The 71,661-nt window shown below is 52.6% G+C and overlaps 1 pseudogene; it reads left to right on the top strand.

Moving 5' to 3' along the window:
* Positions 1-21,048: 21,048 nt before the first annotated feature.
* Positions 21,049-58,683, top strand: LOC125436496 (annotated as a pseudogene).
* The last annotated feature ends 12,978 nt before the right edge of the window (positions 58,684-71,661 follow it).

Consider the following 71,661-nt stretch of genomic DNA (forward strand, 5'->3'; position numbering starts at 1 on the left):
GAAATACAATAAAGGCAATTAATACTTAAGGTGCCTGTAGTACGCTATTACACTGCTGGCATAATTAACTGACACAAGCCGAATTGGACATCCTGGACAGAAAAAACAAGGAAAATTATGACCCATACTGGAATCCGAGCACCGCATCCAAGCATGACAGATTGCACTCTACCTCTAGCAAGGTACCAGAAGGAGGGAAGAGGACTGCTCCACATCAAGCTATCATCAGTAGAGGAAGAGAAAAAGAGGCCTGAAAGAATACATCCAAGAAAGTCACAGAGCCAGCATTGGAAAGAAGTCCACAAGGCTGAGAGATGCTGAAAGCCAAAGAATCAAAAAGAGTATAGAGTCCAACAGTTTAGTAAAACACGAAAGGAGCAGTGGCTAAACAAGCCACCCATGGGCAGTACTTTAAGAACATTGAAGGAAGGTTGACAAGCAAGAAAACATGGGAGTGGCTCAGAAGGGGAACTCCCCAAGAAGGAAACTGAAGGCCTGATTTCAAGAAGGTTGCCCAGGAGCAAGCATTACTGACAAATGCAATAAAGACACGAATCGAAAGTCTTTACAACGACCCAAAGTGTCAGTTTCTGCAAAGAGGGTGATGAAACTGTGGAGCACATCATCTAAGCTGTTGCCAAAGAAAATAGCCCAAACTGACTATCTTGAACGCCACAATAGGGCTATAGCAGCAATGGTGCACTGGAACTCTTTTGGTAGTGCAATGCCTGCCCTGTAGCAAGACTCCTGGTACGAGCACACAAGCCAGAGAAGACCACAGAAAATGAAGAAGCAAAAAAATACTCTGGGATTCTTAGGAATATTAAACAGATAGACACCTGGGTACACAATAAACACCCCAGACATAACACAGTGATAGAAAAAAGCATGTTTGGATCATAGATGCTACAGTGCCAGCTGACAGCAAGGGTAGAGAGGACAAAGAGCTGAAAAGATCACAAGCAAAATACAAGGACCTACAAATTGAAGTTGAACGATTGTGGCAGAAAAGAACAACAGTAATCCCATCTAGTAGTCGGGTGCTCTAGAGGAATCCTGCAAGAAATCTTGAAAACATCCTGGAAAGCCTAAACTTGGACAAGGAATATCAGTCCACATGCTGCAAGAAAGTAGCACTTCTAGGAACTGCACACATTCTATATTGAAATACTTAATATCCTAGGTCCTTGGGAAGGACTCCTATTATTCAGAGATGAATTCCAGACACTTGTGCTGTGTTGTTATGTATTATAATAATAATAATAATAATAATAATAATAATAATAATAATAATAATAATAATAATAATAATAATAATAATAATAATAATAATAATAATAATAATCTGGCAGCTGTGAAATCTACAATAATAATAATTTATTGCATTAATCATGGGCCGTCAAAATCAGTATGTAAAACAAATGTTAAAAGACACATGCCAAAAACCACAAATAAACTACACTGAAAGGATAAAATCTTCTCAATTGAAATTGTCCGAAACAAAGCAAAAACTATTTTAAGCAGAGGTGTAGCTGCAATGGGGAGATCTGGGGCGGCTCGCCCCAGGCACTCCCAGATTGCAGTCATGGGCAGCAGAGGGGGGCTATGGCAGTTCATATGCCTGGGCACAGTTCCCCCTCCTTTTGTCACTGACTTTAAGAGAATTGTAACTAAACTTATCCCATCCAAATATTTGCCCAGATCAACCCCATTTAGCTGCTGAGATTGGATGGTTTGTGCCAGACAGAGGTGGAAATGCAGGATATAACTCAAATGCAGATTCCCCGCCATTCCAACTGATCTCCGGGCCACAGATCGGATCACCTGGAGAAAGTGGCTGCTTTGGACAGTGGAATGCACTACCTCGGAGGGTGGTGGAGTCTCCTTCTTTGGAGGCTTTTCAACAGAGGCTAGATGGCCATCTGTCAGAAGTGCTTGGATTGTGTGTTCCTGCATGGCAGGTGGATTGGACTTGATGGCCCTTGTTGTGTCTTCCAACTCTATGATTCTATGATTCTAAGTCAAGTTGCATATTCTCGCCTCTTCTATAACAATACCACCCTTTCACAAGAAAGCTTTCCAGGCCAACATGCCTCCACCGCCTCTACCTCATCAGGCATGATGCAGCGATTTATATGTATTTCATATCTCTTGTGTGGGGATAGGCTGCCTAGAGTGACATAAGAGCCGTCAAATGCTTGTAGACATCTCCTCGAAGTAGGAACTGGAGATCTTCCAGTATTCCACAGGATCTCCAGACTTCAGAGATCCGTTTTCTTGGCAGCTTCGGTTGGTGCAGGGGTCTGCAGCCTGCGGCTCTCCAGATGTTCATGAACTACAATCCCCATCAGCCCCTGCCAGTGTAACCTCAGCTTGTGAATTCTGTGGGGCAGTACTTGGAATGAGTTTGAAACAACAAATTTTAAAAACAAAATGGTTTACTTTAACATATAACATCAACATTTAACATCACACTTCAAGGTCCTGTTCAGGTTTCATTTCAAGTCCTTCTAGTTACAGTCTACTGATAACTGCCAAGTCCAATTCTTCTTTGCAAGTGGGTTGGCTCCTGAAGACTCCAAGGGCTTGGTGAACAGGATTCAACATGATGAAGGTTTCCAGGAGAACTCTCACCCATTTACAACCATACCGGGTAAACGCCCCTGAAACAATAAACTCCAACATTTACAACATATCAAAAACAAACAACTCCCTTCCCACTAGTTCCCAACAACATTGCAGTTACCTTAACAAGGTGTTAAGGGCTTATAGAAATCAAGGTCCGAGTCTGGTAGCCTTGTCTCCTCCAACTACATGAGGTCTGCAGCCTCTTGCCGTTTTAGGTCTCCACCCCTTTCTGGGTCAACCCATTCTGAGCATGGGGGTAACACCAGCATGGTCAATCGGCCATGCTGGCAGGGGCTGATGGGAATTGTAGTCCATGAACATCTGGAGACCCGCAGGTTGCAGACCCCTGGACCACTGGTGGATTGACACTGTACCCTTTCCTCCGTCTCCAGGCCCCGCCCCCAAATCTCCAGGCATTTCACAGCCCAGAGTTGGCAACCAGAGCTTGACGCGGCTCGTTTGGGGCCTCCCTGCCTCTCTGCCATCCACCGCCTTGCTGAAGGAACTGACAGATCTCTTGCTTGCCCGGGGTGCCCGAGGCAAGAGGTGGGCAGAGGTGTCTGCTCCAGCTGTTTTTCTCTGCTCACAGACGGGCCTGCCCGCCCGCTGCCTGCTCCTGTTGAAATATTCATGCCACAGTGAGCCGCGGGCCTCCCTGGAGTGGTTGCCATGGCGACCCTCCTGCCGGAGATTCCTCGGTGGCTTTTTGGGGCTTGCAAAGAGGAGCCTGGCTCTCGCGAAGGCTGGCGACCGGCATCGGTGTCACGCCATTCGGGTGCGTGTGTGGACTCCGCGGACACGCCGCTCCTGCAACAAACCACAAAATCCCACAAAGAGAAAACAAGGACCGGGCTCTTCTTGACACACTAGTTTTCTGCCTGCGGGGATTTCCCCCTCTCAATGAAGCATTCAGTTTTGTGAGTGGGCCCTTCTATCTCAGATGGCAAAACCGTTCCCACGGTGAGAATTTAGGCAGAAAGGAGAGAAACCAAGGACAGGGTGGGGTTCACAGCACTTCGGAAGTTAGAATAAGGAGCTAGAGCAGGGGACTGCAATCTGCGGCTCTCCAGGTGTTCATGGACTACAAATCCCATCAGCCCCTGCCAGTGTAACCTCTATCTGTGGGTTCTGTGGGGCAGAACTTGGAATGAGTTTGCAACAACAATTTTAATAAACAAATGGTTTACTTTCTTAACATATAACATCAACATTTAACATCACACTTCAAGGTCCTGTTCAGGTTGTATTTTCAAGTCCTTATATTTACAGTCTACTGATACCGCCAAGTCCAATTCTCCTTTGCAAGTGGGTTGGCTCCTGAAGACTCCAAGGGCTTGGTGAACAGGATTCAACATGATGAAGGTTTCCAGGAGAACTCTCACCCATTACAACCACCAAAAAGAAACCCTGAAACAATAAACTCCAACATTTACAACATAGCAAAAATAAACAACTGCCTTCCCACTAGTTCCCAACAACATTGCAGTTACCTTAACAAGGTGTTAAGGGCTTATACAACCAAGGTCCGAGTCTGGTAGCCTTGTCTCCTCCAAACTACATGAGGTCTGCTGCAGCCTCTTGCTGCTTTGAGTCTCCACCCCTTACTGGGTCAACCCATTCTGAGCATGGGGGTAACACCAGCACGACCAATTGGCCATGCTGGCAGGGGCTGATGGGAATTGTAGTCCATGAACATCTGGAGACCCGCAGGTTGCAGACCCCTGGACCATTGGTGGATTGACACTGTACCCTTTCCTCCATCTCCAGGCCCCGCCCCCAAATCTCCAGGCATTTCACAGCCCAGAGTTGGCAACCAGAGCTTGACGCGGCTCATTTGGGGCCTCCCTGCCTCTCTGCCATCCGCCTTGCTGAAGGAACTGACAGATCTCTTGCTTGCCCGGGGTGCCCGAGGCAAGAGATGGGCAGAGGTGTCTACTCCAGCTGTTTTTCTCTGCTCACAGACGGGCCTGCCCGCCCGCAGGTTGCAGACCCCTGAGCTAGAGGAAGCGGAGTGTTTTGTTCAAAAGGTCCCCTCAAACGAACATTGGCTGCAGATAAGGGCTGGGGGTTACCGGTTGTTCACTGGCTTTAATAGGCAGATTGATCAGTGGGAGTTGGAATCACAGAGTTGGAAGAGACCACAAAGGCCATCAAGTCCAACCCGCTGCCATGCAGGAACACACAATCAAAGCCAGCGTGGTGCAGTGGTTAAGAGCAGGTGGATTCTAATGTGGAGAACCGGGTTGGATTCCCCACTCCTCCCCCTGAGTGGCGGAGGCTTATCTGGTGAACCAGGTGTGTTTCCGCACTCCTACTGTAAGGAACTAGTAAAGTCCAGGCCAAAAGTAACATTTGAGTTCTTTATTGATCTGGCATTCTAAGTCAATCACAAGCAATGCGGGAACTGGCCTCCCAGCTTTCAGTCAGCCGCTTTTACGGGCTCCCCTCCCAGTTCCCGCCAAAGTTAGATAAACACAGCTGTAGTTCCCATCTGAAAACTACATGAAGACAGAGTCACACAGACAGGCAAGATAATGGAACATTCTCACTCCCCAATTTGGTTATGTACAAACCAGCTCTGTAACTTCCAATGTTGAGCAGCAACCTTACACCTACATTCCTGCTTGGGTTTGTCACAGTTCTCTTGGAACTCTCTCGGCCCCACCTATTTCACAAGGGGTCGGTTGTGGGGAGAGGAAGGGAAAGGAGCTCGTCAGCCACCTTGAGTCTCCTGATGGGAGAAAAAGGCGCGATATAAATCCAAACCCTTCTTCTTCTCGACATACTTCATCCAGCCTCTGTTTAAAAACCCCCAAAGAAGTAGACTTAACGGGGGACTCATAATTATTATGGCCTGGGAATCGGCAGCATCACCAGGTAACTGCTGCCAGAGACTATGATTTTAAAAGGTCGAGGATGAGCTCAGTTCAGTACTATGCTTTCCAGATGTTCATAGACTGTGCCCATCAGCCCCTGCCAGCGTGGCCAATTGGTTATGCTGGCAGGGGCTGATGGGAATTGTAGTCCATGAACATCTTGACAGCCACCTGTTGCAGACCCTGAGCTAGTTGAAATGGCAACATCTTTAGAGAAAAGGGCCCGAGGGAGCTTGCAGTCAATGGGAAAAGAGGGTTTAGCCCTGAGCCTTCCGCTGTCTCTGCCAAATGGCTTTCTCCAGCCCCTAGACTGGCCACAGTACTGACGGAGGAGGCTGCCTGCTAGAATCTCTGGCCTCGTGGCACTACGCAGAGAAGAAACAATGTGGCTCTGTACTTCATAGTGGGGTCTCCCTATGTTTCCTTGTTGACGTGAAAGGAAGTGACCCGCTTCTTCCTCTGAGCCTAGCTGCCATTTTGCCTGCCCCCCTGAGCAGAGTGCGGCCGGGTTTAGGTGGTTGGCTGCCACCCGTCGATGTTTTTTTTAAAAAAGGCTGTTCCTTCTATCTATCACTTCTGGGTGTTTTTTTTAAGGGGCCCTATAAGAACATAAGAACATAAGAACAAGCCAGCTGGATCAGACCAGAGTCCATCTAGTCCAGCTCTCTGCTACTCGCAGTGGCCCACCAGGTGCCTTTGGGAGCCTCACGGCAGGATGTGAAAGCAATTGGCCTCTCAAGGCCGTTGCTGCTCCTGAGCACCTGGTCTACATAAGGCCTTTGCAATCTCAGATCAAGGAGGATCAAGACTGGTAGCCATGGATCGACTTCTCCTCCATAAATCTGTCCAAGCCCCTTTTAAAGCTATCCAGGTGAGTGTCCATCCCCACCTCCTGTGGCAGCATATTCCAAACACCAATCACACGTTGCGTGAAGAAGTGTTTCCTTTTATTAGTCCTAATTCTTCCCCCCAGCATTTTCAATGGATGCCCCCTGGTTCTAGTATTGGGAGAAAGAGAGAAAATTTCTCTCTGTCAACATTTTCTACCCCGTGCATAATATGATTCCCAACCATATCCTCAGCCAGCCTCTCTCTCCAAATCCAAAGAGTCCCAAATGCTTCCAGCCTCTCCTCATAATGAAGGTGCTCCAGTCCTTCAATCATCCTCGTTGCCCTTCTCTGCACTTTTTCTATCTCTTCGATATCCTTTTTGAGATGTGGCAAGATCAGTGTCTCATGCCCAAAATACAACGGGGAGGGTGATTTTGATGGGGGGGGGGTGATCTCTGTGCCCCTCCCCGCAAAGCAAACCTTCTCAGGCACAAGAATCTGAGGAGGACACCGTTTGCCGCAGCTGCCAGAGAAGAGGGGAAATCAGGCATTCCAGAATGGAGCCAGAGGTAGTCCCGTCTCCCGTCATTCGTCAGTCTGTCTGGGGCGAGAGGGAACACGACGGAGCGGAAGACGGACGCGTTTCTTTGTCTTGTAGCAATCCGAATCCCTAGTCCCTCCGCTCCCCTTGCCGCCAGACGCTGCCTCCCAGCCAGCCCCGGCCTCCTCTCCAAAACACTCATTCTGGGCAGCTGTAAATTATTCAAGTCGGAAATGCTGAATCACCCCAGCACGGCTGGTGAGAAAAGCAGACATACATGCGAAAGTCACAACTGGGTTCCCTGAAGCTTGGGGCATGTTATTCTGCCCACCACCACCAGGGGGTGCCAACTGCAGGATGGGAGATCCTTGGGGATTGGGAGGGGGGCAGTCTGGAGACCAGCAGGGTTTGGGGAGGGCCTCAGTAGAAGTCTCCTTCTATGGAAGTTTTAAAAGAGAGGCTGGGTGGCCATCTGTCAGGAGTTCTTTGATTGTGTCTTCCTGCATGGCAGGTGGATTGGACTTGATGGCCCTGGTGGTCTTTTCAAACTCTATGATTCTATGAATACCATAGAGTCCACTGTCCACAGCAGCCATTTTCTCCAGGGGAATTAAGGCTGCCAGGTCTCCCCAAGCCACCCGCAGGGGAGGGACGGGGGTAGAGTTGCCAGATCCAGACTGGGAAACTTGTGGAGATTTGGAGATGGGATGTGGAGGTCAGGGATCTCGGGAGAGGGGGTACAGTTCAGTCTGGGGATGTGCTGTAATTCCGGGGATCCCCTTGTCTCACCGGGAGGCTGGCATCCTCTTAGAGAAGTTCTGAAAATGGGGCCAAAAAAACTTCTAGGTTTCCATAACTGGCTGCTGTGAGTTTTCCAGGTCACATGGCTGTGATTTGGTCATCTTCACTCCCGATGTTTTGCCTACATCTATGTCTGGCATCCTCAGAGGCAAGTCAGGGAAGATGTACTTCTCTGGCGTCACCTTTGGGAAGAAAATGGGGTATCAATTAAGGAAAAAAAGAACATATAGGTGATACAAACTGAATGGAAAACTCCTGGTGTCCTTTTACCGCTGTGCTATAGAGACTGTCTTAACCTACTGCATCTGTGTGTGGTTCTCCAGTTGCACAGTGGCGGATAGGAAGGCGCTCCAAAGGGTGATCACTACTGCACAGAGGATTATCGGCTGCCCTCTCCCCTCCTTGGAAGAACTCTATAAATCCCGAAGCCTAAAGAAAGCCCCAACATTCTGATAGGACCGCCCCCATCCCGCACACTCTCTTTTTGAACTGTTACCATCCGCAGACGCATAAGCAGGCTGTCTATCAAAAACTAGGGACCAAGAGGCTTAGAGACAGCCTCTACTCTAGAGCTGTAGCTATGCTGAACCTCAAGCAATGGGCTTCGCAGGTTGATGTGCTCTGGGGGCTGTGCAGGGATGTGGGGAGGAAGGCGAGACAAAGTGAGGATGGGGTATGAGTCTGAATTCACCGTGCGCATCGAGGAATGCTGCTGTAAATTTCGTTGTGCGTGCACAATGACAATAAAATGCTTATGCTTATGCTTAATATCTGACATATTTATTTATATTTATATTTTTGATTTATTGGCCGCCCTCCCCCAAAGGGCTCAGGGCAGCTTACAACGTAATAAAATCATTGTTATTAAAATCAGACAAGGGAATAATCTAAAACCAGAGTAAGCTCCCCAACAGTTTGGATGGCGATAAAATTCCACTCCCACCCCCACCCCAAGCCCACCGGAGGCCGGGACGATGTCACCACACTCAGCCCGGCTGGCTAAATGCCTGGCGGAACATGTCCGTTTTGGAGGCCCTGCGGAAACTCACTAAGTCCCGCAGGGCCCTGGTCTCTCTAGGGAGCCTGTTCCACCAGAGGGGCCAGGACCGTATAGGCCCTGGCCCTAGTGGAGGCCAGCCGGACGTGTTTTGGGCCAGGGATCACTAATAGGCACTCCTCCAAAGATCGGAGGGTCCTAATGGGGCGATACTGGGAGATTCGGTCCCTCAAGTATACAGGCCCAAAGCCATTTATAGCAGTGGTGGCAAACCTTTTTGAGACCGAGTGCCCAAACTGCAACCCCAAACCCACTTATTTATCGCAAAGTGCCAACATGGCAATTCTAACCCCAATACTGAGGTTTTAGCTTTTGGAAAAAGCCGTTGGCTCCAAGGCGGGCGCAGCATTTACTCAGAAGCAAGCCCCCCCATTACCAGCAACTGAGCTTACTCCCAGGTAAAGGATCGCGCTTTAGTTCTCCTCTTCGCATGAAAATCAGTAAGGAGGTTTAACAGCACTCTGACAGGGTTACCGCCACCGCTTCCCCCAAAACTAGGTCTTAGGTTTAATGCTAATAGTCGAGTCCAACGGCCCAGGCTGGCCTAAATATGTGTGTGGGGGTGGGAGGGACTCTGTTTGCGCGTGCCCACAGAGAGGACTCTGAGTGCCACCTCTGGCACCCGTGCCATAGGTTCGCCACCACTGGTTTATAGACTTAAAGACTAAGACATACTGTCCACTGAGGAAGATGCGTATGGGGGAAAATATATTTTATCGATTATCGAAAGCAATAAGAGCAGCTGTGAAGCCAGAAATAGAAAGGAAGGAGCAGAAAAGGTTTTCGGCGCGTGCCGTCTCAATGCATTTTGGAGAACCCAATGACAAGCATCGAGAATTGGCTTTGGAGCACCGGCAGTCGAGTCAAATCAAATCAAACGATCATAACAGCAAAAGAAGAAATGGCTTGATGCTGTCCCCAAAGGATCTGAGCTGATGCTCACTGATAGAGCCCTTCCTTCGACATACAACTATCTGGCAGATTTGGTCGCCAAATAAATCGGTCCGTTGCTCACAACTGAGAATAAGATTTTTCTACATGCTCTTATAACCTACATATCCTTGGCCACGTCAATCACCATTGGAGACCTAGGTAAATTTCAAAGTTAATATCATGACAGTGTAACCCGCATGCTCAGAATGGGTTGACCCAGAAAGGGGTGGAGACTCAAAGCAGCAGGAGGCTGCAGAGCTCATGTAGTTTGGAGGAGACAAGGCGACCAGACTCGGACCTTGATTTTGGTATAAGCCCTTAACACCCTTGTTAAGGTAACTGCAATGTTGTTGGGAATCCAGTGGGAAGGTAGTTGTTTATTTTGCTATGTTGTAAAATGTTGGAGCTTATTGTTTCAGGGTTCCTTTTTGTGGTTGTACATGGGTGAGAGTTCTCCTGGAAACCTTCATCATGTTGAATCCCTGTTCACCAAGCCCCTTGAGTCTCTTCCTCAGGAGCCAACCCCAATTCTGCGTGCAAAGAAGACCCTTGACTCTGGCAGTACTGTGCAGCAGACTGTAAATATAAGGGACTTTGAAAATGCAACCTGAACAGGACCTTGAAGTGTGATGTTAAATGTTGATGTTATATGTTATATGTTAAGAAAGTAAACCATTTTGTTTTTAAAATTTGTTGTTGCAAACTCATTCCAAGTTCTGCCCCACAGAACCCACAGATAGAGGTTACAACAGCACCCTGTGGCTTGACAAACAAATATGAAATTGCTTGAACAAATTAACAAATCTTTAATTTAAACACAACAACTTTCCATCATTTAGGATATATACGCAGCACAAACTCAATTATACACAATCTTCAGTGCCTTGTAAGAAAAGCACTCAAATTATCAAGTTAAAACTGCTAACAGTGCTCAGTAAATAAGAAAAAGCAAGAAAGTCCAAATTGAGTTGTGTTGCGTTGAAGAAAGTCCAAGCGATTAATAAAGCAGGGTTTCTTTATTCCTTCTGTTCTTCTGCATAAGTTGTACCTGCCATCTCGTAAGAAAGAAAAGGGGGGCGGATGCACCAGAGATATGGCAACAATATAAATCTGTATCCAATGGCTTAACCACCAACAATGTGGGTAATTTTATCCACAATGTATAATACACAATTTCATAAACAATGATTTATATGGTGTAATTTTCACAGCTTTATACATTTACAATTTGTATTGAAGTGAGTACAATTATGCATAGAGTACATTTACAATTTGTATTGAAGTGAGTACAATTATGTACAAAATAATACTTCATATATGAATTTGATGCATTTTTGTTTATTTCGGGCGGGGCCTACGAAGGCATTACGAGGGTAACCAATTCCAGAGGTTAACTAGCCCCAACCTTTTGTGGTTATTTTGAAGCAACAACGCATATATGAAGTATTATACATTGTGGATAAAATTACCCACGTTGCTCGTGGTTTAAATCATTGGATACAGATTTATATTGTTGTAGCTGCTGCAGGTCTTTCTTCAACTTGGGCCTGCAAAACAATAAGCAATTCCTTCCGTTGAGCTGTGGGCCTTCCTTCTCCTACTGCAGGCCAGATCAACTGTGGAGGGTGGGGCTCTTGCAGTTGGTGATATGTAAGCAAGTTTACCAACTGCACATGCTCAGTGAGCTCTCGTCCCCTGGGCCTTAAGATCAGTGGTGGGATCCAAAAATTTTAGTAACAGGTTCCCATGGTGGTGGGATTCAAACTGTGGCGTAGCGCCAATGGGGCTGGGCGGGGCACAACAGGGGTGTGGCCAGGCATTCCTGGGCAGGGCTGTGGCAAGGACGCAGGCCGCCATGCCCAGTCCTGCGGGAAACGAATGCACGTGAGGCTTAGGCTGCTACACACGCCGGGTGCACCTCCTGCTAGACTGCAGCTTCCAGTTCTGCCGCTTACTGCTGAGAGGAGGGCTTAACTCAGGCAAAAAAATCACGTAAGTAAAATCACCACCAGTAACCCCTCTGGACAATAACAAATAATCAGTAACCTACTCTCGGGAACCTGTGAGAACCTGCTGGATCCCTCCTCTGCTTAAGATCTAAACGAAACACAAATACTAAAATGGCATGGGTTACACTCTCACTGAAAATGATGACAATTTTAACGTGAGCTTTTCCTGAAGAGCTCAGAGCAGCATCAGTGGCTCTGCCCCCTGTATATTACCCTCCCTGAGACCCTGTGAGGTAAATAGGATGAGAGGAAGCCATGGGCCCAAGGCCACCGAGGAGGAGGAGGAGTTTGGATTCATACCCTACCTTTCTCTCCTGTAAGGAGACTCAAGGTGACTTACAAACTCCTTTCCCTTCCTCTCCCCACAACAGACACCTTGTGAGGTAGGGGAGGCTGAGAGAGTTCTGAGAGAACTGTGACTGGGCCAAGGTCACCCAGCAGGCTTCATGTGGAGGAGTGGGGAAACAAATCCGGTTCACCAGATAAGAGTTCACTGCTCATGTGGAGGACTGGGGAATCAAACCTAGTTCTGTAGAGTCCACTGCTCTCAGCCTCTACACCATGAAGAAGAAGAGTTTGGATTTACACCCTACATTTCTCTCCTGCAAGGAGACTCAAGGTGGCTTACAAACTCCTTTCCCCACAACAGACCCCTTGTGAGGTAGGCGGGGTCAAGAGAGTCCTGAGAGAACTGTGACCAGCCCAAGGTCACCCAGCAGGAATGTAGGAGTGCGGAAACACATCCGGTTCACCAGATAAGCCTCTGCCACTCCGGTGGAGGAGTAGGGAATCAAACCTGGTTCTCCAGATTAGAATCCGCCTGCTCTTAACCACCACACCACGCTGGCTCTTTGGAGGAAGTGTCTGGATAAGAAATATGAGAGAGATGGAAATCACACGTGCAGAAAAGTTCAGAGACAAATAGTTAACTCCCAAGTCTTCGGGGACGCCCCTCTCTTATCCGAGACGTGTAAGAGCATCTTCTAACGTTTGGAAGCATGCACAGTTCTTTTATGGAGAAGTTGGCACACATAATCATTAAGAAACAAAGAGACCAGTTGGCTGCCAAATCTATTTTGCTGCCATTGTCTGCCTTCGTGGACTCATACATAATTTGTAAGCTGTTGTTTCTTCTTTCCAAAATTCTGGCACGGCAATCGAATTTAATGTTGTAGCCATAAGTCATAACAGAACGTAATGTAAACATCAGACACGCACAAGAACATCCCGTAAGTAAATCACATTAGAACTTCTCAAAAGACAGATGCAAACTAGAGATTCCATCCAGTCTTTATTTAAAATATGTTGAAACTTAATGACAAGAGTCCCATATTGGATGATGTCCTTTCCTCCAATAAAGAGCCAAGGCCGCACAGATAAACAGCAGACTAAAAGTACCAGTGGTATCAACAAGACTTTTCAAGAACAGTTTTCCCAGGAGGAGACACTGAGATTTCGTGTTCCAGATGTAACTGTGATACAGCGGCCAAGAAAGCCAATGCGATTCTGGGCTGTATCAATAGGAGCATCGTGCCACGATTGAGGGATGTAATTGTACCTAAGAACATAAGAACAAGCCAGCTGGATCAGACCAGAGTCCATCTAGTCCAGCTCTCTGCTACTCGCAGTGGCCCACCAGGTGCCTTTGGGAGCTCACGTGCAGGATGTGGAAGCAACGGCCTTCTGCGGCTGCTGCTCCTGAGCACCTGGTCTCTCTATTCTGCATTGGTTAGAGCTCACTGGAAATGTTGCACTACAATTCAAGAAGGATATTGACAAGCTGGAACGGGTCCAGAGGAGGGCAACCAAAATGGTGAAAGGTCTGGAATCCAAGCCCTACGAGGGGAGACTTAGGGAGCTGGGGATGTTTAGTTTGGTGAAGAGAAGGGTTAGGGGTGACATGATAGCCATCTTTAGATATTTGAAGGGATGCCATGTTGGCGAGGGAGCAAGCTTGTTTTCTGCTGCTCCAGAGACTAAGACCAGGAGTCATGGGTTCAAGGTGCACCGTGCACCTCTGGGCTGGCAGCCCGGCCTTTGGGGGAGCCTCCCTTGAAGGCTATACTGCCAGCCCAGTGAGAGGCAGTGAAGGAAGAGAGATTCCACTTAAACATCAGGAAAAACTTCCTGACAGTAAGGGCTGTTTGACAGTGGAATGCCCTACCTCGGAGTGTGGTGGAGTCTCCTTCTGTGGAGGTTCTTTAAAGAGAGGCTGGATGGCCATCTGACAGGAGTGCTTTGATTGTGTCTTCCTGCATGGCAGGTGGATTGGACTTGATGGCCCTTGAGGCCATCAGCTCTATGATTCTGTGAAATCTTGTCTTGGTGAGTCTGGATCTCACTGCAGTTCCGCCCTTCAGTTCTTTATACTAGAAACTGGCGTGAGGAGAGGTGTCTCACGATGAATCGAATGGGCAATAGATTTGCCAAACAAAGATCCGGAGGCTCTGAGGTCAAATCCCCACTCTGCCACAGAAGCTTGCTGGGTAGGGTTGCCAACTCTGGGTTCCGAAATACCTGGATATTTGAAGGTAGAACCCGGGAGAGTGTGCTTTAGGGAGAGGAGGGACATTGGTAGGGTATAATACCATCAATAACTGCAGGGCTGCTGTTAGGCAAGCAGAGATGGAACCAGAGGTGGGATCCAGCAGGTTCTCACAGGTTCCCGAGAGTAGGTTACTAATTATCTGTGTGTGCCGAGAGGGGGTTCCTAATTGGTGATTTTGCCACGTGATTTTTGCCTTAGTTACGCCCCTCCTCTCAGCAGTAGCGCGCAGAACTTGAAGCAGTCTAGCAGGAGGTGCACCGGCGTGCGTGGCGGCCTGCGCTTGCGTGCATTCGTTTCCCACCCAAGGACTGGCGCACCGGCTGCGTCCTTGCCACAGCCCCGCCCAGGAATGCCCCGCCCAGGAATGCCCGGCCACACCCCCATCGTGCCCTGTCCAGCCCCATTGGCGCTACGCCACAGTTTGAATCCCACCACCATGGGAACCTGTTACTAAAATTTTTGGATCCCACCACTGGATGGAACACATTGTTGGAGGATCAAAACATCAAGAGATTACCCCACATCAGCTCATCAGAGCTCCTCAGAGCTCACCAGAGCCTCCAGCTTCCTATGCAGTCTACCTCTCAATACTAGCTGAAGAGGGATACAGAAAGAAGTGGGGTCGGCTGCATTTTGGCCCTGCCTGGGGGCTTTCGGGCAGCATCCACACAGCCACTGGTGGGACTAGAGTGCCCTTGGGTCTTATCCAGTTGGAGTTCTCTTCTGTCCTTGGGAGGGAAAACTCTTTCGACTGCTGTTGTTGTCTTTTACCCTTTTGCGAACCGAAAGGTCGATGTCCCTTTTCTCTCCGCTTCCTTCCCCGGATGTCCTTCGGGGAGGAGGGAGGCGGGCACAAGGGCAGCTGGGCAGACGTCTGCCATCAGCTCTGTCGCTCCATCCAGGCGTGAAGCTGTGGGCCAGCATGCCTAGTGATGCGTGAACAGGAGACTCGTGCAACAGCGGCGGGAAGAGCCGGCATGAGGGGGGAAGGGCGCTGCGGAGCACTCCTCCGGTCGGCCAGGCTCTCGGCTTTGTCTGCATTCTGGCATGGAGGCAGGAATTCAGCACCGAAGGATGCAAAAGCTGGAAGAATCGATGCCCGCCTGATTCGTTGTCCAACGGGCACAGGAACACGTAAAGCTGCCATCAGTCTGTCCTAAGAACATAAGAACATAAGAACTAGCCTGCTGGATCAGACCAGAGTCCATCTAGTCCAGCATTCTGCTACTCGCAGTGGCCCACCAGGTGCCTTTGGGAGCTCACCTGCAGGAGGTGAAAGCAATGGCCTTCTGCCAAGAAGGTTCTCCTGAGCACTTTGGGTCTGCTTCTAGCACAAAATCTGAGATCAAGGAGGATCAAGATTGGGAGCCAGAGATCGACTTCTCCTCCATAATGTCATTATTGTCTGCTCAGACTAGCCGCTGCTCTCCAGTGGACGTCTTTCCTATCACCTGCCGCCTGGCCTTTTAACTGGAGATGCTGAGATTCAAATCAGGGACCTTTGATATGCCATGCAGACGCTTTGCCACTGAGCCATGATCCCTACCCTGACTGGCAGCGGTTCTCCACGGTCTCAGGCTGAGATGTTCACATCTCCTACTGCCTGCTCCTTTCAGCTAGAGATGCCAAGATTTGAACCCAGGGCGTTCTGCGTTCAAAGCAGATGTTCTACCCCCAAGCCACGGTCTGTCCGCAATGTAATAAAATGGACTTTGACACTTGCCGTTTACATTTTTGCATTTTGCTTTTTTAACATTTATTTTTATTTTTTTATTTATTTTTTCGATTTATAGACCGCCCCATTGCCAAAGGGCTCTGAGCGGTGCACAACATCAATATGGATACAAATAAATAGAGGTTCACAATAGTGACCACATAACAATCAATACATTAGCTAAAATGTATTGGAGCAGCAGTGGCGTAGGAGGTTAAGAGCTCGTGTATCTAATCTGGAGGAACCGGGTTTGATTCCCAGCTTGGCCGCCTGAGCGGTGGAGGCTTATCTGGGGAACTCACATTAGCCTGTGCACTCCCACACACGCCAGCTGGGTGACCTTGGGCTAGTCACAGCTTCTCGGAGCTCTCTCAGCCCCACCTACCTCACAGGGTGTTTGTTGTGAGGGGGGAAGGGCAAGGAGATTGTAAGCCCCTTTGAGTCTCCTGCAGGAGAGAAAGGGGGGGTATAAATCCAAACTCTTCTTCTTTTTCTGCTCCCATTTCAGTTTCGCCTTTGTCGAATTGGCTTCCCCGGAGTTGGCTCTGTCTGCCATACAGAAGCTCAACGGGACCGTGGTGAAGGGGCAGCTGCTGCTGCTGCTGCTGCTGCTGCTGCTGCTGCTGCTGCTGCTGCTTCTTCTTCTTCTTCTTCTTCTTCTTCTTCTTCTTCTTCTTCTTCTTCTTCTTCTTCTTCTTCTTCTTCTTCTTCTTCTTCTTCTTCTTCTAAAATCCATTGAAATCCATTAAAACAGCGGTCAACACAACAATGACAGGCGTCCTATAACCCAGTCCATTAAAATCTCCCCAAAAAGAAGGAGAGGCCAGACCCCTCTCTAGGAGGGTAACATAGATGGAACCAGAAATAAGATGGTAAATAGATGCATGGCATAAGGGGGGGGGGGGTGCCTTTTGCAGGACTGCTTGTGACCAATCTGGTTTTTATTTATTGGCAGTCCTAACTGTGATTTGAAATTGTGGCCTTCTATGTAATTCTCTCTCTTTTTTTACAGCTGTTTTATTTACATTGTCAGCGGTCTTCAGTTCCACCGGGAAGGAAAGCTGCCAGTAATTGTTATAATCCAACAAACGGTGGGATCCCAGAGAATGTCAGAATGTTCACGTTTTAGGACGACTGCAGGCGTTGCCTCTTGTGTTTGTTGTTGCTGTGGCTGACATCTTACTACCATCAGATCCTCCAAAGATGCCAGCCACAGTTGCAGGCAAAACATCAGGAGAAAAAGCTACTGGAACACGGACGTACAGCCCAGAAAACCCCACAGCACTCCAGTTTCTCTAGATAGTTTTTCAGTTTCGGTGGGCAATATTCTGAGGGTCTCTAAAGCTCACATCCTGCATTGGTCCATTTTTGGGAAGCTATCAGCTTTGAACGGTCATCAGCATCACATAGATGTGCACCCACACATTGTTAGAAGCTCACACATCCAGAGAGAGGGAAAACCACATGCAGCCCAAAACCCACAACTGCATGGCCACACACTCAGCCAGATACACAAGCAGAGCTAACTCCATACAACAGGGACACGCGCAGAGGTGGGATCCAGCAGGTTCTCACAGGTTCCCAAGAGTAGGTTACTAATTATTTGTGTGTGCCGAGAGGGGGTTCCTAATTGGTGATTTTGCCACGTGATTTTTGCCTTAGTTACGCCCCTCCTCTCAGCAGTAGCGCGCAGAACTTGAAGCAGTTTAGCAGGAGGTGCACCGGCGTGCGTGGCAGCCTGCGCCTGCGTGCATTCATTTCCCGCCCAAGGACCGGCACAGCGGCTGCGTCCTTGCCACAGCCACGCCCAGGAATGCCCCGCCCCCGGAATGCCTGGCCACGCCCCGTCATGCCCCACCCAGCCCCATTGGCGCTACGCCACAGTTTGAATCCCACCACCTTGGGAACCTGTTACTAAAAATTTTTGATCCCACCACTGGACGGGGCGCAGTGGGGCCCCCCAAACCAGTGGTTGATTCATTTAAATCCCACCACTGGCCCCATCTGTAAAAACATAAGCACAAAATATCCTAATGAGAACTCATGTTATCTGTTATAAAATAATAAATGACTACTGTCTCAGGGGTTAGCTAGCCCCTTGTCTGTTGTATACATTATTTTATATCCATGTCAATAGTTTTTTGTTTGAGATTTATCATTGTAAGGGCATAACAATTAGTGCCTTAGTAACTATTTCATTGTGAAGGTAGTAGTACCTACGTGTTTGTTAAGCATTAGTTAAGGAAACTGTGTTTCACAGTACTTGAGCCTTAAAGGTACAGCTACCATTTTCCTGCCATGGAAGCGAGCTGGGTGACTTTGCGCCAGTTCCCAGGACTCCTGGCCAGACCTCCCTCGCAGGGTTGTGGTGAGGACAACATCGTGGAGCGGACAGTGATGTAAGCCACAAAGTGCCCCCACTGGGGAGAAAGATCGGGTTAGAAAGGAAGTAAATAAACACAAATAAATAATGTGGATCAAAATTCAAGCAGCCAGCCATACAGCACAGTGACAGTGTTGGAGCCAAGTCACAGAACATCTGGCCGTTTGTTCATTTGTAGAAAGACAGCCTACAGAACCCACCCCCTGGCTGCACGCTACGCTGATACGATTGCGCACTCCTGTTCCACTTAGACTCATGCAAGTCGTCATATTTAATGCAAGGTTTCCTGTGCACATTTAAGCCCACCTATATCTGCATTAGGAGCTGCGTGGCATAGTGGTTAAGTGCTTGCACTACCACTCACACGGTCAGGAGTTTGAGCCCCCTGTGGGTCAGATATCCTGGCAGATATTCATCCATCCATGTCACAGCTTCTCGAAGCTCTCTCAGCCCCACCTACCTCACATGGTGTTTGTTGTGAGGGGGGAAGGGCAAGGAGATTGTAAGCCCCTTTGAGTCTCCTGCAGGAGAGAAAGGGGAGATATAAATCCAAACTACTCCTCCTCCTCCTCCTCCTCCTCCTCCTTCTTCTTGGTCGGTAAATGAGTACCTAGCACATAGCTGGGGGGTAAAGAATAGCCGGGGAAAGCAATGGCAAACTACCCCATAAAAGCCGCTTGCCTATGAAATCACTGCTTGCAGTGGTACCTCAGGGTCGGACACGACTGAAGGGGAAACTTTACCTTTTTATATCTGCATTAAGGTACACAAAAGCTAGTTTCAGAGGGCAGCCGTGTTGTTCTGCAGTTAAAGAAGAAGAAGAGCCATATTTATATCCCCCCTTTCTCTCCTGTGAGGAGACTCAAAGGGGATTACAAACTCCTTTCCCTCCCCCACTCACAACAAACACCCTGTGAGGTAGGTGCGGCTGAGAGAGCTCCAAAGAACTGTGACTAGCCCAAGGTCACCCAGCTGGCACATGTTGGGAATGCACAAGCTGATCTGGTTCCCCAGATAAGCCTCTCACAGCTCCAGTGGCAGAGCGGGGGATCAAACCCGGTGATCCAGATTAGAGTGCACCTGCTCTTAACCACTACGCCAGGCTGGCTCTCAGATAGATAGATTCCAGTCCAGAAGTTCTTTAGACACCAACCAGTTTGGGGGGACATAAAGCTTCCGTGTTTGGAATATGCTTCCACGGGAGGTGGTGATGACCACTAACCTAGATAGCTTGAAAAGGCGCTTGGACAGATTGATGGAGGAGAAGTCGATCTCTGGCTACCAATCCTGATCCTCCTTAATCTGAGGTTGCAAATGCCTGAGCAGACCAGGTGCCCGGGAGCAGCAGCAGCAGCAGAAGGCCATTGCTTTCACCTCCTGCACGTGAGCTCCCAAAGGCACCTGGTGGGCCACTGCGAGTAGCAGAGAGCTGGACTAGATGGACTCTGGTCTGATCCAGCAGGCTCGTTCTTATGTTCTTATGTTTCTTATGTTCTTAAGCAGCAGAAGGCCCTTGCTTTCACCTCCTGCACGTGAGCTCCCAAAGGCACCTGGTGGGCCACTGCGAGTAGCAGAGAAGCTGGACTAAGAATGGACTTTGGTCTGATCCAGCTGGCTTGTTCTTATGTTCTTATGTTTCTTATGTTCTTAAGCAGCAGAAGGCCATTGCTTTCACCTCCTGCCACGTGAAGCTCCCAAAAAAAAAAGGGGCACCTGGTGGTAGACCCACTTGCGAGTAACGAGACTTCTTGGGACTAGATGGACTCTGGTCTGATCCAGCAGGCTCGTTCTTATGTTCTTATGTTTCTTATGTTCTTAAGCAGCAGAAGGCCATTGCTTTCACCTCCTGCACGTGAGCTCCCAAAGGCACCTGGTGGGCCACTGCGAGTAGCAGAGAGCTGGACTAGATGGACTCTGGTCTGATCCAGCAGGCTCGTTCTTAGGTTCTTGTGTTCAAGAGTCAAAGCCTGCTTCATCAGATTCAATATCTGAGGAACGGAGCTTTGACTGTCGTAAGCTCATACACCCACCCCCCCTCAAATCTTGTCAGTTTCTAAAGTGCTCCCGGACTCAGATCTAAGAACAAAAGATTCTCTTCCCTCTGTGCCTCCCGCTGCCTTTTGTCTCACGTGGCGTAAAGACGCTCTTCCCCTTGTCCTTCTGTTTGTGGCCACATACAGCGAGACATGAATTAGGCATATGTAGATTCCTCCTGGCCTGGCTCACCCAGTCGAGCCTCATCTCCTCAGATCTCAGAAGCGGAGTCCTGGCTACTCCTGGAAAGGGAGACCTCCGAGGGGCGCCAGGGTCACTATGCGGAGGCAAGCGATGACAAACCCCCTCTCCAGCCTCGAAAACCCTACCGGGTTGCCCCAAGTCGGCGGTGACTGGAGGGCCCTTTACACCCGCATCCACACGGTCCCTCCTTCCCCATATTTTCCCACCCCTCGCATGAATTTCGACATGCACAGAAAACGCACAATGATGGAGCCCTCTGCGGCTGAGATACAAATACCCATTTCTCTGCCCTCACTCACAAGGGGGGAAATCCCCCTCCCCTTGCACGTCTAAACCTACACATGCAATTGTACCCATGCTCTCTCCGTTCTGCACACAGATGTCTGCTCCCCCCCCCCCATAGGCACACATCGCATCCCTCTGCCCCACGTGCTCTCATCCCAACCCCCCCCCCTTTCCCTGCACATCAGATGTCCGCCTTGTAACCAGAGCGCGGTGCGCTGCGTGCTGGAACAATCCTCTCCTTTCCTCCGGGTCTTCCCTCTCTTTCGCCCCCATCGGAGGGGGAAAGAGCCGTTCCCTTCCTTTGCGGCTCTCTTCTGCCCACTCCGAACGGCCTGTGGGTCCCAGGAAGCGCAGCTGGGGGGTCTCTGCGTCAAGGGGAGGAGGAGGAGGAGGTGGGGATGCTTGGGTAGAGAGCTAGGAGGCTCTGCTCTGCCAGGGCTGCCCCGCTGGGCCATCTTGCCTGAGCCCCCTAAGCGTTGCTAACCGGAGAGGGGGTGTGGGCGTGCGAGGGGTCCCCGGCTTTGCGCATGGCCCTTCGGCGTGGCTGAGGGTGCATTTCAGCACCAGGGACAGCGCCGGCGAGGAGGCGGGTTGCCTTTCAGCACCACGGACAGCGGCCGCGGGGAGAACCCGGAAACTGGGACCGCTTGGAGGGGAGGTGGGGGCGTGAAATTACAGCCCCTCCCCATCCCAAATCCACCCCCCCTCTGTCTTGGATAAGCCTTCCCGGTATCCAGCCTCCACCGAGGTGAAGCAGCCTGGACCGGGACCCCCCCACGTTGAAGTGGGGTGGGGGAGAGAGAAGAGGATGCCTCTCCGTCTTGAGTAGGACATGGAACGCCCCCCAGGCTCGATGGCTCTTCTCGTCTGTGTCTGCCTCTTCGGGATCCTGAGAAGTAAGTCTCTCCCTCCCCCCACCCCATCTTTTCACTGGCGTGGGCATCCTAGCCGTTCCCCTCCACCCCCACCCCAAAGAAAGGGCTTTGTGTGAAAGAGGCCAAGTGTCCTTTTCCTCTCCATTCCTTAATCTATGATTGACGTGGGGGGGGGGGTGTCTGACGGGCAGCGACCGTAGTTTGCCAGTCCTTGTGTGTTGCTATTTTTGTGACATGTCTAAATTCTGGTCTTGGGATACGTCAGTAACTCCACATTGTCTCAGCTGGACAGAGATTTGCAGGCCTTTACTGGGTTAGCAGTGGAAGTGCTGGGAGGGCAAGTTGCTTTCTGCCCTCCCAGGTGTTGGGTCACTTCTGATGCCCCCCCCCAAGTTTCCCTGGGGATCAGGGCATGGAGACTGTGCCGGCCCTCACCTCCAATCCATGTGGAACCCCCCCTTGACAAACTGGAAGGGCTAGACCAGTGGTGGCGAACCTATGGCACGGGTGCCAGAGGTGGCACTCAGAGCCCTCTCTATGGGCACGCGCACATCTAGGCTAGCCTGGGCTTGATTATTAGCATTAAACCTAAGACCTAGTTTTGGGGAAGCAGTGTAGGTAAACCCCACTGATTTTCATGCGAAGAACTAAAGCGCGATCCTTAACCTGGAAGTAAGCTCAGTTGCTGGCAATGGGGTTTGCTTCTGAGTAAACCCTCCTAGGGTTGTGATTCACCCGTTGGAAGAGTTGCACGGTTGCTTCAAAGCAAAGCCACCGACTACCACCAAGCTTATTCCCGAGTAACGCACGCCTCAGAGCCAACCGTTTTTTTCCAAACTAAAACCTCAGTATTCAGGTTAAATGGCCGTGTTGGCACTTTGCGATAAATAAGTGGGTTTTGGGTTGCAATTTGGGTACTCGGTCTCGAAAAGGTTCGCCATCACTGGGCTAGACTGAGATTTGGTATCCTTTAAGAAGAACTGTTTACACCTGAGAGGCGGCTCTGGCGTGTCCAAGGGATCAGAACTGCCCAGCCAGATCATTGCAGTGACCTGTGAGCTGTCCAAGGATTGGCAGCCCCGGTCAAAGTTCACAAGAAGGCCAGGAAGGATAAAAGCGGATGTGTGGAGAACCCCCCCCCCCCCCCGTGCATGCACAGTGGGAACCTCAGGAAGGAAGAAATGGGAGAGTTTGCTTGAGTATGGGGCCTCTTTTGGTGAGAGAGGAGGGGGTTTCTGGGCATGACTCCGAGGGCCGCTTTGAGCCAAGAGGTTTGGGGATGATGTGAAAGGATCCCCCGTTGGTATTTGCTTTCAGTCTAGGTGATCCTTACTAGGCCTTCGATATCATCCTCTCCGTGAGCTTTTAGCATTTTTGTACATTCGGGCAGAGCCGCTACTGATTAAATACCATTCTGTTGTGTGTTTTTCCTCCCTAAGCGATTTGCTCTGCAGCCCTTGCTCTTAAGCTATTTTAATTGTGCCGTCATTATAAGGAAACGCTAAGTGCCGTTAGTGCCGAGGATATTTGATATTCTCTTTTTTTATTGCATTATGCTGCAATCCGAATCGGGTTTAGAGCCTTCTAACTGTGCTGAAGTCAATTGGTTTGGAGAGGTACAAATCGGTGTAGGATTGCACGGAGGGTTACAGATGGTATGTTGCTGGGAGCTCATCGCGGTGAGAGTGTGGCTGGAAAGGAATTTAAACCGCTGGTGTGTACGTGGGTGAATTATTAGATTTTTAAAAATTGCAAGCGTATCTTGGCTCTCACGAGGAAAGCAGAGTAGTCATTTCTGCTAGATAATCAAAATGATGAATCTGCAGAACTGTTTTTAGTTCCTGGCTGGGTAAAATAACACGCGGTCCTGCGTAGAGTTATTCCAGCGAAGCCCGTTTATTTCAGTGGGGTTACACCAGAGTAACTCTGCACAGGAATCAATTGCAGAATCTGTATTTCCGATTGTCTCACCTTGCCGTTCAGAACAGACATATTTACGTGTTGTATTTTTAGGTTCTCGACGTTTCGTAGCCTCCCCTCTCCAGGGCTATTCACAAAGGAATCCTGTGCAGAGTTACTCTGGAATGATTTTCACCGGAGTTACTCTGTACGGGGTTCCACTGTCCCACACCCACCACCTAGCAAAAGATTTCCACACCTAGTCTTGTTTCCTCCTGGTCCGTATTGTCTCTGTCTTATGGCAGCGATGGCGAACCTTTTCGAGACCGAGTGCCCAAACTGCAACCCAAAACCCACTTATTTATCGCAAAGTGCCAACACGGCCATTTAACCTGAATACTGAGGTTTTAGTTTAGAAAAAAGCGGTGGTTGGCTCTGAGGCGGCAAGTTACCGAGGAGGTAAGCTTGGTGGTAGTCGGTGGTTTCCTCAGCTTTGGAAGCAACCGTGCAACTCTTCCAACGAGGTGAATCAGCGACCCTAGGGAGGGTTTTACTCCAGAAGCAAGCTCCCATTGCCAACAACCGAAGCATTACTTCCAGGTAAGGATCGGCTAGCTTTTAGTTCTTGGCATGGAAATCAGTGGGGTTTACCTACACTGCTTCCCCAAAACTAGCTCTTAGGTTTAATGCTAATAATCGAGCCCAGGCCAGCCTAGATGTGTGTGGGGGGGGGGACTCTGTTTGTGCATGCCCACAGAGAGGGCTCTGAGTGCCACCTCTGGCACCCGTGCCATAGGTTCGCCACCACTGTCTTATCGTATTTAGCCCCAAGCTTGGATGTGCGCGCGCGTTTGGATAGAGCGAAAGAGTGAATCCTTTTCCACAATTTATTTCATTTCATTTCATTTCTCAGAATGCATATCCCTCCTTTTTCTGCCTACACAAGGGCTACCGAAGTGGCTAGGAAATTAGAACGCACATAATACAATTGCATTTTGAAGCCATTCAAACCCCCCCCCCCCCCTCAAAAACCCAATATCCTTTCTTGACGTCCATTTCACAACATGTGCTGCCAAAGGAGCGAGACCAAGATGTGCTGGCCGTAAAACAGCTTGCCTGTTTTGAGCTGGGATTTGTACCAATGCGTATCCCGTTTGGGGGTGAATACAGAGTGGGATTGTTCACTCTGTCAAAACCTTGGTAACGTTTTGCCAGTTTAACACCCACGATTAGATCTTTCTTTTGACCAAGGTGGACTTCTGCCAGAACAATCCTTTCTATTTACTAAAGAAGCTGTTCGAGAGCCAGCATGGTGTAGCGCCGTGGTGGTGAACCTTTGGCACTCCAGATGTTATGGACTACAAGTCCCATCAGCCCCTGCCAGCATGGCCAATTGGCCGTGCTGGCGGGGGGCAATGAAATTATCAATCCATAACATCTGGAGATACCAAGGACCGAGGATACTATCTCCTGCCAGCATGGGCCAATTGGCCAAAGGCTGATGGGAATTGTAGTCCATAACATCTGGAGTGCCAAAGGTCTGCTATTAGTGGTGAACCTTGCTCCAGATGTTTATGGACTACAAGTCCCATCAGCCCTGCCAGCATGGCCAATTAGCGTGCTGGCAGGGCTTAATGAATCGCAACTAGTTAGGAGCAGATGGACTCTAATGTGGAGAACCGAGTTTCATTCCCCACTCCTCCACCTGAGTGGCGGAGGCTTATCTGGTGAGCAGGATTTGTTTCTCTGCTCCTCCACATGAAGCCTGCTGGCTGACCTTGGGCCAGTTACGGTTCTTCAGATCTCTCTCTGCATCACCTTTCTCACAAGGAGTTTGGGGGGGGGTTATAAATCTAAACTCTTCTTCTATTTATAGGCCGCTTTTCAACTAAAAGTCCCTGAGGCAGTTTACAAAACTGTAACATACAATAAATCAATAAAAGGCTCTGAAGATACAGTAAAAAAATCAGATCCTGTGCGCTTCTGTGCGCTTAATTCCTAGAAATAAAAATATATTTTTGGCTGCAGCAGGGAGGGCTAACTGGGTGTCATTGCTGTATCTCCGGACAGCCAAGAAAGCCAATGCAATTCTGGGATACATCAATAAGAGTATAGTATCTAGATCGAGGGAAGCAATTCTTCCACTCTACTCTGCATTGGTCAGACCGCACCTAGAGTACTGTGTTCAGTTCTGGGCACCGCAATTCAAGGATATTGACAAGCTGGAACGGGTCCAGAGGAGGGCGACCAAAATGGTCAACGGTCTGGAATCCATGCCCTACGAGGAGAGACTTCGGAAGCTGGGGGCATTTAGTCTGGGGAAGTGAAGGTTAAGAGGTGACATGATAGCTCTGTTTATTTGAAGGGATGTCACGTTGAAGAGGGAGCAAGCTTGTTTTCTGCTGCCTCAGAGACTACGACACGGAGTGATGGATTCAAGGTGCAGGAAAAGAGATTCCATCTAAACATTAGGAAGAACTTTCTGACTGTCAGGGCTGTTCAGGAGTGCAATTCAATGCCTTGGAGAGTGGTGGAGCCTCCTTCTTTGGGTTTTTTTAAAGAGAGGCTGGACGGCCATCTCTCAGGGGTGCTTTGATTGCGTGTTCCTGCATGGCAGGGGGTTGGACTGGATGGCCCTAGGGGGTCTCTCCCAACTCTATGATTCTATGTGTGTGAACCAAGCTAAGGTTTGGCTCAGCATGCCCCGCCCTCTAGCTCAGCAGCCCAATGGGAACTTCCACTGTAAATGCAAAGGTCAGCTTGCTCCTTCTGTGAATATTATTTATTAAAAACATTTCTACCCCACCTTTTTCACAGCTCAAAGTGAATTACAATAGAAGAAGAAGAGTTTGGATTTATGCCCTGCCTTTCTCTCCGGCAAGGAGATTCAAAGGGGCTTACAAACTCCTTTCCCTTCCTCTCCCCACAACAGACACCTTGAAAGGAAGGTATATATATATGTAAACCTTTAATGGCATCATTAAAACAACAACAGCAAGATAACAGCAACAATGGCAACACCAGTGTGATAAATACGATCTCCAATACAATGATGACCGATTGCTAATAACAGAGCGCAAAAATTTAGCCAACGCTTCAAATACTCTTGGAGGTCCACAATCCAACATGGTTACCACAATTGATAAATCAGTACAATCAACGGGGGTTATTAGCCGTGGTATACACAGTATCAATCACTCGTCTAATGCAACGTTAATCTCAGCCACTAAATGAACACGCAATGCATCAGCCGCTTTTTTATATTGTGCATAACAAACATCAATAAAGAGCATAAACAGTGAAATTCAGTGCAAAACAATTAGTGCAAACATTCCTTAATAATTTTCACAATACAGCTTTCAATTGCTCAAATCGCCGCGTTTGCTAGCCGTGCCTCCAACATGTCGTTGAAAATTATTAAGGGATGTTTGCACTAATTGTGGTGCCCCCTCACTGCTCTTTGCCCTTGCGCTGCTACACCAGGGTCCCCCTCATATTGAGGGCCCGCCGTCCCCCTTCTTGGGGTAGGTTTTAATTGGGGTTTTCTGGACGCCTCTTGCTTATTTATTTATTAATTATTAACCGCTGTTTTATAAGAGTTTTTAAGATGTTTTATTGATTATTAATGAGATGGAGCCTATGTGTTTGTGTATTGTATATGATTTGCTCCTGTTTAATTTTGTGTTTGATCCTTGTTGTTCACCGCCCGGAGCCCTTCGGGGATCGGGCGGTATAGAAATTGAAGAAATACATAAATAAATAAATAAATAAAATAATTGTTTTGCACTGAATTTCACTTTAATGATGTTTGTTATGCACAATATAAAAAAAGCGGTTGATGCAACGCAAGTTTGTTTAGTGGCTGTTATTAGCCACGGGTCTAGATATTTATTTCTAGCTAAGCTATGTAATGGACTGAAGAGAGTTCTGAGAGAACTGGGACGGGTCCAAGGTCACCCAGCAGGCTTCATGTGGAGGAGCGGGGAGATAAATCCTGTTCACCAGATAAGAGTGTACTGCTCATGTGGAGCAGTGGGGAATCAAACTGGTTCTTAACCGCTATACTACATAATTGAAGTACCCCCAGATCTTCCTTCTCAGCCCTGACCTGGATGGGCCAGGCTAGCCCAATCTTGACAAATCTCAGAAGCTGAGCAAGGTCAGCCCGCTTGTGACACAATGCGACTGTGATTGTGTAAACACTAGTGCATTCCCATTACTCACAATACAGCTTTCAATTGCTCACAATCAGCTGTTTGTTAGCCGTACCTAACATGTCAGCGTTGAAAATTATTAAGGATGCTTGCACTAATTGTGGTGCCCTCACTGCTTTGCCCTTACAGGCACCAGGGTCCCTCATATTGAGGGTCTGGCCGCCCTTCTTGGGGTAGGTTTTAATTGGGGTTTTCTGGACGCTTCTTGCTTATTTATAGATATTTATTAATTATTAACCGCTGCTTTATAAGAGCTTTTAAGATGTTTATTGATTATTAATGAGATGGAGTTTGTGTTTGTGTATTATATGATTTGCTCTGTTTAATTTTTTGTTTGATACACTATCACTCGAGTTCGATCAAGGTATAGAAATTGAAGAACATACATAAATAAATAAATAAATAAATAATTATTTTGCACCTCGAATTTCACTTTAAAGATGTTTGTTATGCACAATATAAAAGGCGTTGAGTAACGTTAGCTTGTTTAGTGTGGCTGCTATTAGCCACGGGTCTAGAGATGCTCTAGCTGCTTGGCGTAATGGACTGAAGAGAGTTCTGAGAGAACTGGGACGGGTCCAAGGTCACCCAGCAGGCTTCATGTGGAGGAGCGGGGAGATAAATCCTGTTCACCAGATAAGAGTGTACTGCTCATGTGGAGCAGTGGGGAATCAAACTGGTTCTTAACCGCTATACTACATAATTGAAGTACCCCCAGATCTTCTTCTCAGCCTCCTGGACCTGGATGGGCCAGGCTAGGTCTAATCTTGACAATGCCAGAAGTTGAGCAAGGTCAGCCCGCCAGGACTAAAGCGCATCAGATTGTGATTGATAGATATCCCCCCTTTCTCTCCTGCTTAAGGAGTCTCAAAGGTCAAGGCTTACAATCTTTCTATTTTCCTTCCCGACAGGCCACCTCCTCTCATCTCAGATTCTCAGATTCTCAGATTCTCCCTATTCTGCCCTACCTTACAATGTTGTCGTAAGGACTGAGTTGAAAGAAGCATACAAAACGTTTGTTTTTTTTTAAAAAATATATATTTTATTGAATTTGTTAAAACGAACAATTAAATCTCATTTATATTCTTAGTCGTCTTTTCTATCACACATAAATCTGAATTTAATTATCCTCCACCCATCTATTAAAGAGAAGAGAAGAGAAAGGAGAAAAGAACAGAAAAAAAAGAGAAAGAAAAAGAAAAAGAAAAGGGAGAGAGAGGAAAGAGACAGATGTGAAAGAGTTCGGTAAGAAAGAGAGATAAAATTCTAAACCTGGAGTAATCAGCTATTCGATCATTGAGGGTATCAAACAGTAACCATGTCGTCTCTACAACTATATAACTAACAAAACTTTTATCCTGGGAGAATTACACTTAACACAACTGTTCCCTTTATTAACTTTAAAGTCGTTTGTTCTGAATTTATAGCTGAAAGCAGTAAAATTTACACATTATTCTTATAGTCCATGTATATCTTCCAAGTCTTCGAGTTTTCCAGGATTATCCCTCAGTGACCAAGTGAATCTTGCAATGTTAATGTTAAACTATTTATATGCCGTTAAAGGTGTTTGAAATTGAATTGACCAAGTGAATCTGTCCATTCCATTTCCATTATATGTGCAGTCTTCTCCAAATCTTCAACCCTTGGTGACACTTTGGTTTTCCCCTCAGGCCACCTCCTCTCATCTCAGATTCTCAGATTCTCAGATTCTCCCTATTCTGCCCTACCTTACAATGTTGTCGTGGGACTGGTTGAAAGTATACAAAACGTTTGTTTTTTTTTAAAAAATATATATTTTATTGAATTTGTTAAAATAAAAAAATGAACAATTAAATAAGAAAAAGATACATGTTATAAGTATTCTTGAGTAGATCTTTTCATCACCTGTCGGTGCAGTATCCTCCACCCTTCTATTAAAGAGAAAAGGAGAAAGAACAGAAAAAGAAAGAAAGGAAACAGGAAAGAACAGATATGAAGAGTTCGGTAAGAAAGAGATAAAATTCTAAACCTGGAGTAATCAGCTATTAGATCGTGAGATTATCAAACAGTAACCATGTTGTCTCTACAACTATATAACTAACAAAACTTTTATCCTGGGAGAAGTACACTTAACACCCTGTTTCAGATTCTCCCTATTCTGCCCTACCTTACAATGTTGTTGTAAGGACTGAGTTGAAAGAAGCATACAAAACGTTTGTTTTTTTTTAAAAAATATATATTTTATTGAATTTGTTAAAATAAAAAACGAACAATTAAATAAGAAAAAGATACAGGCGACTTTAACAAGGTCTTTCTACCACATAAATCTGAATTTAATTATCCTCCACCCATCTATTAAAGAGAAGAGAAGAGAAAGGAGAAAAGAACAGAAAGAAAGAGAAAGAAAAAGAAAAGGGAAACAGGGAAAGAGACAGATATGAAAGACTTTAGTGGGTAAGGCTGAATTTATAGCTCCTCGAAGTAAGGTACACATTATTCTTATAGTCCATGTATGTCTTCCAAGTCTTCGAGTTTTCCAGGATTATCCCTCAGTGACCAAGTGAATCTTGCAATGTTAATGTTAAACTATTTATATGCCGTTAAAGGTATTTGAAATTGAATTAATCAAGTGAATCTGTCCATTCCATTTCCATTACATGTGCCGTCTTCTCCTCCAAAGCTTCAACCCTCGGCGACACGTTGGTTTTCCACATCTTAGCGATCACCATTCGTGCCGCCGTCGCCATATAGAGGAAAAGCATACAAGCGGCTTTATCTGATCCCTCGAATGTAACAAGGACCTCACAATGTTAATGTTAAACTATTTATATGCCGTTAAAGGTATTTGAAATTGAATTAATCAAGTGAATCTGTCCATCCCCATTATATGTGCAGTCTTCACCTTCAACCCTGGTGACACTTCTACTTTTCCAATTCGGCTGCATCACCATTCGTGCCGCCGTCGCCATATAGAGGAAAAGCATACAAGCAGCATACGAAATGTTTGGAATATTTCACTAGCCCTCTGGAAATGCCTGCCACCGCTTTTCTAAGGGAGAGAAAATAAGCTAACCTGTCCTTCACCTCCAGCCCCCGGAGAGAGAGAAAAGAGGTCAGGCAGGGAGGTGAAGGAATGCTTATTATACAGGAAGGCTTAATGCTAGCGCCAGCAGCATTGCTGTGTCTTCAGTTAGGATGGCTTCCTGCTTCCATCCCCCCCCCCCACCCCCCACCCTGCTCTCTCCCTTTATCAGATCCGGTTTGTTTTTTTCCTGTTCCTCTTGCCTTTGTTTTCGGCACTAACTGGCATAAAGCGCCATTTGGTTGCAGTCCACATAGGTCAGCCCCATCAGCTCTGTTGACCCCCCTGCAACAACCACACTCTTGGGCCTCTCCCGCACATGCAAAATAATGCACTTTCGATCCACTTCCAACGCACTTCGCAGCTGTGTGGAATTGCAAGATCCCCTTGCAAACAGTTGTGAAAGTGGATCGAAAGTGCGTTATTCTGCACGTGCGGGAGGGGCCTCGGATTCAGAAACTGGTTTATTGGACAATAACGTTGCGGACAGGATGCAAGCCAAATTTTGCTGGAACTACGACCGAGTTAATTCATGTTATAGTATTTTCTATCAGTATGTATGAGCGTGAGAGTTGGACAATGAAGAAAGCCAGTGGTGGGATCCAAAAATTTTAGTAACAGGTTCCCATGGTGGTGGGATTCAAACTGTGGTGTAGTGCCAATGGGGCGTGGCTGGGCATTCTGGGGGCGGGGCAATCCTGGGCGGGGCTGTGGCCAGGACGCAGCCGCTGCACCGGTCCTTAGGCGGGAAACGAATGCACGCAGGCGCAGGCTGCCACGCACGCCGGTGCACCTCCTGCTAGACTGCTTCAAGTTCTGCGCGCTACTGCTGAGAGGAGGAGCATAACTAAGGCAAAAATCACGTGGCAAAATCACCAATTAGTAACCCCCTCTTGGCACACACAAATAATTAGTAACCTACTCTCAGGAACCTGTGAGAACCTGCTGGATCCCACCTCTGAAGAAAGCTGCCAGGAAGAAAGGAGACTCCTTTGAAATGCTAGAAAACACGTGAAGCAGCTGGGCCGCAGCCAGCATTGAACTGAGGGCTTGGCTTGGCCGGGGCCAGCTTTATGCTGCTGGCTCCGCCTTTGAAGTCCACATGACTTTGGAGGCGGAGCTTCGTGGGAAGAGCCCACAGTTTAAGGCTGGATCTGGCCAAGCTGAGCATAGCTTTGAACTGCAGGCTCGGCCTAGTTGGGTCCAGTTTTGTACTGGTAGCTCTGCCTCCAAAGTCCACCTGAACTTTGGAGATGGAGTCCTCAGGGTAAAGCTGGATGTGTTTTGCCAAGCAGCGTTCTTGGTGGGGAGGGGGGCCGGGAGGCTAAGGACTCCCCCTTCGAGTGGTACCTGGGGCATGTGCCCTGGCTGTCCCACACAAGATACGCCTCTGCGTGCCGCAGGGGCACAACTAACTCACTCCTGACGGTCAGCAACACTGCCTGGACTCAGCTTGGATCCAGCAGTCAGGAGGCAGAAAGGGCCGTACTTAAGGTAGAAGAAGAAGAAGAAGAGTTTGGATTTATGTCCCCCCCTTTCTCTCCTGCAGGAGACTCAAAGGGGCTTACCATCTCCTTGCCCTTCCCCCCTCACAACAAACACCCTGTGAGGTGGGTGGGGCTGAGAGAGCTCCGAGAAGCTGTGACTAGCCCAAGGTCACCCAGCTGGCGTGTGTGGGAGTGCACAGGCTAATCTGAATCCCCCAGATAAACCTCCACAGCTCAAGCGGCAGAGCTGGGAATCAAACCCGGTTCCTCCAGATTAGATACACGAGCTCTTAACCTCCTACGCCACTGTTTGGATTTTGGAGTTTGGATTTTGGAGTTTGGATTTTGGAGTTTGGATTTTGGAGTTTGGATTTTGGAGTTTGGATTTTGGAGTTTGGATTTTGGAGTTTGGATTTTGGAGTTTGGATTTATAGCTTTGAACCTGCGGGCTTGCAGCCTGAAGTTCAAAGCTGAACCTGACCAGTGGACGCCAGCAGCAAACAAGCTGCTCCAAATTCCCCGTGGAGATCAGGGCGGGAGTGCGGCAGCTGGCCCCACATTCAAACTCCACATGGAGTTTGGGAGTGAGGCCCGCCCCTGGTGTTTGACTGGGCCGAACGGGGCGGGGCATTCTTGTGAGGGGGTCGGGCGTGCTGCAATGCACCCCCCAGGAAGTGGCGTCTAGGATGGTAGCCAGTGGTGGGATCCAAAAATTTTAGTAACAGGTTCCCATGGTGGTGGGATTCAAACAGTGGCGTAGCACCAATGGGGCTGGGTGGGGCACAATGGGGGCTTGGCCAGAGAATTCCAGAGAATGGGAACATTAATCACCATTTCTGGCCTGTTACTGTAAAAAAAACTGCTTACTGTAAAAAAAAAAAGGATTCCTAATTTCCAGCTGTCCATAATTTAAACTCATTATAGCAAGTCCTACCGTCTACTGCCAACAGAAACAACTGCTTCTCCTCGAATTGACTGCCTGTCAAATACTTAATACTTTCAGATTTTGTTTCTAGCAATCAAAAGAAGGAGACTTTCCTTAAACAAGGAACTTGACCATATTTCTAAAACATGTTTGGAAAACAGCCCAACAGGGAGAATTATCCCGTTTTCTACCTTCGCTAACCAGCCACATAGGAAACAACAGGACTTTATGGTTTGGGGACCTAATGGAATTTCTAATGGAAAAGCAGACCCGAGTAGTAACCCCCTCTTGGGAACTGGTGAGAACCTGCTGGATCCCACCTCTGGTTGTAGCCCCCTCATGCCCGCCTTGCTACGCCAGTGACGCAGGGACCTTGAAAACCCAGAGGGGAGTTTACAAATCCAAGTAGAAAGAGCAGGGACGGATCCTGCGGGCGCCGGGCCCGGAGTGCTGTTCATCAGTTCCTTCCAGATGAGGCCACGAGCCATCCTGGCAAAGGTTCAAGGTTGGCATCCGACTAAGATCCACGGGTGACGGCGCACGCTCCCTCCTCGTCCTCTGTGGAAATATATTTTCCGTACTGTGCATTATGACCCACCCCTTATCCCTGATCAATACTCCAGTCAGCCTCTTCATTCAAGCAATGTCTGTATTATGCAGCTCCTGTCAACTACTTCCCAAAGTGGCAATTAAACTGTCAGGGAGCAGGTAAACGTTTGCGTTTTGTGGCTCTGCCAGGAAAGGGGCGATGAATCGTGAAAACTGGAGTCACAGGAGAAACGCCGGCTGGCTTTTTTCCCCTTCCAGGTGCAGAGAGCCAGCGTGGTATCGTGGTCAAGAGCTGGTGGATTCGAATCTGGAGAACCGGGTTTGATTCCTCACTCCTCTGTCTGGGTGGCAGAGGCTTATCTGGTGAACCGAGTGTGTTTCTGCACTCCTACGTTCCTGCTGGGTGACCTTGGGCCAGTCCCGGTTCTCTCAGGACTCTCTCAGCCCCACCTGCCTCGCAAGGTGTCTGTTGTGGGGAGAGGAAGGAAAACACACTTGTAAGCCACCTTGAGTCTCCTTACAGGAGAGAAAGGTGGGGTATAAATCCAAACTACTCCTCCTCCTCCTCCTCCTCCTCCTCCTCCTCCTCCTCCTCCTCCTCCTCCTCCTCCTCCTGGGTGGCCTTGGGCCCATGGCTTCCTCTCATCCTGTTCTACCTCACAGGGTTGTAGGGAAGGTAATATGCAGGGGGCAGAGCCACCGATGCCGCTCTGAGCTCTGCAGGAAAAACGCACATTAAAAATGCCATCATTTTCAGTGAGAGTGTAACCCATGCCATTTTAGTATTTGTGTTTCGTTTAGATGTTATTAATAAGAAAACATTTGAATACTATCTGTAATATTTGTGTATGATAGAAAAAACACATTTATAAAGAAAATAATTATAATTATAATTCTAAATGCTAATTTTATAACAAATAAACGATTTTATAACCAATGAACTCTACGGCAGCCACAGATGCAGGCGAAACGTCAGGAGAAAATGCTACTGGAACACGGCCGTACAACCTGGAAAACCCACAACGCTCCAGTGATTCCGGCTGTGAAAGCCTTCAACAATACAAACTCTAATTCTAATTTTCTTCTAATGTTATGATACTCTATCTATATATATAAAAAGCTAACAGTGACTTTGTTAGTCATGCCCTAACGCCGAAACGGCTGGACGGATCGTCCCCAAATTTTCACATGACGTTCCTCCCTGTCGCGGGCAGGTAATTGGACATTCAAAATGCCGAAAGTCCATACCTGAGCCAGGTAAAACGTCTTTTTCCTGGTGCACCAGGCCATGAAGCTGGCTGTGTTTAACTGTCACCCTTAGAATGTTCGTGCAGCCTGTCTGTGGCTTGGGATGAGGGCTTAGGATGTTCGTGCAGATGGGCAGAGATGAGCAGTGAAAACAGTAAATAGGTAATACTGTTAGGTAATATGAGTGGAAGTGAAACACATACACACTTTGCCATGTGAGACGTCAGGTGGGGTCCCCCCCCCCTCACACGCTGGTAACTTTCACTCTCTGTGCCTCACCCACTGCTACCACACAACACACATACTCTCATACACATCCAGCTCATCCTCACACACCTCACTCTGCCCTCCCTCACATCCATCCACCACTTACCCACTTCCATATTCACCACAGCTCTCTTTTACTAAAAGCAAGCTGGAGTTTGCCTTTTTCTTCTAAGAAAATCTGCGGGGTGGAGGTGAATCGAAACTACTGGCTCCGCTTCTTTTGCACGTGGCCCTTTAAGAACCCTGCTCCTAGGCCTCAGGTAAATTTGACAATGGCTGGTCAGCAAACACAGAAAAAATGCTATGAGAAGAAGAAGAGTTGGATTTATATCCCCCCCCCTTTCTCTCCTATAGGTGACTCAAAGGGGCTTACAATCTCCTTTCCTTTCCCCCCCTCACAACAAACCCCCTGTGAGGTAGTTGGGGCTGAGAGAGCTCCAAAGAACTGTGTCTAGCTGGCATGTGCTGGAGCGCACAAGCTAATCTGGTTCCCCAGATAAGCCTCCACAGCTCAAGTGGCATCGTGGGAAATCAAACCTGGTCCTCCAGATTAGAATGCACCTGCTCTTAACCACTATTCCACGCTGTCACATAGCTGTTGCTGGCCCAGGAACAGTGCCAGGCTAATGGTGGTAAGCCTGCTGCCCAGGAATTGAGTAATGGATGATGGGGAAGGGTGAATCAGAAAGAAGAGGCAGTCCTGTTGCGGAAGGGGGCCGAGGAGGGAATTAAGGGGAGAGGCTGCCCCTGTGCACTTAGCGGCTAGACGCAAGGCAGAAATCCAGCGGGTGAGCCTGCCTCCTCTCCGCTAGGAAAGACTTCACCAAATGCAGTAGCTAAATGGAGCATCCAGGAATACCAGCTGTTTCAAGAAGGATATCGACAAGGTGGAACGGGTCCAGAGGAGGGTGACCAACATGGTCAAAGGTCTGGAATCCATGCCGTATGACCGTGGTGGTGAACCTTTGGCACTCCAGATGTTATGGACTACAATTCCCATCAGCCCCTGCCAGCATGGCCAATTGGCAGGGGCTGATGGGAATTGTAGTCTATAACATCTGCAGTGCCAAAGGTTCGCCACCACTGCCCTCTGAGAAGAGACTTATGGAGCTGGGGATGTTTAGTCTAGGTGAAGAGAAGGTTAAGAGGTGACATGATGGCCATGTTTAGATAACTGAAAGGCTGTCATGTTGGTGAGGGAGCAAGCTTGTTCCGGAAGTAGTGCATTCCACTGTCGAACAGCCCTGATTGTCCAGAAGTTTTTCCTGATGTTTAGGTGGAATCTCTTTTCCTGCACCTTGAACCCAGGACTCCTGGTCCTTGTCTCTAGAGCAGCAGAAAACAAGCTTGCTCCCTCTTTGACATGACATCCCTTCAAGTATCTGAACGTGGCTATCATGTCAACCTTCCCTTCTCCAGACTAAACATCCCCAGCTCCCTACGTCTCTCATCGTAGGGCACGGATTCCACACCTTGTGCCATTTTGGTAGCCCTCCTCTGGACCCATTCCAGCTTGTCAATATCCTTCTTGAATTGCGGTGCCCAGAACTGCACACAACATTCCAGACAATATTTCTGACCAATGCAGAATAGAGAGGTACAATTACATCCCTCGATCTAGACGCTATGCCTTAAAAAGGGCTTGGACAGATTGATGGAGGAGAAGTTGATCTCTGGCTACCAATCTTGATCCTCCTTGATCTCAGATTGCAAATGCCTTAGCAGACCAGGTGCTCGGGAGCAGCAGCAGCCGCAGAAGGCCATTGCTTTCACCTCCTGCACGTGAGCTCCCAAAGGCACCTGGTGGGCCACTGCGAGTAGCAGAGAGCTGGATAGATGGACTCTGGTCTGATCCAGCAGGCTAGTTCTTATGTGGAGTAGGAGGTTAAGAGCTCGTGTATCTAATCTGGAGGAACCGGGTTTGATTCCCAGCTCTGCCGCCTGAGCTGTGGAGGCTTATCTGGGGAATTCAGATTAGCCTGTGCACTCCCACACACGCCAGCTGGGTGACCTTGGGCTAGTCACAGCTTCTCGGAGCTCTCTCAGCCCCACCCACCTCACAGGGTGTTTGTTGTGAGGGGGGAAGGGCAAGGAGATTGTCAGCCCCTTTGAGTCCCCTGCAGGAGAGAAAGGGGGGGATATAAATCCAAACTCTTCTTCTTCTTCTTCTTCTTATGCTCCTATTGATATAGCCTAGAATCGCACTGAGTTTATTGGCCGCCGCATCACAATTGAATGCTGAACCCAGCCAAGCTGCACTTGAGAGACGTAGAGGAGTTTTCAGTGCTTGCCTTAGGTGCTATTTTCTATGGATACGCCCCTGGTAGCATCCAGCACCCCCCTGATTGTGTAGAGTTGCCAGCTTTGGGAAATACTTTGAGATTTGGGGGGTGGAGCCTTGTGAGGGCGGGGTTTGCAGGGGGAGGGACCTCAGCAGCGGCCAATGCCGTAGAGCCCACCCTCCAAAGCAGCCATTTTCCAAAGGCGAGCTGATCTTGGTGGTCTGGAGATCAGTTGTAACGGTGGGAGATCTCCAGGTGGTAACTGGAGGTTGGTCACTCACGGTGTCATGTGGGTGCCTGGACTAAAACCAACGTGGTGTAGTGGTTAAGAGCAGATGCACTCTAATCTGGAAAACCGGGTTAGATTCCCCGCTCTGCCACTTGAGCTGTGGAGGTTTATCTGGGGAACTAGATTAGCCTGTGCACTCCAGCACATGCCAGCTGGGTGATCTTAGGCTAGTCACAGTTCTTCTGAGCTCTCTCAGCCCCACCCACCCCACAAGGTGTTTGTTGTGGGGGGGGGGAGGGAGAGGAGATTGTCAGCCCCTTTGAGTCTCCTTACAGGAGAGTATAAATCCACACTCTTCTACTTCTCTTCCTCCTCCTTCGCACATAAGCGCTCAGTTGCCGCTTCAGCCGTGCAGGACGATTGCCAGACCAGGCGGGCCATAATTCTGAGCTGCTGGGAGCCGGTGACATTTTAACAGCCGGCTGAAATGTTCTCATGAATGCCGGGATTAGCTATTCATCAGGAGGGCAGCTCGGGAACCAGCCCAAGTTCTGGTCAAGCAGTCAGGCCAAAATGCGAGACCAGGCCCGGCTTCAGAAATAGCTCATTTTTTACCAACTCTGCTCTATTTTTACTGCTACTATTATTTTACTAAAGCGTTCTGTATAAGGCAGCTTTATAGTGTGTCTTTCCATGTGAAGCCATCAACGTGTGTTCTCAGCCAAAACTGACAACTTGGGAGTTCATGGATTGTCGAAGGCTTTCACGGCCACAATCAACTGGCTGTTGTGGGTTTTCCAGTTTGTGTGGCCGTGGGCTGGCAGTTTTTGCTCTTCGCCTTTTGCCTACACCTTTGGTTGCCAAATGACACTACAGAATGAAGAAGTTTGGATTTATACCCCGCTGTTCTCTCCTGTAAGGAGACACAAGGCCGCTTACAAACTCCTTTTCCCTTCTTCTCCCCACAACAGACACCTTGTGAGGCAGGTGGGGCTGAGAGAGTTCTGAGAGAACTTGGACTAGCCCAAGGGCATCCAGCAGGCTTCACGTGGACGAGTGGGGAAACAAACCCCATTCTCCAGACCAGTCAGTCATTCGTGTGAAGGAGCAGGGAAACAATCCAGTTCACCAGATAAGAGTCCGCCACTCATATGGAGCAGTGGGGAATCAAACCTGGGTCTAGGAATTCCAGAAGATCTCTGATGGGGGCTGCCTGGAGGTTTTCAAGTTATCAGATTGATTGGGCACCAGTGTTTGTGGAGTTAGCATTATGTCTCAAATTCAAACTAGACCTTCATTAGGCATCAAATAGAGAAGAAAATATGTTTGTGTGTGTATGTGTATGTGTGTATATACACACACACACACCTGGAGATAGATAGATAGATAGATAGATAGATAGATAGATAGATAGATAGATAGATAGATAGATAGATAGATAGATAGATAGATAGATAGATAGATAGATAGATAGATAGATAGATAGATAGATAGATAGATAGATAGATAGATAGATAGATAGATAGATAGATAGATAGATAGATAGATAGATAGATAGATAGAGATTTGACTTTTAATTTATATACCACCCTCCCCCGAAGGGCTCAGGGCGGTGTACAACATAGTAAATAACAACAGCATATCAATATAACATGCATAAAGCAACGCCAATTACAACAAATCCTAACACTGGTCCAGCATCTCAGGTTAACAACTAGCACATATCAGCATAGCAGCATCGTAACAATTTGTAACAGTATAATAGCATCTTACATTTTACAGGTAACATCAAACAACGCAACATTCCTTTCTATTTGCTTCTGCTACATTATCAAGGCTGGAGTGCGGAGACTGCTATATCAGATGTTGGTACCAGCAGTAGAAGGTGGATTTAATGTCTGTTGAGGTCCTACAGGAAGATATCCACTCCCCTGGTTTCCAGGGGAAACACACACACACACACACGCATGCACACACACAGACAGATAGGGTTTAACAGAATAATGGAGCTGGTAAAGGTGTCAGGAATATACAGGCATCATTTATACAGAGGGGGAAGCCCAGAAAATTATTTCAAGGTATTAACCGGGAAGTTGGCCACCATTTCCAGTATCTTGGGATACTGACTGTGCAGAAGACAATTCAGTTTAGAGTTTGGAGAGAATGGGGGTGCCAGATTTGGGGCCTTCAGAAAGAAGCTGGGTCTAACTTCTGTGAATCTAGAGCAAGCATATACAATATGCTCCAAGGTCTCTCGGGACCTGTAACCTGCGGCTCTCCAGGTGTTCATGGACTACAAATCCCATCAGCCCAATTGGCCCTGCTGGCAGGGGCTGATGGGATTTGTAGTCTACGAACATCTGAAGAGCCACAGGTTGCAGACCCCTGCTTCAGAGGTTGGGCAGTGCGCGCAAGTACGCATCTGGTGTAGAGATGCCCCGAATCTCTCTGGGGATAGAGCAAGAAGAAATGTGTTGATCTTTGCTCTAGTGATCACCTGTCTCAGCTTAGGGCAGTGGTGGCGAGCCTATGGCACGCGTGCCAGAGGTGGCGCTCAGAGCCCTCTCTGTGGGCACGCGCGCACAGAGTTCGTCATGTAGGGGGGAGCGGAAAATCACCCCCCACATACACCCACACCTCTAGACTGGCCTTGCTTCTGAGTAAACCCTCCTACGGTTGTGATTCACTCATTCGAAGCGTTGCACGGTTGCTTCACCAAGCTTACTCCTGAATAACGCGCACCTTGGAGCAAACCATTTTTTTTCTAAACTCAAACCTCAATATTCAGGTTAAATTGCCGTGTTGGCGCTTTGCAATAAATAAGTGGGTTTGGTTGCAATTTGGGCACTTGGTCTCGAAAAGGTTCGCCATCACTGGCTTAGGGTCGAACAATATGTTTAATGGGCCTGCATTTCCCGGGGATGATGTTAAAAGCCCTTTCCTCACGTGCAGAATAATTCACTTTCAATCCACTTTCACCATTGTTTGCAAGTGGATTTTGCTCTTCCGCACAGTCAAATCCAGCTGCAAAGTGGATTGAAAGTGCATTGAAAGCAGTGGTGGGATCCAAAAATTTTAGTAACAGGTTCCCACGGTGGTGGGATTCAAACAGTGGCGTAGCGCCAATGGGGCTGGGCGGGGCACGACGGGGGCGTGGCCGGGCATTCCGAGGGCGGGGCATTAATAATTTCTCTGTTACTGTAAAAAACTCTTACTGTAAAAAAAAAACTTACTAATTTCCAGCTGGTATCTTTCCGTCCATAATTTAAACTCATTCTAGCAAGTCCTATCGTCTACTGCCAACAGAAACAACTACTTCTCCTCTCATTGACTGCCTGTGAAATACTTAATACTTTCAAATACTTAATTTTGTTTCTAGAAATCAAAAGGAGGATACTTTCCTTAAACCAGGAACTTTACCATATTTCTAAAACATGTTTTTAAAACAGTCCAACAGGGAGAATTCTACCTTCGCTAACCAGCCACATAGGAAACAACAGGACTTTATGATTTTGGGACCTAAGGGAATTTCTAACGGAAAAGCAGACCCGATTAGTAACCCCCTCTCGGCACACACAAATAATTAGTAACCCACTCTCGGGAACTGGTGAGAACCTGCTGGATCCCACCTCTGAAAGTGCATTGTTCTGCATGGGCGGAAGGGGCCAAAGTAAAGAGGGGAGCAAAGTGTCCACGCTCTGCCCATTAGGAGTTGACAGTCCCAATCAGATAACCGCTCCTTAATGTGGTGGAGGATCTCACTGGAGGGGAGCATATGGAGCTGGTACCCAGAGAAACCCAGGGAGTCATCCAATGCCCACAGGCAGAGGTGGGATCCAGCAGGTTCTCACCAGTTCCCAAGAGGGGGTCACTAATTATTTGTGTGTGCCGAGAGGGGGTTACTAACTGGGTCTGCTTTTCCGTTAGAAATTCCATGAGGTCCAAAAATCATAAAGTCCTGTTGTTTCCTATGTGGCTGGTTAGCGAAGGTAGAAAACGGGATAATTCTCCTTGTTGGGCTGTTTTAAAAACATGTTTTAGAAATATGGTAAAGTTCCTTGTTTCAGGAAAGTCTCCTCCTTTTGATTTCTAGAAACAAAACTAAGTATTTGAAAGTATTAAGTATTTGACAGGCAGTCAATGAGAGGAGAAGTAGTTGTTTCTGTTGGCAGTAGACGGTAGGACTTGCTATCATGAGTTTAAATTACAGACAGAAAGATACCAGCTGGAAATTAGGAACTTTTTTTTTTACAGTAAGAGTTTTTTTACAGTAACAGAGAAATTATTAATGCCCCGCCCCCGGAATGCCCGGCCATGCCCCCGTCATGCCCCGCCCAGCCCCATTGGCACTACGCCACTGTTTGAATCCCACCACCATGGGAACCTGTTACTAAAAATTTTGGATCCCACCACTGCCCACAGGTCAGGGTCACGCTCGGCTGGCAGCTCCGTGTACAGTCAGGTACGACGAGACGAGACGGGAGGAGGGAGTCGTCCCCAGAGTAGTGCTGGCAGTCCAAATGCTCTTGGAGTCAGAGATGTGAGATTGTTCAGGCAATAAACGGGAGTGCCCACCTGGCAAAAGGATTCCGCTTGGGGATGAACCAAACAGAACGAGCATGGCGGGAAACAATTAAAGAAGGAGAATGGCTTTGCGGAAGGAGCTCCCCAGCCCAGTTTCTATCGAGCCCAGGACTGAGAGTGTCCACTCTGTACGTGAACGTGACAGCGATGGGTTTTCCAGCACACGCTGGAAAGGCAGCATGGGGTAGTGGTGAAGAGCAGGCGGACTCTCATCTGGAGAACCCGGTTTGATTCCCCCCCTCTTCTGCATGAGTGGCGGAATCTTATTGGGTGAACGGGATTTGTTTCCCTGCTCGTACACATGAAGCCTGATGACTCCTACACATGAAGCCTGCTGGGTGACCTTGGGCCAGTCCCAGTTCTGTCCGAACTCTCTCAGCTCCGCCTGCCTCACAAAGTGTCTGTTGTGGGGAGCAGAGGCGTAGCAAGGGGGGGAAAACACCCGATGCACTGGTGCGTCCACCGCCCCCGCCCTGGAACGCCTCCGGAACGCCCCCGGAATGCCCTCACCATGCCTCCACAGGGGCGCACGCCTGCTGCATTGTGCACCCCCTGGCCCCCTTGGAGCTACGCCTCTGGTGGGGAGGGGAAGTGAAAAGGAGTTTGCAAGTCCCTTTGAGTCTCCTCACAGAAAGGAGAGGAGAAGTATAAAACCAAGCTCTTCTTGTTCTTCTGTGTTCGTTTCCAGTTAAAGCCCCCTAGCCAGAGGTGGGATCCAGCAGGTTCTCACCAGTTCCCGAGAGTGGGTTACTAATTATCTGTGTGTGCCGAGAGGGGGTGACTAATCAGGTCTGCTTTTCCGTTAGAAATCCCATTAGGTCCAAAAATCATAAAGCCCTGTTGTTTCCTACGTGGCTGGTTAGCGAAGGTAGAAAACGGGATCATTCTCCCTGTTGGGCTGTTTTCAAAACATGTTTTAGAAATATGGTCAAGTTCCTTGTTTAAGGAAAGTCTCCTTCTTTTGATTTCTAGAAACAAAATTAAGTATTTGAAAGTATTAAGTATTTGACAGGCAGTCAATGAGAGGAGAAGTCGTTGTTTCTGTTGGCAGCAGACGATAGGACTTGCTATAATGAGTTTAAATTATGGACAGAAAGATACCAGCTGGAAATGAGGAACTTGTTTTTTACAATAAGAGTTTTTTACAGTAACAGAGAAATTATTAATGCCCCGCCCCCGGAATGCCCAGTCACGCCCCCGTCGTGCCCCGCACAGCCCCATTGGCGCTACGCCACTGTTTGAATCCCACCACCATGGGAACCTGTTACTAAAATTTTTGGATCCCACCACTGCCCCTAGCCATCTTTTAATTAGGATGCGCACCTTTGCTGTGTTCAATGCTCTGCCAACTACCGGGGCTTTTGTGCCTACTCCGCAGGGAGCCTGGGGACAGACACGGAGGAACGGCTGGTGGAGCATCTCCTGGACCCCTCCCGCTACAACAAGCTGATCCGGCCGGCCACCAACGGCTCGGAGCTGGTCACGGTGCAGCTGATGGTGTCCTTGGCTCAGCTCATCAGTGTGGTGAGTAAGGGGAGGGGTAGGCGCGGCCCGCAAAACCCAGAGCGTGGGGACAGGCTGCTTTCTGTGGGGGTGGCCCGCAGAGGAAGGCGGAAGCCCCGCCCCCTGAACTTGCAAACTCCTCCCCTTTCTGATCGGGGGTCAGCAAAGCTCTCCTGGGAAGTGTAGTTCCCACCAGGCCGTTTTCAGCCTCGAGTGAAGAAGCCGTTTTTCCAGCCTCCACTTTCAGACTGAACTAAGGTAAGCGTGTGGGGGGCATTGCGGGGGGGGGGATTTTCCATGCCCCCCCCCAGCGCACTCCTGGTGCAATGTGCACCCCCGGCCGCCTTGCAGCTCCTCCTCTGACAAAACTACACCATTATATGCAAAAAGGAAGGTGGCCCCCAATGAACCTATTAGCAGCTCACCTGTTCTGCATTGACAGAGGCCCCTTCCGCACACGCAAAATAATGCGTTTTCAAACCACTTTCACAACTGTTTGCAAGTGGATTTTGCCATTCCGCACAGATTCAAAGAGCATTGAAAGCAGCTTGAAAGTGCATTATTCTGCATGTGCGGAATGACCCAGAGACAACCAAGTGAATGCAGCTATCTCGCTCCCGCAAGGACTTGCTGAAAGGATTGCTAGGAATGCCAAATATTCTAACTCATTGCCCTGGCCACTGGCTGTGTATCTGACCATCTGCCAGCCCCCTCCCGGAATCTGACCGCTCCCAGGATTCGATCACTGGGGTGTGATGCCGGACGCCCCTTGTTATCATTAATGATTAATTATTTATTGACGGGTGCTGCTGCTGCTGCTATAGTTTTAAGGGTTTGTATTTTAACTGGGGTTATTCGATTTGTTTTATTATGTTTGCTGTTGTTTGCTGTACGCCGCCCTGAGCCCTTCAGGGGTAGGGCGGTTTATCAAATCGAATTAACAACAACAACAACAACAACAACAACATTCCCAACTCCACCAGCCCACACAGCCACATCCACAATGCCTGCCTCCAAATTCACTGAAAATTCCCCTTTAAACTAGTGAAAAATGTCCCCCCCCCCCACTTTTAGATTAAAGCAGGAAGGCTGGGGGAATCCACAAACAGTGCTCCAAAGCAACATGGTATCATAGTCGTTTCCGTTTAATGCAGGGACTTTCCACTTTACATACAGTGAAAAAATCCTGGTTTGCCGCATCAAATGCCCCTCCCTTGCATGCCACCCCTCCCTCCCCTCCCTTGCATGCCACCCCTGAGTTCCTCCCCTTCCCTTCCATGCTACCCATCCCCTCTCTCCTTCCCCTCCCTCTGCTAGGGTGGGTGGGCCATGTCCAGATGCCAGGCCCCTCCCTTGCATGCCACCCCTCACTGTCTCCCCTCTCCTCCCTCCCTCCCTCCACTTGGGTGGGTGGGCCATGTCCAGATGCCAGCCCCCTCCCCTTCCCTCCTCTCCCTTGCATGCCACCCTCCCCCTTCCCCTCCCTTCCTTGCATGCCTCCCCTCTCCCTCCTCCCCTCACTACCCTTCTCTTGCATGCCACCCTCACTCCCTCCCTCCCCTTCCCTTGCATGCTACCCCTCCCCTCCCCTCCCTCTCCTCCCCCTCCCTCCGCTAGGGTGGGTGAGCCATGTCCAGATGCCGGGCCTCCTCCCACTCCCTCCCCTCCCTTGCTTCCCACCCCTTCCTCTCCTACCTTGCTTCCCACCCCTCCCTCTGAGTATTGAGTATTACCTTCCTCTTCCCTCCCCTCCCTGGCAGGGATTGGAATTCTCCAGGAATTACAACTGATCTGCAGACTATGGAGATCAGTATCCCTGGAGAAAACTATTGCTTTTGGGGAATACTCTATAGCAGGGAGCATCATGACACCTGCCAAATGTTCTTAGAAAGCGGGTAGGGCTTTTGTTTGGGAAGGCTTCCGATTGGCTGTCTGAGATTTGATTGATTGAACAGATTTTTTAAAAAAACATTGCTTCAGGCTCAATGATGTTGGGGACCTCTGCTTACAGCATTAGACCCTGCTGTGTGTCCTCCCCCCACCCCGGTTAGCCTCTCCGTGTATTTCCCATCTCAGACGTGGCAACCTAAACCGAGCTATCCTCTGGTTCCAGTCCTAACAACAGCCTGGTAAGGTAGGCCAGGACAATCAGACAGCAGCTTCCCCACAGTGAATATGTGGCAGACATAAGAACATCAGAAGAGCCCTGCTGGATCAGACCAGTGGTCCATCTAGTCCAGCATCCTGTCTCACGCAGTGGCTAACCAGATACCCTGGAGGGCCAATAAACAGGGCACAGAGATCAAGATCTTTCCCCGATGTTGCCTTCTTGTGTTGACATTTAGGGGCTGAATGGAAATGGAGGTTCCTTTGAGCCTCTGTGACTGGTAGCCCCTGATTGGCCTCACCTCCATGAACGTGTCTAACCCTCTTTCAAAGCCATCCATGCTTACTATCAGTGGTGGGATTCAAATAATTTAACAACTGGTTGTTTACAAGCACCATTTTAACAACCGGTTCTGCCAAAGCGGTGCGAACCTGTTGAATCCCACCACTGCTTACAATCTGAACCTCAAGGATTTTAGTGCGTCCTCTTCCTCGCTCGAGTGCCCCAGCGGCCTCTGAAGCCTCCGGCCACCCCTTCCTCGAGGGCACTTCCACTGACGCCCTCCCCCCTTTGTCTTTCTTCTCTTGGCAGCACGAGAGAGAGCAGATCATGACAACCAACGTCTGGCTGACGCAGGTGAGGTCCGTCCCCTGGCCCCCACCCCCCTCCCGCCCCCCCCCCCCCCCCCCCCCCCCGCCGCCCCCCCCCCCCCCCCCCCCCCCCCCCCCCCCCCGCCGCCCCCCGCCCCCCCCCCCCCCCCCCCCCAACCCCCCCCCCCCCCCACCCCCTCCCCCCCCCACACCCCCCCCCCCCCACCTACCCCCCCCCCCACCCGCCCCCCCCCCAACCCCCCCCCCCCCCCCCCCCCCCCCCCCCCCACCCCCCCCCCCCCCCCCCCCCCCCCCCCCCCACCCCCCCCCCCCCCCACCCCCCCCCCCCCCCACCCCCCCCCCCCCCCACCCCCCCCCCCCCCCACCCCCCCCCCCCCCCACCCCCCCCCCCCCCCACCCCCCCCCCCCCCCACCCCCCCCCCCCCCCACCCCCCCCCCCCCCCACCCCCCCCCCCCCCCACCCCCCCCCCCCCCCACCCCCCCCCCCCCCCACCCCCCCCCCCCCCCACCCCCCCCCCCCCCCACCCCCCCCCCCCCCCACCCCCCCCCCCCCCCACCCCCCCCCCCCCCCACCCCCCCCCCCCCCCACCCCCCCCCCCCCCCACCCCCCCCCCCCCCCACCCCCCCCCCCCCCCACCCCCCCCCCCCCCCACCCCCCCCCCCCCCCACCCCCCCCCCCCCCCACCCCCCCCCCCCCCCACCCCCCCCCCCCCCCACCCCCCCCCCCCCCCACCCCCCCCCCCCCCCACCCCCCCCCCCCCCCACCCCCCCCCCCCCCCACCCCCCCCCCCCCCCACCCCCCCCCCCCCCCACCCCCCCCCCCCCCCACCCCCCCCCCCCCCCACCCCCCCCCCCCCCCACCCCCCCCCCCCCCCACCCCCCCCCCCCCCCACCCCCCCCCCCCCCCACCCCCCCCCCCCCCCACCCCCCCCCCCCCCCACCCCCCCCCCCCCCCACCCCCCCCCCCCCCCACCCCCCCCCCCCCCCACCCCCCCCCCCCCCCACCCCCCCCCCCCCCCACCCCCCCCCCCCCCCACCCCCCCCCCCCCCCACCCCCCCCCCCCCCCACCCCCCCCCCCCCCCACCCCCCCCCCCCCCCACCCCCCCCCCCCCCCACCCCCCCCCCCCCCCACCCCCCCCCCCCCCCACCCCCCCCCCCCCCCACCCCCCCCCCCCCCCACCCCCCCCCCCCCCCACCCCCCCCCCCCCCCACCCCCCCCCCCCCCCACCCCCCCCCCCCCCCACCCCCCCCCCCCCCCACCCCCCCCCCCCCCCACCCCCCCCCCCCCCCACCCCCCCCCCCCCCCACCCCCCCCCCCCCCCACCCCCCCCCCCCCCCACCCCCCCCCCCCCCCACCCCCCCCCCCCCCCACCCCCCCCCCCCCCCACCCCCCCCCCCCCCCACCCCCCCCCCCCCCCACCCCCCCCCCCCCCCACCCCCCCCCCCCCCCACCCCCCCCCCCCCCCACCCCCCCCCCCCCCCACCCCCCCCCCCCCCCACCCCCCCCCCCCCCCACCCCCCCCCCCCCCCACCCCCCCCCCCCCCCACCCCCCCCCCCCCCCACCCCCCCCCCCCCCCACCCCCCCCCCCCCCCACCCCCCCCCCCCCCCACCCCCCCCCCCCCCCACCCCCCCCCCCCCCCACCCCCCCCCCCCCCCACCCCCCCCCCCCCCCACCCCCCCCCCCCCCCACCCCCCCCCCCCCCCACCCCCCCCCCCCCCCACCCCCCCCCCCCCCCACCCCCCCCCCCCCCCACCCCCCCCCCCCCCCACCCCCCCCCCCCCCCACCCCCCCCCCCCCCCACCCCCCCCCCCCCCCACCCCCCCCCCCCCCCACCCCCCCCCCCCCCCACCCCCCCCCCCCCCCACCCCCCCCCCCCCCCACCCCCCCCCCCCCCCACCCCCCCCCCCCCCCACCCCCCCCCCCCCCCACCCCCCCCCCCCCCCACCCCCCCCCCCCCCCACCCCCCCCCCCCCCCACCCCCCCCCCCCCCCACCCCCCCCCCCCCCCACCCCCCCCCCCCCCCACCCCCCCCCCCCCCCACCCCCCCCCCCCCCCACCCCCCCCCCCCCCCACCCCCCCCCCCCCCCACCCCCCCCCCCCCCCACCCCCCCCCCCCCCCACCCCCCCCCCCCCCCACCCCCCCCCCCCCCCACCCCCCCCCCCCCCCACCCCCCCCCCCCCCCACCCCCCCCCCCCCCCACCCCCCCCCCCCCCCACCCCCCCCCCCCCCCACCCCCCCCCCCCCCCACCCCCCCCCCCCCCCACCCCCCCCCCCCCCCACCCCCCCCCCCCCCCACCCCCCCCCCCCCCCACCCCCCCCCCCCCCCACCCCCCCCCCCCCCCACCCCCCCCCCCCCCCACCCCCCCCCCCCCCCACCCCCCCCCCCCCCCACCCCCCCCCCCCCCCACCCCCCCCCCCCCCCACCCCCCCCCCCCCCCACCCCCCCCCCCCCCCACCCCCCCCCCCCCCCACCCCCCCCCCCCCCCACCCCCCCCCCCCCCCACCCCCCCCCCCCCCCACCCCCCCCCCCCCCCACCCCCCCCCCCCCCCACCCCCCCCCCCCCCCACCCCCCCCCCCCCCCACCCCCCCCCCCCCCCACCCCCCCCCCCCCCCACCCCCCCCCCCCCCCACCCCCCCCCCCCCCCACCCCCCCCCCCCCCCACCCCCCCCCCCCCCCACCCCCCCCCCCCCCCACCCCCCCCCCCCCCCACCCCCCCCCCCCCCCACCCCCCCCCCCCCCCACCCCCCCCCCCCCCCACCCCCCCCCCCCCCCACCCCCCCCCCCCCCCACCCCCCCCCCCCCCCACCCCCCCCCCCCCCCACCCCCCCCCCCCCCCACCCCCCCCCCCCCCCACCCCCCCCCCCCCCCACCCCCCCCCCCCCCCACCCCCCCCCCCCCCCACCCCCCCCCCCCCCCACCCCCCCCCCCCCCCACCCCCCCCCCCCCCCACCCCCCCCCCCCCCCACCCCCCCCCCCCCCCACCCCCCCCCCCCCCCACCCCCCCCCCCCCCCACCCCCCCCCCCCCCCACCCCCCCCCCCCCCCACCCCCCCCCCCCCCCACCCCCCCCCCCCCCCACCCCCCCCCCCCCCCACCCCCCCCCCCCCCCACCCCCCCCCCCCCCCACCCCCCCCCCCCCCCACCCCCCCCCCCCCCCACCCCCCCCCCCCCCCACCCCCCCCCCCCCCCACCCCCCCCCCCCCCCACCCCCCCCCCCCCCCACCCCCCCCCCCCCCCACCCCCCCCCCCCCCCACCCCCCCCCCCCCCCACCCCCCCCCCCCCCCACCCCCCCCCCCCCCCACCCCCCCCCCCCCCCACCCCCCCCCCCCCCCACCCCCCCCCCCCCCCACCCCCCCCCCCCCCCACCCCCCCCCCCCCCCACCCCCCCCCCCCCCCACCCCCCCCCCCCCCCACCCCCCCCCCCCCCCACCCCCCCCCCCCCCCACCCCCCCCCCCCCCCACCCCCCCCCCCCCCCACCCCCCCCCCCCCCCACCCCCCCCCCCCCCCACCCCCCCCCCCCCCCACCCCCCCCCCCCCCCACCCCCCCCCCCCCCCACCCCCCCCCCCCCCCACCCCCCCCCCCCCCCACCCCCCCCCCCCCCCACCCCCCCCCCCCCCCACCCCCCCCCCCCCCCACCCCCCCCCCCCCCCACCCCCCCCCCCCCCCACCCCCCCCCCCCCCCACCCCCCCCCCCCCCCACCCCCCCCCCCCCCCACCCCCCCCCCCCCCCACCCCCCCCCCCCCCCACCCCCCCCCCCCCCCACCCCCCCCCCCCCCCACCCCCCCCCCCCCCCACCCCCCCCCCCCCCCACCCCCCCCCCCCCCCACCCCCCCCCCCCCCCACCCCCCCCCCCCCCCACCCCCCCCCCCCCCCACCCCCCCCCCCCCCCACCCCCCCCCCCCCCCACCCCCCCCCCCCCCCACCCCCCCCCCCCCCCACCCCCCCCCCCCCCCACCCCCCCCCCCCCCCACCCCCCCCCCCCCCCACCCCCCCCCCCCCCCACCCCCCCCCCCCCCCACCCCCCCCCCCCCCCACCCCCCCCCCCCCCCACCCCCCCCCCCCCCCACCCCCCCCCCCCCCCACCCCCCCCCCCCCCCACCCCCCCCCCCCCCCACCCCCCCCCCCCCCCACCCCCCCCCCCCCCCACCCCCCCCCCCCCCCACCCCCCCCCCCCCCCACCCCCCCCCCCCCCCACCCCCCCCCCCCCCCACCCCCCCCCCCCCCCACCCCCCCCCCCCCCCACCCCCCCCCCCCCCCACCCCCCCCCCCCCCCACCCCCCCCCCCCCCCACCCCCCCCCCCCCCCACCCCCCCCCCCCCCCACCCCCCCCCCCCCCCACCCCCCCCCCCCCCCACCCCCCCCCCCCCCCACCCCCCCCCCCCCCCACCCCCCCCCCCCCCCACCCCCCCCCCCCCCCACCCCCCCCCCCCCCCACCCCCCCCCCCCCCCACCCCCCCCCCCCCCCACCCCCCCCCCCCCCCACCCCCCCCCCCCCCCACCCCCCCCCCCCCCCACCCCCCCCCCCCCCCACCCCCCCCCCCCCCCACCCCCCCCCCCCCCCACCCCCCCCCCCCCCCACCCCCCCCCCCCCCCACCCCCCCCCCCCCCCACCCCCCCCCCCCCCCACCCCCCCCCCCCCCCACCCCCCCCCCCCCCCACCCCCCCCCCCCCCCACCCCCCCCCCCCCCCACCCCCCCCCCCCCCCACCCCCCCCCCCCCCCACCCCCCCCCCCCCCCACCCCCCCCCCCCCCCACCCCCCCCCCCCCCCACCCCCCCCCCCCCCCACCCCCCCCCCCCCCCACCCCCCCCCCCCCCCACCCCCCCCCCCCCCCACCCCCCCCCCCCCCCACCCCCCCCCCCCCCCACCCCCCCCCCCCCCCACCCCCCCCCCCCCCCACCCCCCCCCCCCCCCACCCCCCCCCCCCCCCACCCCCCCCCCCCCCCACCCCCCCCCCCCCCCACCCCCCCCCCCCCCCACCCCCCCCCCCCCCCACCCCCCCCCCCCCCCACCCCCCCCCCCCCCCACCCCCCCCCCCCCCCACCATCCTACGACGGGTAGCATCTTCTGGCTCCCGCCCGCCATCTACAAGGCAAGAGTGCCTGCAAAAATCGGTGGTGAAGCACTTCCCCTTCGACCAGCAGAACTGCACCATGAAGTTCCGCTCGCGGACGCATTTTACGATCGCTATCGGAGATCGACCTGGTGTGCTGAAGAGCCAGGTGGCCAGCCTGGACGCATTTCACGCCTTCCAGCGGCGAAGTGGGACATCATCGCTCTGCCGGGGCGCCGCAATGAGAACCCTAACGATTCCACCTACGTGGACATCACGCACGACTTCATCATCCGGGCGCTAAAGCCTCTCTTCTACACCATCAACCTGATCATCCCGTGCATCCTCATCACCTCCTTGGCCATCCTGGTCTTCTACTTCTGCCCTCGGATTGCGGGCGTAGAAGATGACCCTTTGTATCTCGGTGCTGCTGGCCCTCACCGTCTTCCTTCTCCTCATCTCCAAGATTGTGCCCCCGACCTCGCTGGATCGCGCCCCTGGTGGGCAAGTACCTGATGTTCACCTCATGGTCCTGGTGACCTTCTCCATCGCCACCAGCGTTTGTGTCCTGAACGTGCACCACCGTTCGCCCACCACTCACACCATGCCGCCGTGGGTCAAAGTGGTGTTCCTGGACAAGCTGCCCACCCTCCTTCTTCATGAAGCAGCCGCGGCAGAACTGCTCTCGCCAATCGGGCTAAGTGCAGAAGCGCTTGCGAACCAGGAACGCAGCACCGGGGGCTTCTTCAGGCGGGAAGGGGCTCATTCGTGCATGCGTTACATCAACCCCGCCACTGCCGCCAAGTTGGGGACAGGAAGCAACGGCAACGGCGGTGGCAGCGGTAGCGGAAGGCCCTTCACAGAAACGTCCGACGGGGTCAACGGTTACCGAGACAGGCCGGGGCAAGTGGCTTCACCCGCCCCTTGCTGTTGTGGTCTGGAGGAAATGTGGATGGAGTCCGCTTTCATTATGGACTACGTGCTGCGAGGACGACGACCAGAGTGTGAGTACAGCCACTGGTGGGGAGCGAGGGGTGCTCTTTGTGGCCTGCTGTTGAGAGCAGAGCAGCGTAGTGGTTAAGAGCAGGTGCACCCTAATCTGGAGAACCAGGTTTGATTCCCCGCTCTGCCACTTGAGCTGTGGAGGCTTATCCGGGGAACTAGATTAGCTTGTGCACTCGGACACATGCCAGCTGGGTGACCTTGGGCTAGTCACAGTTCTCTCAGAACTCTCTCAGCCCCATCCACCTGACAGGGTGTTGTGGGGTGGGGGTGAGGGAAAGGAGATTATAAGCCCCTTTGAGTCTCCTTACAGGAGAGAAAGTGGGGATATAAATCCAAACTCTCCTCCTCCTCCTCTTCCTCCTCTCCTCCTCCTCCTCCTCAGCAAGGCCGATTACCACCTACCTCACAGGGTGTTTGTTGTGAGGGGTGAAGGGCAAGGAGATTGTAAGCCCCTTTGAGTCTCCTGCAGGAGAGAAAGGGGGGATATAAATCCAAACTCTTCTTCTCTTCTTCTTCTTCTATTTCTGTAATATCTTATCCTCTACATCCCATATACCATTGTCTGTTTAAATGTCATATGCCACCCAGAGCCTGACTGTGGCTGGGAATGGGTAGGATATAAATTCAGTTTTAAATGAAAACTTTCCCCTTTAAATGAAAACACAAAGGAGGCAATAAAGACAAACTAGAAGAACAAGATTCAAGTCTAGCAGCACGTTGAAGACTGCCTGGATTTCCAGCCTGTAAGCTTTCTAGGGCCAAAACTCCTTTTGACAAAATTTTGCAGAGTCAAAGTTCCCTGAATATTGTGTCAGCCACTGGATTCGAATCTTGCTCTTCTACAAGAGAACAGCAGGACTAGGGCAGTGGTGGGATCCAAAAATTTTAGTAACAAGTTCCCATGGTGGTGGAATTTAAATTGTGGCGTAGCGCCAATGGGGCTGGGCAGGATATGACAGGGGTGTGACCGGGCATTCCGGGGGTGGGGCATTCCTGGGCGGGGCTGTGGCAAGGACGCAGCCGCTGCGCCGGTCCTTGGGCGGGAAACGAATGCACGCAGGCGCAGGCTGCCACGCACGCCAGTGCACCTCCTGCTAGTCTACTTCAAGTTCTGCGCGCTACTGCTGAGAGGAGGGCCGTAACTAAGGCAAAAATCACGTGGCAAAATCACCAATTAGTAACCCCCTCTCGGCACACACAAATAAGTAGTAACCTACTCTCGGGAACCTGTGAGAACCTGCTGGATCCCACCTCTGAACTAGGGTGTGGTGGTTTTTCCGGGTTGTATGGCCATGCTCCAGTAGCATTTTCTCCTGACGTTTCGCCTGCATCTGCGGCGGGCATCACAGATCATGCCGGCCACAGACACAGGCGAAACGTCAGGAGAAAATGCTACTGGAACACGGCCGTACAATCCGGAAAGACCCACAACATAGTGATTCCGGCCATGAAAGCCTTCGACGAGGCAATGAACAACAGGGCTGCCCAACAGAAACTATTTATTGAAGGAATTTTTCATGCTGCCTCTTCCAGGGAGCCTGCAGGGAGCCACTTACAAAAGGGCACCATAAAACAGAATATTAAAAAGTTATCAATTAAATGGTTGCACGAAACAAACAAAAAAAGGACCCCAGCTGAGGTGCCGCTGCTGAAAAGGCCCTGCCGATAGCTGCCACCCGGAGGCCCCCCCCCATCTCATTTGAAAAGCCTACGGGCACCAGTCATTACCAGCCCCTGGCAGAGGCTAATTGGAAGGGGATAAAAGCCAGCACAGTAACTCACACAGAGTTGCAGCGAGGGGGCTCTTCAGAGGGCAGGCAGTTTAGTAATGGTGGCCTGATCCCGGAAGAAGACCAGATCATCTTGCAGGGCATCATGCGGGGATGCGGTGGGCAGCCTCCTCTTGCCAAGTCTGCCACTCTTAGTCACTACAAAATGCTGGCTGGAAGACCACCAAGGAATACCAGGGTTGCTACGCAGAGGCAAACCACCTCTGACAGTCTCTTGGTAGAAAAGCCTACAGGGTCACCATAAGTCAGCTGCAACTCAACAGCATTCCCCCCACCATAGGAGGAGGAGGAGGAAGAGGAGGAGGAGGGAGAAGAAGAAGAGTTGGATTTATATCCTCCCTTTCTCAAAGGGGCTGACAATCTCCTTTCCCTTCCACCCCCCCACAACAACCCCCCCCCCCTGTGAGATGGGTGGGGCTGAGAGAGCTCCAAAGAACTGTGACCAGCCCAAGGTCACCCAGCTGGCATGTGTTGGGAGTGCACAACCTAATCTGGTTCACCAGATAAGCCTCCACAGCTCAAGCGGCCAAGCAGGGAATCAAACCCAGTTCTCCAGATTAGAGTGCACCTGCTCTTAACCGCTACACCAGGCTGGCTCTCAGGAGATCTCTGCAGCCAAAAGAACCTCAGAAAACTAACGGTGTCTTGTAGGCGTGTCTCAATTCCTCCATCTTAACACTCCAATAGAAAAACTGGTCCCTGTTGGTCGGTAGAGCAAACAGCCGATTCTGTTTAACCTGGCAGACCTGACTAGAAAAGGGACGTGCCAAGAAGCCTCGATCTGGCGCAGGGAGCCTGCAAAAAAATTTTCATCCCCGGACCCCCTTGCAGGGAGACCCACGGCCCCTCCCGCGGCCCACCGAATCGCACCAGAGCAGTGAGGCAGAGGACGCTGTCCTTCGCTGACCTGCCTCCCTGCCCGCCGCCCCCCAAACGGTGCTGCAGCCGTGTTTGCCAACTTAGCTGCAGAGCTCCGGAATCGATATTTCCCTTCTGCTTGGCTGGATCTCCGTGTTGAAGGCCCATGAAATATTCATGCACGGGGCGGTGTGCGTGTGCGAGCGGAGCGGTGAAGCAGGCAGCGAGAAACAGGCTTCTCTGCTCTGTAGGTCGCCTTCATAGCAACCGCTGCCCTGACCCTTGGCACAAAGTCCGTGTTCGCCTGCGGGATGTCCAATCCCCCCTTCCTCCTGAGATTTGACACCCAGGCATCGGCCAGTTTTCCACCCCCCAACCAAAGTAACTCACCCTATAACTCCCCATGTCCTGCCAGATTCCATGCACGCTCTCCTAGGTGGCGCGGCTACTTTATAGATGCTGAGAAAGGGGTATCAAGTATTAAATGGTTGGCATAGGAACCAGGAATGGAGAATCTGGAAACGATGGGGTGACAGGCAATATTGTAAGGAGGCAATTATGAGCAAATTTTATTTTTATTTATTTATTTGTTCCACTTTTATACCGCCCTCCCCCAAAGAAGAAGAAGAGTTTGGATTTATACCCCACCTTTCTCTCCTGTAAGGAAACACAAAGGGGGCTTACAAGCTCCTTTCCCTCCCTCTCCCCACAACAGACACCTCATGAGGTAGGTGGGGCTGAGAGAGTTCAGAGAGAACTGTGCCTAGCCCATAAGAACATAAGGACTAGCCTGCTGGATCAGACCAGAGTCCATCTAGTCCAGCACTCTGCTACTCGCAGTGGCCCACCAGGTGCCTTTGGGAGCTCACGTGCAGGATGTGAAAGCAATGGCCTGCTGCTGCTGCTGCTGCTCCTGAGCACCTGGTCTGCTAAGGCATTTGCAATCTCAGATCAAGGAGGATCAAGATTGGTAGCCAGACATCGACTTCTCCTCCATAAATCTCTCCACACCATATTTTTGGAAGCTATTACAAGAGTCCGAAAGATTGACGCATAGGTGATTATGGCTTTGATCAGATAGAAGACATCAAGCATTATGTCTTGTGCTGTCCCATGTATTTTCCCATATCCGGAATTTATATCTTAAAAATACTTTAGAAAAATTATCAGGTACTGAGGAGAATAAAGTGTTTTATAGTGACTGGTGACTTTGAGGGCATCGAGCACACGGTAGCCCCATTTATGTTTCTCTCATCTAAACTTAAGAACATAAGAATATAAGAACTAGCCTGCTGGATCAGACCAGAGTCCATCTAGTCCAGCTCTCTGCTACTCGCAGTGGCCCACCAGGTGCCTTTGGGAGCTCACTGCTAAGGCCTTTGCAATCTGAGATCAAGGAGGATCACGGTTGGTAGCCATAGATCGACTTCTCCTCCATAAATCTGTCCAAGCCCCTTTTAAAGCTATCCAGGTTAGTGGCCATCACCACCTCCTGTGGCAGCATATTCCAAACACCAATCACACGTTGCGTGAAGAAGTGTTTCCTTTGATTAGTCCTAATTCTTCCCCCCAGCATTTTCAATGGATGCCCCCTGGTTCTAGTATTGTGAGAAAGAGAGAAAAATGTCTCTCTGTCAACATTTTCTACCCCGTGCATAATTTTATAGACTTCAATCATATCCCTCCTCAGACGTCTCCTCTCCAAACTGAAGATTCCCAAACGCTGCAGCCTCTCCTCATAAGGAAGGTGCTCCAGTCCCTCAATCATCCTCGTTGCCCTTCTCTGCACTTTTTCTATCTCTTCGATATCCTTTTTGAGATGTGGCGACCAGAACTGAACACAGGACTCCAAGTGCGGTCGCACCATGGCTTTATATAAGGGCATGACAATCTTTGCAGTTTTGTTATCAACTCCTTTCCTAATTATCCTTAGATTGCAGAAAGGTTGTAGCATAAAGCCTAAGTTGTAATCTGCAATAATGGTACACATTTCTTAGCTTTCAAGGTTCTGTCCTCTCGTTTGTTTATAAGATTTAACTTTAAAATGTTTGCGTTTTACTGTTTCCGGGCTGGATGGCTGTGTTCCAGTCGCCCTTTCCCCTGACGTTTCACCTGCATCTGTGGCTGGCATCTTCAGAGGATCCTCTGCCGGTTACAGACGCAGGCGAAACATCAGGAGAAAAGGCTACTAGAACACGGCCATACAGCCTGGAAACCACACAAACCCCCCAGTGATTCCGGCTGTGAACGCCTTTGCCAATACGTTTGCGTTTTTAATTTGCTGATTTATTATTGCCTGAATTTGAATGGCCTCTGGCTATCACATCAAGACCAATCGATTGACTCTGCCGTCTTGTTCCCCTGTCCAGGTGAGCGAAGACTGGAAGTACGTAGCCATGGTGATCGACCGCCTCTTCCTTTGGATTTTCGTCTTCGTCTGCGTCTTCGGCACGATCGGCATGTTCCTGCAGCCGCTCTTCCAAAACTATGCCTCCAATTCGCTCATGCAGATCAGCCACGGCGTCCCGGGCTCCAAATAGCGGGAGGGGGTGTCTGCCCTGCTGCCGGACCCTCCCAGGGACTGTTGACCTCCTTCTGAATCTCGCTTTAGTACCAGGAACGAAGCCTGTTTGGGTTAAAGGGGGGATTCCTGCCCCGAGGGACACTGACCGGCCATTGGAGCGCATCGGTTCCTCGCCGATGGCCGTGGGGACGCGTCCTCGTTTCGCCACCGCTGTTAGTACGCATTCGCCAAAGGCCGGACGGTCGCTTCCACGGGGGTCTCGCGGCCGCGGGGGGCGTTTTGAAAGAGGGCCGTAGCGTTCCCCCCTCCTTCCCACTGCGCCCTGGCTTGTGCCAATTACGGGGTACCAGCTCCCAAACTCAGGGATTAGAAAAAATACCCTACATATTCAAGGAACAGCAACTGGGTTGCGAAGGACAGGTTTTCTGCCCGGAGGATACAGTGCCGCCGGTTCATGATATGACCAGTAAAACCGCAAGGCAAGGGTGTGAGGAAAGAGACCCGTTGTCTGCTCCGGACCGCCCCCCGTCTCCCCAATTTCTTCCATCTTCCTGTCCAGATTGCTGCCAAGTATGGTCTCGGAGGAATAGAGACGAGCGCTCCAGTCTCCCGGGAACGGGACGTTTCTCCACCTGACAACCACCAGCGGCCTCAGCAGAGAGACCAAAGCATTATCACCACATAGCCATTGACTGTACCCTCCCCATCCCTCGCAGCCGACGCTGTCACAGCTAAACCAATAAAATAGGTCACATAGAAGGAACCTGGTTGTCCTTTTGGTTCGGAATTTGGGGGATGGAAAGGACTCGGCCGTGTTTGTGGGACTCTTTTAGGCCCCTTCCGCACGTGCAGAATAATGCGTTTTCAATCCAGTTTCACAACGGTTTGCAAGTGGATTTTGCTATTCCGCACAGCTCCAAAGAGCATTGAAAGCGGATTGAAAGCGCATTCTTCTGCATGTGCGGAAGGGGCCTTAGTAGACCACGCTGAACACGAGTCAGCAGTGTGATGCGGCAGCCAAGAAAGCCAATGCGATCCTGGGCTGTATCAATAGGAGTATAGTGTCTAGATCGAGGGATGTCATTCTGCATTGGTTAGACCTCACCTGGAATATTGTGTACAGTTCTGGGCACTGCAGTTCAAGGAGGATATTGACAAGCTGGAACGGGTCCAGAGGAGGGCAACCAAAATGGTGAAAGGTCTCGAATCCGTGCCCTACGAGGAGAGACTTAGGGAGCTGGGGATGTTTAGTTTGGTGAAGGGAAGGTTAAGAGGTGACATGATAGCCATGTTTAGATATTTGAAGGGAGGCCATGTTGGTGAGGGAGCGAGCTTGTTTTCTGCTGCTCCAGAGACTAGGACCAGGAGTTGTGGGTTCAAGGGGAAAGAAAAGAGAGTCCACCTAAACATCAGGGAAAACTTCCTAACAGTCAGGGCTGTTCGACAGTGGAATGCACTACCTCGGAGGGGTGGGGTAGAGTCTCCTGTTGGAGATTTTTAAAGAGAGGCTGGATGGCCATCTGTCAGGGGTGCTTTGATTATGTGTTCCTTCATTGTAGGGGTCGCCACATCTCAAAAAGGATATCAAAGAGATAGAAAAAGTGCAGAGAAGGGCAACGAGGATGATTGAGGGACTGGAGCACCTTCCCTATGAGGAGAGGCTGCAGCGTTTGGGGCTCTTTAGTTTGGAGAGGAGACGTCTGAGGGGGGATATGATCGACGTTTATAAAATTGTGCATGGGGGAGAAAATGTTGACAGAGAGACATTTTTCTCTCTTTCTCACCATACTAGAACCAGGGGGGCATTCATTGAAAATGCTGGGGGGAAGAATTAGGACTAATAAAAGGAAACACTTCTTCACTCAACGTGGGATTGGTGTTTGGAATATGCTGCCACAGGAGGTGGTGATGGCTGCTAACCTGGATGGCTTTAAAGGGGGCTTGGACAGATTTATGGAGGAGAAGTCGATCTATGGCTACCAATCTTGATCCTCCTTGATCTCCGATTGCAAATGCCTTAGCAGACCAGGTGCTCGGGAGCAGCAGTAGAAGGCCATTGCTTTCACCTCCTGCATGTGAGCTCCCAAAGGCACCTGGTGGGCCACTGCGAGTAGCAGAGAGCTGGACTAGATGGACTCTGGTGTGATCCAGCAGGCTAGTTCTTATGTTCCTATGGGTTTCGACTTGATGGGCCTTAGGGGTCTCTTCCAACTCTATGATTCTATGAAACCCTGCGAATGGACACCAATGTCATGGTTGAGGACTGCATATTAGGGGGATGAGCTGAACTCGTGACCACACACAGATGCAGATATACAGGTGTTGTTCTCAAGGTCTTGGCTTCTTTGCCAACATCTGGGAGGGACACATCAAAGTACGCGTAGTGTAGCGGTTAAGAGCAGCGGACTCTAATCTGGAGCACTGGGTTCAATTCCCCACTCCTCCACATGAGCAGCGGACTCTGATCTGGTGAACTGGATTTGTTCCCCACTCCTCCACACAAAGTCTGCTGGGTGACCTTGGGCCAGTCATGGTTCTTTCAAGTCTCTCTGAGCCCCACCTGCCTCACAAGGTGTCTGTTGTGGGGAGAGGAAGGGAAAGGAGCTTATAAGCCCATTTGAGTCTCCTTACAGGACAGAAAATTGGGGTATAAATCTATATTCAGAGGTGGGATCCAGCAGGTTCTCACCAGTTCCCGAGAGTGGGTTACTAATTATTTGTGTGTGCCGAGAGGGGGTTCCTAATTGGGTCCGCTTTTCCATTAGAAATTCCATTAGGTCCAAAAATCATACAGTCCTGTTGTTTCCTATGTGGCTGGTTAGCGAAGGTAGAAAACGGGACAACTCTCCCTGTTCGGCTGTTTTCAAAACATGTTTCAGAAATACGGTAAAGTTCCTTGTTTAAGGAAAGTATCTTTCTTTTGATTTCTAGAAACAAAATTAAGTATTTGAAAGTATTAAGTATTTGACAGGCAGTCAATTAGAGGAGAAGTAGTTGTTTCTGTTGGCAGTAGACGATAGGACTTGCTATAATGAGTTTAAATTATGGACAGAAAGATACCAGCTGGAAATTAGGAACTTTTTTTTTACAGTAAGAGTTTTTTACAGTAACAGAGAAATTATTAACGCCCCGCCCCTGGAATGCCCGGCCACGCCCCTGTTGTGTCCCATTGGCGCTACGCCACTGTTTGAATCCCACCACCATGGGAGCCTGTTACTAAAATTTTTGGATCCTACTACTGTCTAAATTCCTCTTTTTTTCTCTTCTGCATGCCAAGCAGAGACCCCCTGATCCAAGGTCCCTACCTGGGCTGGTAGCGGATTTCTGCAGTCTCAGGAGGAGATATTTTGCATGATGCGCTACCTGCCGGTAGTTTGAACCTGGGACCTACCGCTCGCCAAGTGGAGACGTTCTCCTTCCCCTACTGCAGAATTTACACCATCAACCCAACTTAACCTTCCAGCACTTTGTTCTTCCACAAGCAGCTCCCCCTCCCAACTCTCAAATGATTCAGACCCCCCACAACCCTGCTTCGAACTTCAATAGTGGCGTCGTGGTAAAGAGCAGGTGGATTCTAATCTGGAAAACTGGGTTTGATTCCCCGCTTTGCCACTTGAGCTGTGGAGGCTGATCTGGTGAACCAGGTGTGTTTCCGCACTCCTACGTTCCTGCTGGGTGACCTTGGGCTAGTCACAGTTCTCTCAGGACTCTTTCGACCCCACCTACCTCACAGGGTGTTTGTTGTAGTTTGTAAGGAGAGAAAGGGGGGGGGGATAGAAATCCAACTCTTCTTCTTCTTCTTCTTGATGACCCAATCAAGGGCTGCCAGAGAGCCAGAGTGGTGTAGTGGTTAAGAGCAGGTGGATTCTAATCTGGAGAACCGGGTTTGATTCCCCACTCCTCCACCTGAGTGGCAGAGGCTGATCTGGTGAACCAGATGTGTTTCCGCACTCCTACATTCCTGCTGGGTGACCTTGGGCTAGTCACAGTTCTCTCAGGACTCTCTCGACCCCACCTACCTCACAGGGTGTTTGTTGTAGTTTGTAAGGAGAGAAAGGGGGGATATAAATCCAACTCTTCTTATTCTTGATGACCCAATCAAGGACTGCCAGAGAGCCAGTGTGGCGTAGTGGTTAAGAGCAGGTGGATTCTAATCTGGAGAACTGGGTTTGATTCCCTACTCCTCCACCTGAGTGGCAGAGGCTGATCTAGTGAACCAGATGTGTTTCCGCACTCCTACATTCCTGCAGGGTAACCTTGGCCTAGTCCCAGTTCTCTCAGGATTCTCTCGGCCCCACCTGCTTCACAAGGTGTCTGTTGTGGGGAGAGGAAGGGAAAGGAGCTTGTAGGCCACCTTGAGTCTCCTTACAGGAGAGAAAGGTGGGGTATAAATCTAAACAACAACTCTTCTTCTCCTCCTCCTCCTCCTCCTCCACCTCCTCCTCTTTTCCTCCAAACTGCTGCATCACTTACATCCTTCCAAACGAAGCCATCAATCAACCCCAAACCCGAAGGCCTGGCCAAAGCTCCTGGAAAAGAGCCCGCGTTCCCGAGAAAGTGGCAGTTTTCTGGCCTCCCAAGTAGGCAGCAGGTGTTTGGCAGGGATACGGCTTCAGTGCAGCCCGCCAACGCACTCCAACACACCCCAGGGAACTCACACCCAGCGCCCGGCCAGCTTTGCTATCATCGGGGTACGGCTGGGGCCAATCCTATGGCCTGTCTCGCTTCTACCTATTGGCACATGGCATCGGCTTCCGGGCCTGGCCTGCCACCGGCTGCAACTGTGCCAAACTCAGCTTGGGCACAGCTGGTATCTCAGCAAGCCCCAGGGGCGTTGGGGTCAATTGAATGGCTTGAACAGGCCCCGGGGCGGTTTTAGTTAGCGTAACTAACAACAAAGGCTGAGCTCGGTGCCGGATTTGCCTATCGGCTGAGCCTCAACATTTAGGGCCAAGGTGTGTAATATTTTTGACACCGTCATAAGCCTTTCTTAACTATGCTGCCCTAACGCGCGGTAGCCTCAGTGGTGAGATCCAAAAATTTTGGTAACAGGTTCCCATGGTGGTGGAATTCAAACAGTGGTGTAGCGCCAATGGGGCTGGGCGGGGCACGACGGGGGCGTGGTCGGGCATTCTGGGGGCGGGGCATTAATAATTTCTCTGTTACTGTAAAAAAAAAAGTTCCTAATTTCCAGCTGGTATCTTTCTGTCCATAACTTAAACTCATTATAGCAAGTCCTAAACTCATTCTAGCAAGTCCTATCGTCTACTGCCAACAGAAACAACTACTTCTCCTCTAATTGACTGCCTGTCGAATACTTAATACTTTCAAATACTTAATTGTGTTTCTAGAAATCAAAAGAAGGAGACTTTCCTTAAACAAGGAACTTGACCATATTTCTAAAACATGTTTTGAAAACAGCCCAACAGGGAGAATTATCCCGTTTGCTACCTTCGCTCACCAGCCACATAGGAAACAACAGGACTTGATGATTTTTGGACCTAATGGAATTTCTAACGGAAAAGCAGACCCAATTAGTAACCCCCTCTCGGCACACACAAATCTGGAGAACCGGGTTTGATTCCCCACTCCTCCACCTGAGTGGCGGAGGCTGATCTGGTGAACCAGATGTGTTTCCGCGCCCCTACATTCCTGCCGGGTGACCTTGGGCCAGTCACAGTTCTCTCAGAACTCTCTTGGCCTCTCCTACCTTACAAGGTGTCTGTTGTGGGGAGAGGAAGGGAAAGGAGCTTGTCAGCCACCTTGAGTCTCCTTACAGGACAGAAAGGTGGGATATAAATCTAAACAACAACCCAGCAGTGGCGTGGGAGGTTAAGAGCTCGTGTACCTAATCTGGAGGAACCGGGTTTGATTCCCAGCTCTGCCGCCTGAGCTGTGGAGGCTTCTCTGGGGAATTCAGATTAGCCTGTGCGCTCCCACACACGCCAGCTGGGTGACCTTGGGCTAGTCACAGCTTTTCGGAGCTCTCTCAGCCCCACCCACCTCACAGGGTGTTTGTTGGGGGGGAGGGGGGAGGGAAAGGAGATTGTCAGCCCCTTTGAGTCTCCTGCAGGAGAGAAAGCGGGGATATGAATCCAAACTCCTCCTCCTCCTCCTTCTCCTCCTCCTCCTCCAAACTGCTGCATCACTTACATCCTTCCAAACGAAGCCATCCATCAACCCCAAACCCAAAGGCCTGGCCAAAGCTCCTGGAAAAGAGCCCGCGTTCCCGAGAAAGTGGCAGTTTTCTGGCCTCCCAAGTAGGCAGCAGGTGTTTGGCAGGGATACATACGGCTTCAGTGCAGCCCGCCAACGCACTCCAACACACCCCAGGGAACTCACACCCAGCGCCCGGCCAGCTTTGCCATCATTGGGGGACGGCTGGGGCTAATCCTATGGCCTGGCTCGCTTCCTTTTATTGGCGCGTGGCATTGGCTTCTGGGCCTGGCCTGCCACCGGCTGCAACTGTGCCAAACTCAGCTTGGGCACAGCTGGTATCTCAGCAAGCCCCAGGGGCGTTGGGGGTCAATTGAATGGCTTGAACAGGCCCCGGGGCCGTTTCAGTTAGCGCAACTAACAACAAAGGCTGAGCTCGGCGCCGGATTTGCCTATCGGCTGAGCCTCAACATGTAGGGCCAAGGTGCGTAATATTTTTGACACCGTCATAAGCCTTTCTTAACTATGCTGCCCTCACGCACGGTAGCCTCCAAACAATCCTTTAGTTGTAGCACAAGTTTTTCAGGGTGTTCATTTTAACATTATGCCTTTCCCCCACCAATCATTACAATATTTAACCAAACCTCTTATGCTCCAGAGGGACTGGGGCACCTTCCTTATGAGGAGAGGCTGCAGCGTTTGGGGCTCTTTAGTTTGGAGAGGAGACGTCTGAGGGGGGATATGATTGAAGTCTATAAAATTATGCACGGGGTAGAAAATGTTGACAGAGAGAAATTTTTCTCTCTTTCTCACAATACTAGAACCAGGGGGCATTCATTGAAAATGCTGGGGGGAAGAATTAGGACTAATCAAAGGAAACACTTCTTCACGCAACGTGTGATTGGTGTTTGGAATATGCTGCCACAGGAGGTGGTGATGGCCACTAACCTGGATAGCTTTAAAAGGGGCTTGGACAGATTTATGGAGGAGAAGTCGATCTATGGCTACCAATCTTGATCCTCTTTGATCTGAGATTGCAAAGGCCTTAACAGTCCAGGTGCTCGGGAGCAGTAGCAGCAGAAGGCCCTTGCTTTCACCTCCTGCATGTGAGCTCCCAAAGGTACCTGGTGGGCCACTGTGAGTAGCAGAGTGCTGGACTAGATGGACTCTGGTCTGATCCAGCAGGCTAGTTCTTATGTTCTTCTTAAACTTTCCCTTCTCACTTAGACAGTGAGAAACAGACTCTTCTTACATTTTATGCCAGTGGTGGCGAACCTATGGCACTCCAGATGTTCATGAACTGCAATTCCCATCAACCCCTGCCAACATGGCCAATTGGCCGTGCTGGCAGGGGCTGATGGGAATTGTAGTCTGGACCAGATGGACCTTTGGTCCGATCCAGGAATTCTTTCCTTACGTTCTTATGAACGTCTCGGCTTCTATGCCCTGTCATTTACTGGTCCTCTATGTGAGACTGGATGCTGGAATAGATGGACCGCTGGTCTGATCCTACGCTTGTGCGGCCTCAGCCCCAATGCCCTTTTATTGACCCTCTGTACGAAACCGGATGCTGTACCTGATGGACCACTATCGATGCCTTTCTTATGTCCATCTTGGCTTCTATGCCCAGTTATTTGCCCTCTTTGCGATGGTAGACTGGATGCACTGCTGGTCTGATCCAGCAACGGTCTTCTGTAAGCCCTGGCTTCTAAGCCCTGTAAATGGCCCTGTGCTGAGATGGGATGCCGTACTATATAGACCAGGGCTGATCCAGAAATGCTTTTCATGTTCTTGTGAAGGCCTCGGCCTCCATGTCCTGTTACTGACCCCCCCAGAAGAAGTGGTTGACCACTGTGTGGGAGAGGAGGCTGGATTAGAGGGACCACCGGCTTGGTTGAGCAGGGCTCTTCTGATGTTCTAATGAAGGTCTCCATGTCCTGTTACTGACCCTCCAGAACAGTGGTCTGCAACCTGCGGCTCTCCAGATGTTCATGGGCTACAATTCCCAACAGCCCCTGCCAGCATGGCCAATTGAATTGTAGTCCATGAACATCTGGAGAGCCGCAGGTTGCAGACCCCTGCTCCAGAAGAACTGGTTGACCACTGTGTGGGACTGGATGTTGGACTAGATGGACCCCTAGTTTGGTCCAGCAGAACCCTTCCGATGTTCTAATGAAGGCTTTAGCCTCTATACTGTGTTGCTGGCCCTGGTTTGCCACTGTGTGTGATAGGATGTTGGACAAGGTGGCCTCTGATCCAGCAGGGCTCTTCCAATGTTCTCAAAACCAGTCAGAGCAAGGGAGGCGGGAGGCGGCATTCACTGGCAAGCTGACATCCAAGTGACTTTGGCGACCTTGCCCAGAAAGTCATCCCGATTAACACAGTGCAGGTCGGATCGCTAGCAAAGTCCAACCTCTTGTATCAGAACCGGCCGCCGTGGGCCAGGGGAAAGTGCCTGTGATTGGCGGCGTCCCGTCCAAACTGCTTTTATGCGGGTTTTTCCCCCCCAGGGGAATGAACACACCACAGACGCCTCGAAAGAATCACACGGAGGCAAAACCCGTACAGAAAATTGTTTTTTTGTTTTAATTTCAGGCGGAATGTGATGACATCAAATAGTCAAATGATGGGGGATTCTAGAAGGACACTTAAAAGCAGACATACAAAAACAAAAAAACCCAAAAAACGACCTGAATTACGATGGTGGTGGCAGCGGCGGGCGCGGATTCGCCATGAACAAATTTACATCTGTTTCTGATCTAGAATCTTCTGGGACCAGGGAGGGCGATGAACGGGGAGGAGGGGGAAGCCATGGGGGGGTGGGGTGGGGTGGGGGGGCAGGGCGTTACGGAAAGGAGAGAGGAGGAGGAAACAGGAGGAGAAAGAGGCTGCCTTTTGGTAGGAAACCATTTTGCATAAGAGAATCTCGCCGGCTGAGCCATAGCGGCAAACGCCCGGACCCACTATGGGAAGGAAAGCAGGCGCACCCGAAGAAGCCCCCCGATCGGGGGTCGGGATCTCCTTCGCTTGCTAAGCGCTGGAGGCCAGAACTCTCGAAACCGCTTGGAGCAGGAACGGTTCTGGGAGCAGCTGAGCCAGAGAGCAGCTGCTTCTGGCTTTCAGCTGTCTGGAATGACCTCGGGGCGTGTGGGCAGGCGGTGCGTCTGTGAAGTGTTAAAGCGGAGTAGCCTTCCCTCTCCCGTTGCTTTTAGTTTTCGAAAGCTTTTTGGACTCTGGGCTGCGTGGGAGTTCTGGTGGCTAAACACAAAATTCTGCAGACATTAAAAAAAAACCCGATCGTGTCATTGAGGTAAGACTAGCCGTCTTCCCCGTGTTTGCCACGCGCGAGGGAAACGGGGCTGTTCAACCATGCACGCGCCTCTTTTCCCCACAATACGCAGGGGTGCAGTCCAAGAAGACGCACTCGGCCTCTGTTTGTTTGTGAGAGTTCAGTCTAAGTGGTTTCCCCGGACCCCAATGCTTTTTTAGCTGTCTCGCCAGAGGGCAAAGGGATCCTCCCAAAGCCCTCTTCCCGCATGATCTTGGAGGAGGAAGGAGTCAGTTCATAGAGCCCCTCGCCCTACAAGTGCGCAGGAAGGAGCTCTTCAGCGCCAAGGATGCTTATTCTCTGGAAGGAGAGTTTTTACCCCCGGAGGAGAAAAGCCAGGTTTCGGCTGACTGAGCGGCGAACTTTATTCCGAAAGCTAGCTGCAAAGGCGGTGCGTTGACCCGCCTTGATGCCCCCCAGATCTCCCCCCTCTTGTGGCTACGCGGCTCTTCCGACACAACTGGATAACCGCCTTGCTGTCCGGATCCTTTCTAATACAGGAGGGCAGAGAGGCGTGAAAGGAGGGAACACGCGGGAGTTGCGCTCGATTGACAAGTCCGACTTCACGGCCGTCTATTAAGCAACGAGGAAAAGGCAGCTGCCCTGGTTAGTTAGCTAAAAATAAGCGAGGCAGCTGTGCGCACACCTGGAGCTCGCGGGGGGGAGGGGGAGTCTGGGAAGAGAAGGGGAGCAGCTTGAGCTGAGCGGCGGGGAAGGAGTCTGCAGGACGGCTGGGCGAAATGTCAGGGGCCGGGTGGAAATTAGCCTGGGCGCAAAACAGCGAGTGTGACTGTGGGACGGGACTCTGCCCGGGGGGCTCCGAATGTTGCAGGGAGAAATTAGTGAAGGGCCGGATAAAAGTTCTGCGCCAGGGCCCAACGCAACTGAGAAAGGATGAGCGCTCCAGGGATGGAGGCTGCCGGGAGAGCGGGACAGCTGCTGCCGGGAAGAAAAGAACGACCGGTGGAGAACCGAGTCACGGCTTGAAGGAACAGTTTGGTTTTTTTCCCCACCTGGGAAGGCTGAGAGCTGGTGAGGTGGATTGAAAGGCAGCCCCTGGACGGGAAGGGGGAAGGGATACAGACAACATGTGTGAATGCTGGTGGATGTCTCTCTCTTTCTCTCTCTCTCTCTCTCTCTTGCGAGCACACTCGCCTTCTCAATGTTCGCGGAGGCGGGGAATTTAGGGGAGTGAGGGAAGAACCCCGCCCCGAACCCCCCAAAATAGAGTTTAAAACGTGCTGCAGTTTTAACTGGAAGGAAGGCCTCAGAAAGATCCAGAACCTAAAGTAACATTCCTGCTTCCGTTTAAAAAAAAAATAAAATTAAAAAATTCCCTTTCCCCCACCCCCCCAGCCAGAAAAAAAAAATGAACCCCCTCCCCCTCCCCTGGACAGCTTGCTAGACTTCGGCCAGACAGAAGGTCTTCTCCTCTTGGGGTTTGCAGATCCAGCTCCCATATCCCATCTCCTGCACCGCCCAGAAGAAGCCCCGCTTGGCACTCTGGTACGTGTCGGCCGCCTCCTTGGCCTCGGAGTAGACCGTCAGTTTCTGCAGGTCCTTGCGATCCATCTTGGCACACAGCTCTTGGAACAACACAAAGAGGTTCCTCTTGGAGACCCGAGAGACGTCCAGCTTTGGTCTGCAATGAGAGAGGATAGAACCATAGAGTTGGAAGAGACCCCCAAGGGCCATCCAGTCCAACCCCCTGCCATGCAGGAACACACAATCTGACTACAATTCCCATCAGCCCCTGCCAGCATAGCCAATTGGCCATGCTGGCAGGGGCTGATGGGGATTGTGGTCCATGAACATATGGAGCACCATAGGTTCGCCACCATGGCACTAGAACATGGGTGACCTATGTTCTCCAGATGTTCATGGACTAGAATTCCCATAAGCCCCTGCCAGCATAGCCAATTGGCTGTGCTGGCAGGGGCGGCTGACTCAGAAGCCAGCGGATATGAACATCTGAAGCACCAGAGTTGGACACCCCTGTACTAGCTACAACATTTTGATTCCACTTTTTCTCCAAAGTGCTCTGGGCAGCACTAGCATGGCCAATTTAGGGTTGGAAAATCTGTGGCCGGCATCTTCAGAGGATCTCAGTGACTATTGTACTATTTTTGTTCTGTATTGGCCATGCTGGCAGGGGCTGATGGGAATTGTAGCCCATGAACACCTGGAGCACCATAGGTTGGCCACCCCTACTCTAATTGATACAGAGATGCCACAGTGGCTGTCGAGGACTAATTGGCCAATTGGCCATGCTGGCAGGGGCTGATGGGAATTGTAGCCCATGAACATCTGGAGCGCCATAGGTTGGCCACCCCTGCATCTGGGTTTAGGAATCCTAATAAGCTTGAGTTAAGCAAATGTGGCCAGAGCCGAAGGGGGGGAGCATACAGCGGAGTAACAGCCACGTTACGCCGAATGCTGGATTGCGTCGAGGAGGCAGCTGGGCGACGCTGCCTGGGAACGGAGTGAAGAAGCTGTCAATTTGTGCCCTTCGAGGAAGAAATCGAATCCCCTCATTCTTACGGCAGTAGAAACAGTTACGTAGCCCTGCCCCAGTCCAGGAACATCTTCGCAACGAACGAAAATGTGGCCTTTTGAGAGTCAAAGCTCTGTTCCGCCTGATACAAGCAGAAATACAGATCCCCGAGTCTCTGTATCTTTGTGGGAGGGATGTCGAAGAGAGAGGAGTCAGGATGCAGAGAGGCCGTGCCAAATGGAATCAGCTCGACTGGAGCAGGGGAGAAAAGCTTAGGGGCAGAAAAATCTGCATCTGTGGAGCGATGAGAATCTGGCTGTTCTGCGGCAGAGCAACCCGGCTACCCTCTGACAATAATCTGTGCTAGGTGACTGTGTCTGTGTTGGAGACGGGAAAGCCCGTCTGTGCCCTCTCTTTCTACTGAGAAGAAGTCATAGGATACTATCTGCTCTCTGCTCCTTGTGGAAATAAACACGTTAAATTTCAAGGTGCCTTGATGCTACCCAGAGATGCATGCGAGTAAGCGTATTCATTCCAAGATCTCTCTGTCCTTCTGACAATTATTATTATTATTTATTAGATTTTGTAGACCGCCTTCTCCCCAAAGGGCTCTAGGCGGGAATATACATGGGGAATATCAGCTGGCACATCAGCCAACAGGAGGAGGAGGAGAAGGTGGTGATGGGCACTAACCTGGATAGCTTTAAAAGGGGATTGGACAGATTTATGGAGGAGAAGTCGATCTATGGCTACCAATCTTGATCCTCCTTGCAAATGCCTTAGCAGACCGGGTGCTCAGGAGCAGCAGCAGCCGCAGAAGGCCGTTGCTTTCACCTCCTGCATGTGAGCTCCCAAAGGCACCTGGTGGGTCACTGCAAGTAGCAGAGTGCTGGACTAGAGGAACTCTGGTCTGATCCAGCAGGCTCTTTCTTGTGTTCTTAAGTCCAACTCTATCAGTCACTATCAACTGCTGGCAGGTGACTGACAGTTCTCATGCACATCAGTGGCCCGATCCCGAGTCAGACAGCAGCTCCACTTGCCTCCCTGTTGCCCATAAGGACTAGCAGTGCATCTGGAGCTCAGAGGACATATTCTCCGCTTGCCCTGGGTCTTCTTCCTTTCTCTTTGGATCCCCCAGATCAGGGGTAGGGAACCTGCGGCTCTCCAGATGTTCAGGAACTACAATTCCCATCAGCCCCTACCAGCATGGCCAATTGGCCATGCTGACAGAGGCTGATGGGAATTGTAGTTCCTGAACATCTGGAGAGCCGCAGGTTCCCTACCCCTGGCCTATGGTCTGATCCAGCAGGCTAGTTCTTATGTTCTTAAGAAAGGACAATCGCATCCAGCTCCTTGGGCAAAAGGCGGGATAGAACCCCTGCCTTGCAGAATCTAATGTTTGGTTTGGTGGGACCCCCCCATGGCTGGGGGTCGGCAGAACAAGCCCCCCATTTCCATCCCTACCCCCACCCCCAGGCCTTGAAACCACTGCCCAGTTTCTCCCAACGACCAAAAGGGGCACTTAGAAGTACGCAGCGATACCAAGACTGTCATTTGCCCACGCCAGAAATATTTTTCTCCCTCTCTGAGGCAATCAATATCTCGGCAATGCTTTTATTTTTCTGTCACTGGGAAAAGACAGAGTTGTTGATGGGACAATTAGGTTTAAGTGGGCAATTAGTTCCCGCAGGTCTTTTATCCGCCAGCCCGGCTCCCTGGGAGTCCCACCCACCCGAGAGCAAGAGGGGAGGGGGAGAGA

Source organism: Sphaerodactylus townsendi, linkage group LG01 (genome assembly GCF_021028975.2).
Source record: "Sphaerodactylus townsendi isolate TG3544 linkage group LG01, MPM_Stown_v2.3, whole genome shotgun sequence".
NCBI classification, from domain to species: Eukaryota; Metazoa; Chordata; class Lepidosauria; order Squamata; family Sphaerodactylidae; genus Sphaerodactylus; species Sphaerodactylus townsendi.